This window comes from Silene latifolia, chromosome 3 (genome assembly GCF_048544455.1).
Source record: "Silene latifolia isolate original U9 population chromosome 3, ASM4854445v1, whole genome shotgun sequence".
Classification (NCBI taxonomy): domain Eukaryota; kingdom Viridiplantae; phylum Streptophyta; class Magnoliopsida; order Caryophyllales; family Caryophyllaceae; genus Silene; species Silene latifolia.
In genome coordinates, this window is record NC_133528.1 from 2,823,353 (window position 1) to 2,884,300 (window position 60,948).

The 60,948-nt window shown below is 37.4% G+C and overlaps 3 protein-coding genes, 1 long non-coding RNA gene and 1 pseudogene across 5 annotated transcripts; all 5 read right to left on the reverse strand.

Moving 5' to 3' along the window:
- Positions 1 to 1,039: 1,039 nt before the first annotated feature.
- Positions 1,040 to 4,486, reverse strand: LOC141646747 (uncharacterized). The gene is made up of 4 exons (XM_074454685.1): positions 4,165 to 4,486; positions 3,066 to 3,322; positions 1,912 to 2,357; positions 1,040 to 1,538 (listed from the first exon to the last, which is right to left on the reverse strand). The coding sequence occupies exons 1-4, from the start codon at positions 4,257 to 4,259 to the stop codon at positions 1,281 to 1,283; spliced, it is 1,056 nt and encodes a 351-aa protein (XP_074310786.1). The 5' UTR covers positions 4,260 to 4,486; the 3' UTR covers positions 1,040 to 1,280.
- A 2,838-nt stretch (positions 4,487 to 7,324) lies between these two features.
- LOC141645812 (uncharacterized) lies at positions 7,325 to 15,360 on the reverse strand (annotated as a pseudogene).
- A 17,869-nt stretch (positions 15,361 to 33,229) lies between these two features.
- On the reverse strand, positions 33,230 to 35,142 carry LOC141646749 (uncharacterized). Its single transcript, XR_012545599.1, has 2 exons — positions 34,017 to 35,142; positions 33,230 to 33,688 (listed from the first exon to the last, which is right to left on the reverse strand). It is a non-coding gene; the product is annotated as an uncharacterized LOC141646749 (long non-coding RNA).
- A 1,385-nt stretch (positions 35,143 to 36,527) lies between these two features.
- LOC141646748 (nudix hydrolase 26, chloroplastic) lies at positions 36,528 to 40,704 on the reverse strand. The gene is made up of 6 exons (XM_074454686.1): positions 40,448 to 40,704; positions 40,300 to 40,350; positions 38,216 to 38,308; positions 37,606 to 37,700; positions 36,975 to 37,089; positions 36,528 to 36,855 (listed from the first exon to the last, which is right to left on the reverse strand). The coding sequence occupies exons 1-6, from the start codon at positions 40,634 to 40,636 to the stop codon at positions 36,790 to 36,792; spliced, it is 609 nt and encodes a 202-aa protein (XP_074310787.1). The 5' UTR covers positions 40,637 to 40,704; the 3' UTR covers positions 36,528 to 36,789.
- Positions 40,705 to 41,741: 1,037 nt separating this feature from the next.
- LOC141646751 (magnesium transporter MRS2-1-like) lies at positions 41,742 to 48,689 on the reverse strand. 2 transcript variants are annotated; one of them, XM_074454687.1, is made up of 6 exons: positions 48,464 to 48,689; positions 45,187 to 45,778; positions 43,895 to 44,023; positions 43,318 to 43,650; positions 43,191 to 43,238; positions 41,742 to 42,138 (listed from the first exon to the last, which is right to left on the reverse strand). In XM_074454687.1, exons 2-6 carry the CDS (start codon positions 45,757 to 45,759, stop codon positions 41,908 to 41,910), a joined length of 1,314 nt encoding a protein of 437 aa, XP_074310788.1. In that variant the 5' UTR covers positions 45,760 to 45,778; positions 48,464 to 48,689; the 3' UTR covers positions 41,742 to 41,907. The 2 variants fall into 2 exon arrangements, with proteins under 2 accessions (XP_074310788.1, XP_074310789.1); XM_074454688.1 differs by having other exon boundaries at positions 48,468 to 48,618.
- Positions 48,690 to 60,948: the final 12,259 nt, after the last annotated feature.

Below are 60,948 nucleotides of genomic sequence, written 5' to 3' on the forward strand. Positions count from 1 at the left end.
CCGTTTTTAATTTCGCACAGGGCCACCATAATCTCCCAGACGGCCCTGGGTAGTACATCGGATGTATAATCCACTTACTGGAGATAATCTTTTAAGAGACTTGTTAAAATTATTTTTGTTAATAATTATTAACTTTAAACCTAATTTAGCGTTTATATAGATAAAAATGAGATTATACGGACTTAGGCCTGTTTGGCAAATAGCAAAACAGATTCATGATAGCGGATAATGTTAATAGATTTAGTTAGCAGAATTGATGGTGTTGGGTAGTATCAGATTAGACAAGTAGAATGGTTTATGTATAAATTGAATATGCTAATACAATATGTTGATATTAGTAACATATTCAAAAATAGTAGATTCTGATCAATATACTATTGGAATACGTCGTTTATCAGACATACGAAAATAGTAAATTGCTTGGTCAATTTACTAATTAGGCCAACACCTACTAATTTCACACAATATGTTGTTTACCAAACATTCACCGTCTTACATCGCTGACAATTTAGTTCTAAAATCGTGGGTGATGACACTGGTGAGGACTGGTGACTAGTAAGTTTCGTATAACGAAATGAGCTTCCACAAACCTGAAGGTTTCTCCTAAAAACCCAAATCTAAATTAAGAAAATATTGATGATCGATAAAGTGTTTAGTTTAAGAATTACTCTTAATTATTATCGTTTTCGCAAATAGTTGAGGTTAATAGAGATGTTACTTCAACCAATTGATTGGGATTGGTTGATAGTTAAATTCTACATGTTTTGAATATGTATGTCTTAGCCTTCCGAGATACCAAATCGATGGTAAGGTATCAAAATTCGGATGATCTGATTTAAATGACAGATCATCCGAATCTGTTTTACAGTTAATCAATTATCTAGGTATGGGTAAGTTGATCACATCATGTAACCTAAATATTTGTGTCAACTTTGTATTTGAACTAGAATCCTATTGTTTAATAGGATTTACAAGACCTTAGTTTCACAAAATGTTTAACCTTGTAGTCTTGTACTATCCGATGTGATGACAAATTCAATTTTCCATAAAAGAGTCGACCCCTTCTCTTATAAACAAGTTAATCATGCATTCATACAATTTTCCATTAATCAAGCTAACACAAATTCTTACTTGTAACAGTCACAAATTTTATAACGACTCACAATTCACAAACATGTTACTTAGACATCATAAGTTTGTGACCATCACAAACAAGACTTGTTGTTAGGCTAAAGACCCATCACAAATAGTGCAACATCAATAGTTAACATGTCTTTGAACTAGGATTGTAACCCAAATGATTTTCTTGTCTTTCCAACAAACAAATCTCTTGATTTAATCAAACCAACAAGACATCCATGTATAGTAAATCCGTTGATTTGCGCCACACCGTCTTTCTTTCCAAGTGAAACAAATGCCAATGGTTTCGAAGCCTTATATGCACCCAACTTTTCTTCATTCTCTCCTTTAAACAACAGTTTTATATTCTTTGCGGTTAAAGTAGCATGCTCCATAGCCAAATACCCTTGTTTCAGTTCCTAACATCATATAAGACCGAAAGCAAATTAATCTCAACTTCGTAAAAAAAAAGTTACTTCTCCCGTCTCAGTTATTTCTTTACTCATTAGTTTGTCGTCTTGAGTCTTGACACCAACAAGAGGTTGACCTTATGATTACATGATCAATTCATGACTATTAGGTGATCTATAAATTGACCATATGTATAAATTTGCCCATTTTAAGAGAAAACTAACAATATAGATAACAAAAAGTTTTTTTTTGGTGTAAACAGAGCCAAAAGGGTGAATATAATATTAACAGAATTTAAACTTAGGTCATAATTCATTAATATCACCCCTGGTGACTTTACCAGCATGATATATAAAATGTCAATATATAAGAAAAACTTACCGGAACATTTGTTATGTCTCCAATGGCGAAGACGTTCTTGTGACCAACCACCCTTAAACACGTGTCGACTGCAAGAGTCCGGTCCGTATTCAAACAAGGCTTTAATAAAGTGTCGTCAAGCCAAGAAGAACTCAATGGCTTTCCAGTACAATTGAAATATGCATCAGCATTTATAATTTGTCCTTCAGAAGTTTCATAAACATCTTTAGACGATGATTTCAAACTAACAGTTTGATTAAGTAACACTTCAACTTTCTTCGAGATTAACCATTCTAATGATTTTTGTGACGCTTTTGGCCCTATGAAATTTAATAATCTTGATCCGCGGTTTACTAGAGTTACTTTCTTGTCCGGAAATTGAGTTGCAATTTCTCCGGCTAACTCGACACCAGTTGGACCACCTCCCACGATTAATATCGTGTTAGATGATTGAATCTTATCGTAAGCTGTAACAAAAACAAAAAAAAAAATTGTATTAGAATGCAGCCTAAATACAAGCACAAATTCTTGTACTCCGAGTTAGACAATACTAAATTGACACTTTTTTTGGAATATTCTACATGGTAATTTCGTATTTTTTTTATTTTCTACATAGTAACCTCATTTACACCAAAAAACGCCTTTGACTGGCCATAACTCACAAGCACGAGTTCTAAAAGCGACAATTTTTTTTCAAATCAAAAATATCATAAACGCGGTCAATTTGAAAAAAAAAAAATTGTCGCATCCGAAATTCGCTAGAGAGAGGTACGATCAGTCAGAGTTTAAAGTTTGACTGGCCGTAATTCTTGCTACGAGTTCATAAACTGATTTTTTTTTTTCCAGATCAAAGATCTCGTAAAGCCGGTCAATTTGAAAAAAAAATCGTTGCTTTAAGAACTTTTGATGGTGAGTTATGGTCAGTCAAAAACTTTTTTGTTAGAAACGAGGTTATTATGTAGAAAATAAAAAATCACGGGTTATCACGTAGAATATCCCCTTTTGTTTTATAACGAGGGGACCAGCTGGTTTTACCTTTAGTGCGCACCGGGTAAATTGAGGGTAAATTGACACTACTACGTGACACTAGCTCTTTTTTATGATAAATTTTAATTCATCTTAACACGAGACTGTCTTTTACGAAATTATTATAGGGAGTAATAAGAGACACGTACTTGATTGGTAGTTGAGGAGGCTATCAGTTCTGGTAACAGGATCGGAATGAATATGACCGGTTGCAATTACAAGGTAATCGTAAGGAATTCGATCACCATTCGCAGTTATGACTTCAGTTTGTGTAATGTTCTTGGCTAAAGAAGTAACTAGCTTCACTTTTGGAAGAAAATCAGTGTAATTAATCAATGATCTTTCAGCAAATGATGGATCCACCATTGATCTTAAGCTTGCCCATGTTAGTTCTAGGTAGTCCTTTCTGTTTAATCAATCAAAATACTTTAATTAAGCAATTTTTATTAAATTGTAATCCATTATGGTTTTTCTAATGTATGTTCTAACAGCACACGTTAATATGCTAATTAGAGACAGATTTACAAAACTATATCATGAGAAATTGATTAACAAACTCGTTTACTCGTTTTATCATAATTAATGAAATAATCTGTAAAACCGTAATAATTAATTATCATAGGAATAATCACATGTTGGCTAAAGTGTGTTTTTATCTTGTGTTCCATCACTATTTTTATATTTCACTTTTGATTTTTAAAATTATCTTTATTGCGTTAAATGATACGTAATTGGAGTAAGTATATGATTATTTTAGATGATGGATAAGTGGGACAGGGATATGTAACATTTATTATGAGATTGAAGTTGTATTTTAACTCGTTCCAATTAAAGTTAAATAAATAATTGCAACAAAAATATGAATTAAAAAAAAAATTGATGGGGGTGGAAAAAATAGAGGTAGAATGAAGGCCACAAAACACGTACACGTTGAAATGACAATAACGTTTCAACCATGTCGTTGAAGTTGGAACGACTGGTCATGCAATTGATACGTACTCCATTGTAAGACGATTTTACCCAAAATCAAACGGAAATTTTATGAAGAAACGAAATTCCGGTTACAATAAATATAAGAAAATTAAATGAATTGACTATTAAAAATGTTGATAATGATCACGATGGTAAAAGTATAATAATAAACGGAAAATTCAAATTACAATAAATATAAGAAAATTAAATGAACAACAAATGAAAATGATGATGAAAAAGAAATTAATAAAATGAGAGAATAATAGAAATACATACGGGTCGATGAGGGTAACATATGCATCATTTTGAAGGAGCTTGGCTAGAAGAGCACCGGCGACTCCGCCACCAATCACCACCACATTTTTCTTCATTTTCTTCGACGGATAATAAAATTTCTTGACGGAAATAATTTATTGAGCAAATAAAAATTTAAAGGGTTTAAACAAAATATGAATGTGAATATGAATTTATATGAATGTATTTGCCGTGTTAGAAAGGTGATAGTAATTTAATATATATTTTAAATTTTTAATAATGTGATTAAGGCAAGGCAGGGATTTGCCGACGTCGGGTATAGCGTGTCAACAAGAGTCAAAGTTCGTAGGGAATGACATAACTCACATAAGGTATAAAATACTCCCTCCTAGTCTGAGTGTTGGTTCCCTTTCTTTTGGGCATCAAAATTAAGGAAATGAATTTGGACCACACAAAACACCCTACCCCACATGAAATTGAATTTGGACCATACAAAACATACCAAAAAAGGAAAGAGGAACCAACACCCGACTAGCATGGAAAAGGAAAGAGGAACCAACACTCAGACTAGGAGGGAATATATGATATGGCGTAGACGCGTTCGAAAAACTTGATTCTTTGTTGTCCTCCTCGTTTGGTATATTCTAGAAGTGATTTAGTGCGGGTCAACCCGTTTCGCCTATTTTATTAGGGCCACTATTTAAACGGGTTTGGACATAAAAATAAATTAAATTATTGGGTAATGAACAAAAAAATAGGCCGTTAGAATTAATGGACGGGTACGAGCTAAGAGAAATGTCCATGGACCAGCCCACTAGGCCCACTTTAAAAAAAATTTTCCAATTTTTATTAATATGATTACTTTATTAACATAAAAAAACGTATATATATATAATAATATGGTAACTAGTTTCTTAGATAAACTTAAGTAAAACGAAATTGAGCCCAAAAAAAGTTAATAACTTATTATGTTCTTTATAATAGGTAGTTTTTTTGCTATGCCTTTGAGCCCAAGAGCCCACGGGTAGGCCTGCCTATTTTGATGGGCGGGCACGGACAATCAAACTAGGCCCGCAATAATGGACACGACAACAAATGTAGGCCCGCCGGACAATTTTTATAAGTCTCAGCCCGTCCATGTCCAGACCAAGCCCGCTCTTGATATATTCCCCCGCAGGCTGAACTAATTCTCATTTCAAACGGATTATTTCGTCTAAAAGTTTTAGGCGGTCTTATGTTCTTATGTGACCATTTTTATGGTAAAAGTGACCATATAATGACCAAAAGTTGTTACTAGTGTTTGCTATTGAAATAATTTTTTGTCAAAAAGTGATTATATTTGACTGAAAATGGATGACACATAGCCTGTATAAAATCTTCAAACGATAATGAACGTCTATAGGAAAACCTTCTGATTCTCAAGGGACAATGTTAGGTGTCATATCGTTTCCGACTCTTGGTGCCACCCTTTTACTTATATTTATATAGGAGTTATTATTTTAATAGTTTAATTAACTAATAGTAAATAAATATAATTGTTAGACCTCAACCATCACCTTAATATTTTAGTTGAAATGGTTTATCTATAATGGTATCAGAGTCAGTGTGATAAAAGGTCATGGGTGTTTAAATCTTGGCAATCTCTAATAACTCACGAAATAGAATTTCAGCACATGGTTTGGGGGCGCTTATGCATTAACTACTCTTCAAGCTCAATTGTGATTCGAGTGAGGAGGCGTAATAGAAATAAATATAGTAGTTGAGCCTCAACCGTTCAAATCCTGGCAGCCTCCAATAACTCACGAAGTAGTGGACTTTCAGCATATGGTATGGAGGAGTCTGTGCACTAATCACTTTTCGAGCCCAATGGGCATTCGAGTGAGGGGCGTAATAGGAAATAAATATTATATTTATTTCCTATTATTGACTTTACAAATTGCGTTTGAGAGTATGGTATCAACACTCGATATTTTTATGTGAGGCTATCTCATTTTCTATTCTGTATTTTTATAATCGGTTTGATCTTCTACTATTTGATGCCACCTCCGATCCATCTTCTTAACAATACAAACGGTCTGGCATGTAAAGGTTATTTCCTTCATCCCGTTCATTTGTTTACTTTTGATTTTGGCATAAAGATCGAGAAAAGAGGAGGAGATTATTTCCGGTGGTTGTTAGTGAAGGATAAGTGAATCATAATGAATATGTAATGATCAAATTACCCATAAAAAACCTTTCTAATATAGAAAGGTAAGCAAATGACTGAGACACCTGAATATAGAATATGTCAACAAGTGACCGGAATTGAGGGCATATGAGTTTTGACCATTAATTTTTCTGTTTAGTTTGTGTATATACAGTCAGGGGCGGATCCAGGAATCCAATCTACCTAGGGCTAAATTTCAAAATTTTATAAGTTGATAACAATTTTTTTTCCTAAGATATGAAATATAAAGTAAAATATAAGATATGATAAGCCGATAGTTTCTAAAAGTTTTAATAGATATTAAATTGGAAACACGTGTCACTTTTGTAATCTTTGAGCGGAAAAGGAAAACTACTGTTCACAAGACGTTTTTTTTAGTGATATTATATTCTACTATATTAAATGAAGCTAATTTACAATTGTTCTAATTATTTTAAAGACAAATTATTTAAATTGATCACCTAATTTTTTTTAGCAAAATTCATTTAAATTGATATACTTGTACTCCAATCCAAAAATAAATGTACATATTTTGTTAAAATCATACAAGGAAAATTATGGAAAATATAATTACATATTGTAATGAATGGAGGATTGGAGGTAAGTAGAAACAAATAAAAAAAGGCAAAGTAAAGAAGCCTTCACTGTGATTCGAACACGGGATGTTTGGGTAAAAACCCAATATTAGACCACCAGACCACATGGATAGTAATGATTCTCTAAAACTAGATATAGTATATATTTTTTTCCTCAAAAACTACTCGGGCTTTAGCCCGAGTAGCCTAGCCCTAGATCCGCCCCTGTATAATACAGTACAGAGTATAATTTCATCACGTTTAAATTCTTTAAATTAATAATGTCACTAGGGTAAAATTATGCGTTTATGAAAGACGATAAATAAGACATACAATAGAAATAATAAATCGTAAATTTTATTTCAAAATAATATAATTTTAGAATACAATCATAGCAAAATACAAATCTCGTACATCACTCAAATCCTCTATTATAGACACACCACATAAATATAATGCAATTAAAATAAATTCATTTCATCAAGCAGCATGCATGTCTTGAATTAGGGTTTGAGTCCTAATGTTTTCCTTGTCTTTCCCACAAACAAATCTTTTGATTTAATCAAACCGGGAAGACATCCACTTATAGTAAAATTAATAATTTGTGTCAATCCTTCCTTCTTTCCAAGTGGTACAAATGCCATTGTGATGAAATCTACTGTTTTAGCTTGGTGACGCCATTAATGGCGGAAAAGTTCACAACATGTGCAACAAACACAGAGAGAGAAACTCACACTCCAAGCTAAATAAAGGAGATATTTTATTGTAAGAATGAAAAGTAAAAAGATACAGTTATACATTTTCTTTATATACAGAATGAGAACTTTCTAGAATAAATATCTAAGTGTAACAAACTTTGAGTTTGTTACAAGATGAGCTGTCATCTAGTTGGCAGAGTTGACTTGAAGTTGACTAATACTCATCATATTCTCAACACCCCCCGTCAAGTTGGACTTGGTGGAGTAGTGACAAGTCCCAACTTGAAGACAAAGAAGGAATGCTGCTGTTCCCCAAGGGCCTTGGTGAATACATCTGCTAGTTGATCTTTACTTAAAACATGAGCAGTGCTGATAAGACCTTCCTCTATGCGTTCCCTGATATAATGGCAGTCCAGTTTGAGGTGCTTGGTGCGTTCATGAAATACGGGATTGGCGGAATGTGTCAATCTTTATTATCACAAAGATAGAGTAATCGGGGTAGGAATCAATGTGCGAGATCTTGAAGCAACGATGCGGCCAAACAATTTCACTAGAGGTTTGGCTCATATCACATTCGTATTCAAAGAAGACTTGCTTGATCGTAGTTTGTTTTTTTGTTTTCCAAGAAATCAAGGATTGTCCCAAAAAAATGCAATAACCAGTGAGAGAGCGACCTGAGAAGGCACAAGTTCCCCAATCAAATCACAAGATGCTTGAGCGATCCGAGATCAGTATTTGCAGGATAAAATAAGCCCAGATTGATGGTGCCCTTGATATATCTCAGTAAATACAGAGCTGCCTGAAAATGGGGAAGCCTTGGTGCACTTAAAAACTGGCTAAGTTGTTGCACACTATAAGAGAGATCAGGTCTAGTCAGGTTAAGGTATAAAAGCCTCCCAACCAGTCTCCTGTAAGTCTCTGGGTGCTCCAGTAAGTCCCCTTCATCAGTGGACAATCTTAACCCAGTGGGTAAAGGAAATAGAGCAGGTTTGCACTCTTCCATATGAGCATCTTTAAGAATATCAATGGCATATTTCCTTTGATTCAGCAGAAGACCTTGCCACTTCAATACCCAAGAAATATCTTAAGTGACCCAGATCTTTGATGGTAAAAGCTCTGTCAAGGGAAGTTTTAAGAAGCTGTATCTCTTCCTCATCATTACCAGTCACTAACAAATCATCTACATAGACAATCACAGCAGTAAAAGATCCAGTGGACTTGGATTTGATGAAAAGAGAATAATCAGACTTGGCCTTGAGAAAACCATGTTGAAGAAGAAACTTGGACAACTCTAGGTTCCATTGCCTAGAAGCCTGTTTCAAACCATATAAGGATCTTTTAAGTAAACAAACATCTTTGGGATTGCCAGCTGTGTACCCTTCTGGTTTCCTCATGTATACTTCTTCATCCAAAAAACCATGGAGAAAAGCATTATTAATATCCAGTTGGTGCAACTGCCATCCCTTTGCTGCAGCTAAGGCAATGACCATCCTGACAGTAGTGAACTTGGCAACAGGGCTAAAGATATGTTTGTAGTCCTTGCCTTCAATCTGTCTGTACCCTTTGGCCACCAACCGTGCTTTGTACCTCTCAACAGTGTCATCTGGGTTAAACTTAATCTTAAAAACCCATTTGGCACCTATAGCCTTCTTACCAGCTGGTAGGGGAGTCAAGACCCATGTCTGATTTTGCTCCAAAGCCTCAAGTTCTTTGTGCATAGCAGCTGCCCATTTGGGATCATCCTTGGCTTGAGTATAACATGAAGGTTCATAAAGTTGCAAGACATTGAAACAAGACTTCTGATAGTCTAAAGAATATCCTTCAAGATTAAGACATGAATCCAAAGCAGTAGGAGAAATAGCTACCTTAGACACTTGATTAGAAGCAGGGGCAGCAGTGTCTAAAAGAGAAGGTGGTAAACCCTTGCATAAGTATCCAGACAATTTGCTAGATAATTGCCTTGTCCTCTGTGAGTGCCTGGCAACAGGAATATTGCTAGAGATCAGCACATCAGCAGAGGGATTATTAGTAATATGTGATGTACTATTACTAGATGTATTTGTATTGATATTTGAGGAACTACTATTGTTTGTAGTTGTATCAGGAATATCAGTGGGCAACACAAAGTCTGTAATAGAAGAAATATCATTGGCTGGGAAAAGATCTGAGTCCACCTCAGAACCAGCAGCAGGTGATGAAGAAAGGTGGGACAATGATTCAGTGGGAGGACTGCAAAGACTGTTAGAAAGATGGAAGGCAGGATCATAAGGAAAAGAATCCTCCTGAAAAACAACATCCCTACTAAGGAGAATCTTAAAGTTGTCAAGATCAAATAACTTGTAGCCCTTTTGTCCAAACGGATAGCCCAGAAACACACATCTAACTGCCCTGTTAGCAAATTTATCCCCTTCCTTCCGTGCTGCATAGCACAAACACCCTACAGTTCTCAAATGAGTATAATCAGGGGGCTTATTAAAAAGCTTCTCATGAGGTGTTTTCCATTGCAGAGTGGCTGTTGGCATGAGGTTAATCATATGGGTAGCAGTCAATACCATCTCACCCCAAAACCTCTTAGGAAAATGCCCCTGCAACCTAAGGGCCCTGGCAGTTTCAAGGAGGTGCCTATGCTTGCGCTCAACACGACCATTCTGCTGAGGATTACCAGGAATAGATCTTTGATGTATAATGCCATGACTAGCCATAACAGAACCACATTCCTTCTGAAAAATCTCTGTGCCATTATCACTCCTGATGGTCTTGATAGTGGAATTAAATTGATTCTTGGCATAAGCTATAAAATGAATTAAAGTGGAGGAAACAGACTCTTTAGTAGATAACAACATGGTCCAGGTTATCCTACTGTAGTCATCCACTATAGTTAGGAAATAAGATGCCCCTGTGAGTGACTTAACTCTATATGGTCCCCATAAATCCACATGGATCAATGCAAAAGGACTCTTAGAAACAGAATTACTGACAGGAAAAGGCAGTTTGTGGTGCTTAGCAAGTAAACAAATATCACAAAACAAATCAGTTTTATTAGCCAAATGATTAGCAGGAATTACATGCTTTAAAGTAGTAAAAGAAGAATGGCCTAATCTCTTATGCAACAAGGCTACATCAGTCATAATAACACCAACAGAAAAAGATGAGTGGGCAAAAGTGCCAGAAACTACTGAGTCATTAGAACTATGAAGATGATAAATGCCACCACTCTTCCAGCCAGAAATCAAGATCTCCTTAGTGGTAAGATCCTGAATAGTGCAATCATGAGAAGTGAAATTAGCAATGAGAGTAGAATCAGCTAACAATTTACCAAGAGACAACAAATTGTGCCTAAAATCAGGTAAATAAAGCACATTTGTTAGTAAAAGTCTCTGGTGGATTTGTACTTCACCAACATATTTCACCAGTTTCAGTTGGCCATCAGGCAAGGTAACAGCAAGTGGTTTAGACAGAAATTTATAGGATGTAAAATTCTTAAGATCATAAGTCATATGATCAGAAGCTCCGGAATCAATAATCCAATTGACAGATAATAAATCCTTGTCTGCTCTACTAACAGTTGAAGCAAGGATCATACCTGTGAAAGAAGGACCTGCTATATTAGAAGCATTCTGTAGATTAAACAACTCTTTTGCCACAGCCTTGATGAAAACCGGATTAGTAAAGGAAGCAGAAGAGGTAGATGCCTGAGATACTTCACAAGGTGTATCTGCTGCATACTCAGGTGCTTCTTCAACATTAGCAGCAAATTTTTTCTGAGGGGGATGAGTTTGAGCAGCATTGGATGACAATTTCTTCTCTTTAGCCTTGAGCTTCTTGTATTGCCAACAGTAGTCAATAGTATGACCAGACTTCCTACAGTGCACACAAAAATACACTGGTTTCTCAGGCTTTTCTTCTTCTTCAACATCATCCATCCTAGCCTTCTTGGCATCCCTCCTCCAGACATTAGAAGGACCGGTAAAGCCTTTAGCAGTAGAAGATTGACTGACAGAAAGTGCTATAGCATCCATAGGTGCAGGTGAAGACTCAGTAAGCTGTTTTTGAGCTTCAACCTGATGCACCCTAGCAAAGGCCTGATTAACTGATGGTAAGGGGTCCATGGCTAGAATTTGACCACGAATATTCTCATATTTGATATTCAAGTCCATCAGAAAATCAATCAAATTGTGAGCATTCTCCCTCGCAACAACTTTCTTAAGAATACTGCAAGAACATTTCGTCATTGCGCCACAATCACAAGTAGGTATAGGATCAAGAGAACGCATATCCTCCCATACACTACGCAGCTTAGAATAATATTCTGCTACTGTCATATCATCTTGCACAATCTGGACAACATCCTTCCTTAATTGATACAAGAAGGGCGCATTAGATTGATTGTACCTCTCATTGAGTTCTTCCCAGAGCTGTTGACTCGAAGTAACATAGGTCAAACCAGCTGAAATAGAGTCATCCAGAGAGTGTAAAATCCAGCGCATGACAGTATAGTCAGTACGCACTCAATCATGATATGTAGCATCAGATTCCGCAGGTTTTGGAAGCTTGCCAGTAATGAAAACAAGTTTGTTCTTCGCAATTAAGGCAACCTTCAAATTGCGAGACCAGTGAAGAAACGCCTTGCCGTTGAACACCTGAGGAATAATCTGAAGTAAAGATTGATCTCCATTCGTCAGGTGAAGAGGATTGGCGTAAACAGAAGCTGTAGCCGCGGATTCAGGCATTGTGATCGTTGTTGAGGAGAAAAAAAAGGAGAAAATGCAGCGGAATGTAAGAGAAATCAATTGAAAAGAAATTGATTGAACTTCAAAGAAGCGGAACAAGAATTAGCAATCAAAGAAAAAATTGATCGAAAATTCGGAAGAAGTCGTCAATCAAAGGAGAAATTGATCGAAGATTCAGAAAGAAGAAGTATCGATGACGAAAAAGCTATCGATTGATGTAAAAGGATCGAAAAACTCTCCTGATACCATGATGAAATCTACTGTTTTAGCTTGGTGACGCCATTAATGGCGGAAAAGTTCACAACATGTGCAACAAACACAGAGAGAGAAACTCACACTCCAAGCTAAATAAAGGAGATATTTTATTGTAAGAATGAAAAGTAAAAAGATACAGTTATACATTTTCTTTATATACAGAATGAGAACTTTCTAGAATAAATATCTAAGTGTAACAAACTTTGAGTTTGTTACAAGATGAGCTGTCATCTAGTTGGCAGAGTTGACTTGAAGTTGACTAATACTCATCATATTCTCAACACATTGGTTTTGCAGGCTTATATGCGCCCAATTTTTCTTCGTCTCCTCTTTAAGCAACGACTTTATATTCTTTGCGGTTAAATCAGCATGTTTCATTGCTAGAAACCCTTGTTTTAGTTCCTGTAATATATAGAAGCAACCAAATTTATAGAAAATGTATTTTGTAGCATAGTCATGCAATATAGATAACATTTCAGTTCAATTCAGTTCAGCTCATTGTTTAACAAATTAACTCTTACTTCAATTCAGTCCGGCTCCATCTTTCAGCCGGAAAGAATAGGAACGAAGTGATACTCCCTCCAACTCAACGTATTCATGCATTTTTATTTTTTTAAAAATATTTTAATAAAACGTAAGCAATCAGAACGAATATATAACTTACAGGAATATTTGTAATGTCCCCTATGGCAAAGACATTCTTATGACCAACAACCCTCAAATACTTATCAACCACCAAAGTTCCTTGAGTATCCAAGCTATCCTTCAATATAGTATCCTTAAGCCATGACGATCCCAATGGTCTTCCCGTACAATCGAAACATGCATCAGCAACTATAGTTTCTCCAAGTGAGGTTTCGTAGACGCCTTCAGATGATGATTTAAAATTAACAGTTTGATTAAGTAACACTTCAACTTTCTTTGAGATTAACCATTCCAATGCTTTTTGCGACGCCTTTGGACCGATGAATTGTAATAATCTTGATCCACGATTTACTAAGGTAATTTTCTTATTAGGAAATTGAGTAGCTATTTCTCCCGCAAGTTCTACTCCAGTCCAATGATTAGTATGGATTTTGATGATGTTATCTTATCATTATCTGTAAGAAACGAATGAATAAAATACGTATTAGAATTAGAATCTAATTTGAGAGATCCCTTACCAATTTTTATAAATTTTATAGGGAATCTTTGAACTTTTTCGTTTTCTAATGTGTATCCCACGTCTTTTATAAATTTTGACCGACAATAACTCTCTGTTACGAGTTCAGAAAACGTTGATTTTTTTTCCATACCAATTATCTCGTCAAGACCTTGAATTTAAAAACAAAATCACCGTGTTTGGAACTCATAGCCGATAGTTATGGTTAGTCAAAGGAATAAACTTTGACAGACCATAATTCCCGGCTACGAGTTGAGACATCGGTGAATTCTTTTTCAAACTGAATAGCTCTTAAAGAAGGTCAATTTGAAAAAAAAAAAAATATCGTATTCTGAGCCTGTAGCCAAAAGTTACTGACGGTCAAGGTTTTTGGAAAAAAAGAGAGTTATATCTTAGAAAATGAAAAAGTTGAATAATGTACGAGAGAATATCCCAAATTTATATAGTTTTGATTGATAGAGGGTCTTACTTGCTTTATAATGAAGACGACTATCATTTCTATTTGCTGGATCAGAATTTACACAACTAGTCGCAATGACTAAATAATCATAAGGAATACGATCACCATTCACGGTCAAGGTTTCATTTTGTGTGATGTTCTTGGCTAAAGATGTAACCAAGTTCACTTGTGGTAAGAAAGAATTGTAACTTATCAATGATCTTTCTGCAAATAAAAGATCGACCATTGATCTCAACGTCGCCCATGTGATCTCGAAGTAATCCTTTCTGTTTAATTTGTCCAAATATAAAATTAAGAAAATCATCATAATAAACATAAAATTGACTCATTAATATTTTTTCGTAAAAAACTATGAGACGATTTTTTTTGGCAAATAGGTTTTCATTAGCAAAATAATTAGGGAGTTGGTTTTTCTTTGAAACTATTTTGCCTAATGGTGTCCACGTCATCATTTTTTTATTCCAGTTTTTATGGTAAAGCGGCTTAAGTTTTTTTTTTAAAAAAAGTGAATAGTAAAGCCGCTAAGAAACTTAGGGGCTTCACTATTCACCTTTTTTTTTTTCAAAACCGTCACCTTCAAACACTGATGACAACCTATTCTAGAAATGAACAACCACTGAAGCCGCTAAGAAAGTTAGCGGCTTCCCTATTTCTCTATTTTTCATAAACTTATGGCATCCATCATCTGAAAAATGACAAAGAGACAAAACCGCTAAGAAACTTAGCGACTTTGCCTAAAAATTGGAAAAAAAAAAAATGAAAGTGATGACATGGACACCATTGGGACAAAATAGTTTCAAAGGAACCTCAATTTTCTAATTATTTTGCTAATTAACTCTAATTTGACAAAAAAATCCTATAAGATGAAAAATAAAGAAAAAACAAGAATACATACGGGTCGACAAGGGTAACATGGATATCGTACTGAAGGTGCTTAGCTAGAAGTGCGCCGGCCATACCGCCGCCTATTATTACCAATTTTTTGTTCTCCATTTTTATTTGGGTGAAAAACTTGTTACAAAATATATTACCTCCAAGTAATTATTTGAGAATATAGGCTAATTTGAAAGTGTTTTAGTAGAATTTATGTTTTTTTGAATTGTGGTTATGCACAAAGTACACACCTCGCTTTTATATTGAACGAAGGCCGTATGTTTGTTATACAACAAAAATAAATGCTGACGTTGGGTGTGGCGTGTGAGCGTGTCATTATCATTCACATTCACATGTTATAATAACCGGGTTGCGAAACGTCGTCGACGGTTTTCAAAAAAAAGACGCCCCTACCCTTACTCTCTCTCTCTTTCACTCTCTAACTCTCCCTTACAACCCCGCATCACCAACGCCGCCACCGCCATTACATCACCACCGCAACCACCACAACACCTCCACCACCACCGCAGCAACACCACAGACGACGGCAGCACCTCCACCAACCACCGCAGCACCTATTGACGTTTCAATCAAGTAAGTCGTTTCTTTTTTTTTTTTAAATTAGTTTAGATTTAGTTGTATGATTAGAATTAGGCTAGTAATGTATGTTTGTGTTGATTTGAATGAATTCCCGTTTCAATTTCCTTATTCTTCTTCATTCTCGTTTCAATTTCCTTATTCTTCTTCATTTCGGGCTTATTAATGTCGGCTTTGTTCTTCTTGTTGTTGTTAATGTTGTTTGTTGTTGTTACTGAGGCAAACCCGTTATCAAAAGCTATTTTTTGAGCCCACTCAAACGCCTCATCCCGACTCGCAAAACATGTAACCGTCTCAAATAGGTGGTTGTAATTAACATCGTTTTCACCAAACTCCTCAAATGAATCCTGTTAAAACGCAAAATTAATAATGATTAGATGCTAAAATATGTAAAAATACCTAAACTTACGAAAAAAACTAAATAAAATGAAGAAAAACCAGTTTAATAGTCTGAACCAGGAGGGGACATTAAATATTCACGTCCATCACCATGACAGACGTGAACAGTACACGCCCCTCACCATTATGGACGTGAATAGTACACGTCCCTCCCCATGATGGACTTTGATATTCAAAGTCTGTCCGTGGTGGACGTTGAAATTCAAAGTCCCCATCCATGACGGACTTTGAATATTCACGTCCCCGTCCATGAAGGACATTGAATGTACGTACACGTCCCCTTCCATGGGGGACTTTGAATCTACACGTCCCTCTCTATGAGGGACTTTGAATTTCAACGTCCTAATTGACGACTACAAATATTTTCGACGGGTTTGGGCGTGTTTGTTCCATTCATCCTAATTCTATGAAGACTTAACATGTAATTCAATATATCAACTTAACATGTAATTCAGTAATCATACTAATTCGATTGAAATGAAAATAGATTGTGTAATTACGTACCTCAGATTCGTTGTTAGCATTTGATGTGGATTGCTCGTTTGACATTGATTCGTTGTTTTGTTGATGTGGATTGTTCATGTAGTTGTTCAACCGAGTTAGAACATCATTTTTTTTAGTTTTGTTTGCTTGGGAGAGAATTGGGTAGAGAGAGGAAGAGGAAGGGTAGGGGGAGTCTTTTTTATGAAAAGCGTCGACGATTTGTTATAAAACGTCGATGACGTTTTACAGCCCTCTATAATAAACATACGTAATACTCCTTGATCTAATGTGACATGAGACCTTGCGTATGATTCAGATTGCGATGGCTCAAATAATACTTATATGGGTAGATAAGACAAAATATATTGCAATTTTCTAGGTATTTTGCTTTTGTCTTATCTACTCGACATGGGTAATACTTGACCCGTCGCAAGTTTGCGACGAATATGTCCGTTGTGTTTGATTATGCTATGTTTTAATTTAACACATGTTGTTTGTGATTGTCGCATAGATCACAAACTTGTGACATGTCAAATATCTCTATATGAAATAGCTAAAGACAAGTTAGGTATGACTCCCTAAACACTCTGATTTTTGTATTATCTACCCATGTGAGTAATATTTAACCCATCGTTATAAATTTGTGACAGATATAACCATCATAGGGAGACCTACTGTTTAATTTTAATGGGTTTTTGTTGTAGGCCAAATATCCTTTATTATGAAGTTTGTTGCATTTGTGCCCTAAATTTGTTAGTCATCACTTAAAACGATTATTTGAGGGTCTAAAATCTGTAATTTCCTTAATATTAATAAAACTTTTCTCCCTAAGGTCTTGTACATGTAACTAACATATCGTTAGTGAACCACGTAAACTCAGTGGCGTTGTTTTCTTTTATGTTTTTCTTTTGTCTGTTCTATTATAACAAGATTCATGGACACAGTTTTTCTAATGAACATTACACCTTTTTATACGAATTTTACTCTGACATCATATACCTAACTTCACTTTACATTATCACAAAAACTTCAGAGAGACGGTCTCTCAATAGCGTTATTGAGAGACCTCTCACATGATAGGGTGCGGGGTCCACTAAAGTTCTTTTTTCCTATTATGTCTCCCACTGATTACATCACCCTTGCATAGTTATCCTAATTCTATATTCTATCCCATTTCCTATTCAATACAAGGAAAAAAAAACACCCCCATTTTCTAACACACGTGAAATATGCTTCATGCATGTTTGTTGGAGTTTTTTGTACAAATAATATAAAATGCAAAGACTAGTAGAAAAAACCCCTATCACGACGCGGTTATCGTGACGGTTCTAATAAAAACGACGCGAAAAGCTCAATAAGTTAGCGGGAACACAATTTTCATGTATATAGGAGGTCTATTATGGCGGTTTACGTAAGAACCGACGTGATAATTGAAACTTTTTATGGCGGTTTCAAATAGAAAACGCCACCATAAGTCAATTCTGGCGGTTATATTAACAACCGTCGTTAAAAGTTAATACTAAGTTATAATTTTTTAGGCTAAAAAAACCGCCATTATATGTTTTTGTGTCGGTTTTTAATTACAACCGACTTTAATAACAAGTAACAAGAAAATAATAAAGCGTAAACCCTTAGGCCTTAATTAATCTGACTTAGAAAAAAAATAAAATGAAAAACACAACAAACTCTAGATAAAGAAACACGCTAAAAGAATCATGAATAGAGAGAAAATATCCTAAAAATCCCCCAAAAAATCCCACCGCCAATCTGCCGCCAACAAAAACTTCATCCTCTCGCCGGCAGCACTGCTAAATCTCTCTTGGTCGCCGGCGAGATACTTTGTCTTCTTCAGCTTGGTTCTCTATCCTTCGTTCCTCCGGCGGCGTATCAGTTTGTAAAGCGAAGTTTTCCTGTGTTTCAATCACCAACCGTAACTCTCTCGATTATGTGTTGTTTTCTCTCTTTTATGAAATCTAGTCTTTTTCTGATTTCTTTGCTCTGCTTTTAATTACTGTTTTCATAACTGTTTCTGGGTTGCTTTAAGTTCTGTTTGGTTGTCGCGTTACGTGGTTGCTTAGCTATGACATCGTCTCCAAGTTTTCCTTCCATTTCGGCCACAAACTTTCTTGATTATTTTGTTTTATTTCATGGTGGCGATAAGTTGTCGGACGAGGAAATTGGTTTTATGAAAGTTTCTACCCAGGTTGCTTCCCATTTCTCTCAAATTCAAGTGCTTAAAGAATTAGGTAATAACCTTTTCCGACAAAATCAGTTTGGTCAGGCGGGTGGCTGTTACGACACCGCGTGTCGTTTACTTTGTTCGTCTCTTAAAGATAAATTTGAGTTTGATTTAAACACAATCATATCTCTTGCTGTTTCTTTGTGTTTAAATTTAGCAGCTTGTGCTAATAAGCTCCAAGGTTTTGAGGAAGCTTTGATCTATATATTGTTATATGGTTTTAAATTTTTTCCCTCGTAATGCTAAAGCTCTTTTTCGGAAAGCCGTGGCCCTTAAAAAACTGAACAGGTTTCCAGAGGCTCGAACTGCTTTGAAAGAGGCTCGCTTAGTTGAACCTCATAATAAGGATATTAGTCAAGAACTAGAAGTTGTTTGTCAGTCACAAGCAATAAACAAAAATGGTAAGCGGATTATTGATGCTTCTTTGGATACAAATGATGTTCGAGTAGGGAAATGTTAGTGTCTCCGCTTCAAAGTCGAGAAGTTGTTCCTCCTCTCCATTGTAAGAAGTTGATGGTGGGGAGCTAATAGCCGATGCTGTAAGTTTTGCATCGTGACAGTTGGACTCCAGTAGTGCAATTAAAGGACAGCAGCAACAACTGTGTCCTGAGTCGTCTGCTGACCGTGTACCCTTTGCCTCACCAGAGGCGTATATGGATTTCGCGAGTAGCAGTCTGATGAAACCTTGACTAATTCAGAGGTTAGTCAGTTTCCCTCCCAACTGACTCAAAATCACCACAGCTACGCTTCTCCAACAAGAAGCGCCCTCATACCGCACTACATCTATCAACTCAAGCTTATGACAACTTGCTACATGGCAAACTTTGGATTTCTACCATCCAAGATCCATGTCTTTCGTGAGGGTCCGTACCCTCACCTCTAAAACTATCCAGACGGGAACTCTCCATGAGGATATTCATGGGACAGCAGAAGTTCCCACCCCTTCTTCTCCACCAGAGATTCTTTTAAACCCTACCGATGTTAAACAAACTGTATGTGTTGAGTTGGTCAAGGAGGAGGCCATTTTACAGGTTGACAAGAGGACACGCCTTAATTCGTCTTCACCCTATGCTACCAAGATCTCGTTAGTCCACTTTAAGTTTGCTGCTGTCATGGATTACTCACTTAACATAGAGAGACACAATGTATACTGCCGCGCTAAAGGTCGAAAGGGTCATGTTTCTACCTTTCCGAGGGATTCATCACTGACTTCTTCCAGGATTTCAGCTTCTTTTTGCAGGTACACCCGCAATACTGCTACTATTACGAGGATGAAGCGGAATGATGCCCACTTAATCGAGTTTGATGCCCACTTCAATCCACTGTTCAAAAAAACTCGTCTTTTTTCTTCAGTTGCAACTACGTGTTATGTTTCTTCTGTTAGTTGGGCCTCAAGTGATTTTGGGGTTCCTAATACCCCTTTGTTTGTACTTTAATTGTACCCTATAGACCGGTTTTATTTCTATAAAGTTCATTATTGTCAAAAAAAAAAAAAAAAAAATTCCTTTTGGTAAATACTCTATCAAACTCTTCATCTCCATTCTCCACTCAGTCAAACTCACACTCTCTCAAGTCTCATCAATAACGATCTTCTTTAGTCTCGCCACCGACGACCTTTTTCATCTGTTCTAGACCCGAGCAGGACCAAAAACCCCAAGTTAATTATTCTAATCAATTGTGAGTAATTCAATTGCACGGAATTAGGGTTCGGTATATAAGAAAAATGGGGCGATTATGGAGGGACTTCGTCGCAGTTCATCAACTTCCAGTTTGCAATCAGGTTTCATTTTTTCTTTCAATTTTATTTTTAGGTTATTGAAATTCATCTATTTTTCGACAATTTGATTTCGTTTGTCACTGATTTTGGGTAAGGGTGGCCGGTTGAATGGTCAGCTGGTTAAGTGTGCAACGTTGTCGTTGCGTGATGGTAGGAGTATTCAAGCGTTGGTTCGGTATCAAGGGGAAAGTGATACGGTTGTCAAGGTTAATGCGGAAAGGTATCAACAAAGGTTGGAGAAATTTTTTTGGATAATAGAACTGATTTGCAGTCTCCTATGCTTCTTATTATTCAAGTATCGCTTCTCGAATTCAATTATATTATTATTACTAGTATTGGTGCCCGGCTTCGCCCGGGCTACATCTACTTACCATTAATTTTTGTTTTCATTAAATAAAATCACTTAAAGTTGTATAACCCATAAATTTATCATTAATATATTTTTCTATGACATATCCTAAAATTACGATGAAATAAATTTTGAGACAAATTCACTACTCCCGCTATTAATATTTTATTCTTATTAATGAAACAATAGTAATAACATTTCACTACTTGCCGGTAATCATTGTTACTTTCACTACTCCCGCCGTAAATGTTAAATAACTAGTTTGAATGCCCGTGCGTTGCAACGGGGTAATTAGCTTATTTATAATGCAAAAAAAATTTTTATAAGCGTTTAATGTTTACATTATATGTCTAATGATTTGTTTACATATTATTAAAATATCTCTTTCAAAAAAAATAAAAGATTAATATATACGTGGGTTATTTATAATCATATAATCACCCCACCTTATACTAATCTTTCGATGTGGGACAATTCTACTATTAATAAGTAATATATTCACAAAAATTAGATTTTTTTCTTATGTGGGACAATTCTAATATTTATAGGTAATATATATTAATCAAACCTTCATTATTTTTCAATGTGGGACAAATAACATACTCAGAATGACACCATCTTTTTTGCACTTAGTTCGACATCCAACCAGATCTCGAATACCGAATACAGACAATTGCTACTCATTATATCTAATAGTTATATTTAAATTTAATAATATGATCAAGTACTCTCCATTAATATTTGTACGTTGTTTTTCTTCAAAAAAAATTAACATAATTGAGATATGGAAATTTTCCGTGGTACCCCTTAATTTTGTTAGATTTTCCATGTTACCCCTACTTTTAAAAATCTGCCTATGGTACCCTTGAGGTTCCATTTTTTTGCTCATGGTACCCCCTAATGTAAAGCCTGTTAAATGGACGTTAAGTTTGATGGCGTGATAATAAAATAACAATTAAAAAATAATATCCCTTTATTGTTTTATTGGTACAGAAATTTCTCTTTTAAATGCAAATTTAATTAACTATATCATTATAATATTGGAAATTTCTCATGGTAACCTTGAACTTTGATAGATTACACATGCTACCATGGGCGTTTGTTTTCTATATTTTTTATCATAATTAAAATATGTGCAAATGATAAGAACCTATATATACTCTAATGATAGAATATTTTTTAACACAATTCTAATTATATTATTTAAACATAGTATATTTACCACACCTACATTATTTTCAATATGGGACATATAAAATCTATAGGTAGAAAATATAATGATATAAACTTTTAAGAGCTCTCCAAGACAATACTTAAGCAACTCAAAAGATTTTGGATTGATGTCTAAGTTCCAAGGATGCTCATAGAATCACCCACCTTATGCTATATTTCGATGTGGGAAAATTATATTTTTTATATCTAGTATATTTATCACACCTATATTATTTTTCAATGTGGGAGATATAACATATCATGAAATACACCATCTTTAATATGTGCAAATTATATGAAATCTATATATACTCTAATAATAGCATTTATTACCCTGAATCTAATAATATTATTTTCATAATTTTTTTACCGACATTATTTTGTCAAATGAAATTTAAAAGTTTTTATATAAAAATTAGAAACATCACTTGAATATAAAATAAGAAATACATAGTATATATTATAATAACTAAAAGATTTCCCAAACATTAACTAATGTTAGAAATCATTATTGTAGAGACAGTAATACAAACTCTTTTAAGAGTTATCTCTGACAATACTTAAGGGAATCAAAATATTTTGGGTTATGACTTCTATTTATAATTATAAGATCACCATGCCTTATGGTAATCTTTCGATGTGGGACAATTCTAATATTTATACATAGTATATTCACCACACTTACGTTACTTTTCAATGTAGGACAAATAACATACTAAATACACCATTTTTTTTTTGCACTTACTTTGATATCAACTTGGTTTAATAATGAGAAATAAAATACAATACAATATACACTCTAATGATAACATTTTTTTGTCACAATCTAATTATATAATTTTCATATGATAATTTTTTTTCAAATGAAATATAAAGTTTTTATATCAAAATTATAAACATCACTTTAATATAATATAGAAAATGTATAAATATGGGACACTTCTATTATTTATACATAATATATTCACAACACCTACATTATTTTTCAATGTGGGACATATAACATACTAAAAAGTATATATCTTTTATATCAAAAAAATTTGGATTAATATCTAAGTTTCAAGGATGCCTCCTATTTATATTTATAGAATCACCCTACCGTATACTATTATTTCAATGTGAGATACATAATTATTATCTAGACGTAGTATGTTCATAATGCCTACATTATTTTTCAATGTGAAAGATATAACATACCAAGAAATACATGTCTCTTCTTAAAAAACCACTATTGTATACATATTATTTTTATTTGAAAGTAAAACCACTTAGTCTCGATCATTAGATATGGATCTCTACGCGTACATATAACGCTCATTAACGCTCTATTACTGCATTCAGAAGACAACCATTAGTAAAATCTTTAGATTTGTATTGTGTCAGAAGACTACTATTAGTAAAACCTTTAGTTATTTTTTGATTTTCTTGTTCATGTTCTTAACTCTTTCCCGGGTAGTTCCCAACGATTTTCACTTTATTTTTTATATCATTATTGTAGATAATGATAGAAAATCTTAAGAGCTCTTTAAAACCATATTTATGAGACTCAAAAATTTTTGGGTGGATACATAAGTTCCAAATATGCATCCTATTTATAATCATAGGATCACATCACCTTATATTAATCTTTCGATGTGGGAAAATTCTACTATTTATATGTAGTATATTCACCACACCTACTTATTTTCTAATGTGGGACAAAACATACTAAAAAGTACACAATTTTACGTATTAAGAAGTACACCATCTTTAATATGTGCAAATAATATGAAATTTATGCTCTAATGATAGCATTTTTTAACACAAAGCTAATTATACTATTTTCATAATTTTTCTAACGATATTTTTTTGCCAAATGAAATGTAAAAGTTTGATATAAAAATTGGAAATATCACTTGAATATAATTTAGGAAATATACATATTATAATAATTAAAAGATTTTCCACTTTATTTTTTACATCAAAAATTATACTTTCCTAAATTTATTTTTGATGATGTGGACGCTCTCAGATCGCTCGAAAAAACTCTCTTTTATATATATATATATATATAGATTAACATCTCTATACATATAATAAACTATAAAGGTTAATAAAATTGAATAGATTTTAAATTTAATATGTAATTTTATGATGATTAATAATTAATACCATAAATGTGTGTGTTTATACTAATTAATTATTTTATTTTAAGGAAATTAACCATCTTCCAGTCTTCTATAAATATTTAGTAAAATTACCAAGATCTTCTTTCTTTGAGTCTCCTTGAAATTGACCATCTTAATTAATTATTTTATTTTTAGGAAATTGACCATCTTAATTAATTATTTTATTTTAAGGAAATTGACATGTTTTAGTCTCTTACAAATGTTTAGGAAAATTATTAAGCTTCTATATGATTTAATTTTAACCCAAGCTATATAATATTTGCATTGAGATCCCTTAATTGGGTCCATCACACTGTGCTAGTGATTTAAAACTATATAGTATAATTAATTTGTATAACTTTCTTTAATTACATTGAAGTCCCTTGGTTTCTGGATTTAATATATAGTATTGATTATTATGTTAGGGTACAATTAAGTTTTATGATTAAGGCTTTCAATTAAATTCCAGTCAATTAAATTTGGTTTCGTTTGTCACAAATTTTGTTTTTCTGACCAGTCTTGATGATTCTTCGACACTGTCGCTCAGTCTCGCCCAGATAAATCCTTTTTATATGGATTCACGCTTACGCTCCTTTACCCGGATCGTTATCGATTTCGTGTCCACCACCGTCCTCACCTTCACCAGGCCAGTTGACGAAGACCCTACCCCAGACTTGCTCGACTGCTGTCGAACACAAAGATGGCGGGGGTGTATAGTCTGTTTAAGTCCCAATTTAGCCTAATAAATGAAGGAGGTTTGATTAATGGTAAACTAAGGTGCAAATAAATATAAAATTTGACTAAATAAGATTGTAATTGATCAATATGAGAAAGACTAGAGCTTTCGGGTTCACTTGGATCATTGGGCATAAAACAAGGTAAATATGGGAAATGAGAGACAAATAGTCAAGGAATTATACCTAATGTATTAGGACACCTATAATTCATTAACCAACTTTCATACGATTAACTAAAACTCGTCACACACATACACAAAGATCATTCAATAGTCTACACACCAAGATTGTTCATCCACTAGTATAGACACCAAGATAACCAAACATGTGAGAAAATACTCAAACTTTCATAGGAGCAATTCTACAAACACTTCATGTGCAAGAAAGTGACAACCATTAAAACACCCCAACCTTTCATAGGAGCAATTTTACAAACACTTAAACCCGCCCCAATGACATCCCTACCCATTACCGACCCGAGATCCCCCTAAGCCCTACATGAGAACTACCACACTTGTTTGTATTTTGTCCCATCTTATTGTTGGTTTTTCATTACTAAACATGTGTGAGTAGTTCTCATCCAGGGCTTATCTTCAAATTACAACCCAAATATTAAATGTAAACTATTGAGAAAATGAAAAACTTGGATGAAGTAAAGAGGAATTCAACTAATAATTAAAGAAAGATTACAATGTTTTATTGAATGAAAATGAGAGAGGAAAATATTAGGGTTCTACAATATATTGAGAGAAAGATGAATTTACTAGTCTAATTCTATTCTAAGATGGTGTAAAAGTGTGAGCAATATATAGGATAGTATTCTAATTACTAGTCTAATAATAATCTTATTAATAATAATACTAATAATAACAATAATAAAACCTAATAATAATAATAATAATAATAATAATAATAATAATTATTGCAGAAACTGAATGGTTTGAATTTATTGTTTGAATGTTATTTAACTTATTATGGAAAACGGCTAGATTCATTAACAACCGCTGTTTAGTACTTTGACATTAGATTTAAGAAGAACTGGAAAAGTCAAATTAATTTTTTTTTTTTTACTTTTCTAAGTCGTATACATATGTTTTGTAGACTTGTTGTAGCAGGGACGAAGCTAGGATGAAAAAGTAAGGGGGCCGATTTAGAAACACAAAGGATTAAGCATAAGTTTTTTATATAGCTATTATTAAAAGCGTACAAGTTTTAAATAAGCTTATTTGAGTTTAATCTTCAAGGATTAGACATAAGTTTTTTAAATTGTTGACACTCTCATGACTCATCAAAGTTTAATTAAGTGACGCGTAAATTAGCGAGACAAACATAAGACTATAATAATGGAATAGTATGCACAAAATCCAAAGAAAAAAAATCCATATTGCAGGATTCGAACCCAGGCCTCCCTTATCCATAAGGGTAGGACCTAGACAAGTCTGCCATCTCCGCCAAATTATGCATTGTTGCTTTTATGAATTAGACACATCTATATAGATTTATCTAGGGCTACCCGGGCCATGGCCCATCCGGCCCAAACTGTGCTCCTTCCCTGTGTTGTAGTCATCTAAAAGCATGCATCATACATGTGTCACGTGACAGTTAGATTGGTGTTGAAGCTACCCCTTTTAATATTATTGTAAGATATGTTTTGTAGACTTGTTCCTAGTTCTAATTATCGACACATCGACTCAAAGCAAGACAAAACAAACAAAATAACAAAAGGGGAAAGGGAAAAATTCAAAAAGGCAAAAACGTAGGGAGGGAGCGTCTGCCGGTGAGGCGGCGACCGAGGTAGGGACCGGCCGCAAAACATCTGAAAAATGGAGCAGAAATTGATGTGGTGTGGTGGGTGCCGGCCTATCGGCTGCCGGGGCACCGGCATAAGAACACAAAGTGATCGGAAAACAATACTATTATTGATCAGTTGTTGCAAAATTAAAGATGTTAAAAAACAAGTTGAATAGAAGGGGATGTATTTATTGATCGGGAAACAATACTATTATTGCTTATCAACCTCTTTTCACAATCCAACAACAATTACAATTCGAATCGTCTGGCGTAAAAAACTGACCTAAAAAACTGAAATTAACAGAAAATTGGGGAAGAATCGTACAATAAAAATCCCAATTTAAAATACACAAAACCTGATGAAATCAACAAAAAATTCATACCCTGTCAATCCGTGTATAAGCGCATGATCTGTAAGTTCCTGTTGTGTGTAAAATCTCTGCTCACACCATTTGCAGTGCCAGTTTTTTGGTCGCCATTTCTAGGGTTGACTGTCATCACTGCTTAACTCTCCTTCCTCTCTTAATCTATTTGCCTATTTCTACCTAAGTTTTCTCTACCATTTCTTCTCTATTCCTTATTTTATAACAAATTCTTTATTTAACATTAACAATATTAATTGTGTGCTTTTAAATTAGCGAAAAATTCACATAGTATTCTCAAACTTTGCCATTTTGCACGTGGTACCCAACTTTTTAAGGACAAATATGGTGTTTCAAAGAATGCAAGAGTATAACGGAAAAAAAATCAAAAAACTCAAGATTACAAGTCAAGAAGTAATTTCTTATTTATTGATATAATTTTATTTTATATTTAAGATTTGCCTTTAGGTTTTTTATTATAAAATTTTGTTCTCTCTAAGATAAGTCGTAGTTAAAAGATATGCTATTAAAAAAATCATAATTCAATATCATTAATTTGTGTAAAAATTCAAGTAGAATACACGTTTTATTTCATTAATTAAATTTCTTTATTAATTATATTGTTTATTTTTATTTTCTCAAATCAAACTACTGTGATAAGAAACGTTAAAACGTTATAAGGTAAAACTCTATAAACATCGTGCATGCATTGCACAGGATCTATACTAGTTAACTACTAAATTTCTAAGAGCAGACAATCGCCTTATTTTAATTCTAAAAGATAAAAATTAATCTATAGCTTAATCATAATTAAACAATGATACATGACAGATTTTTCATGTATCGTTTCTATTTTGATAAACTTCTTTTAGTTTGAATTAATTATGTAGTTTAATTGTTTTTACAGGGACGGGGGAGTATAATAGAAAAGAAAATAAAAAATCGAAAACAACAATAATAACAATAATTTTGACAAAACACTAATAAATGTAGTAATATTCGGGACAAAATACTAATAATTTGTGGCAAACGTTTAGTAAATTGTGGTTATATAGATAACATAAATATGTCGATATCCCATAGAGATGGCATCCCGGCAAGCAGACTTCAAAGCAATAGCCTCAGCTTGAAGAGCAGTCTTCGCCCAGAAAGTACTCTGTCCAACATGACACATAACACCATTCCTATCCTTGAAAAATCACCCGGCAGAAGCCCTCAGTTTTGATTTCCATGAAGCGTGGCATTTAATATGAATATGCTCCGAACAAATTACTGACCCAATTAAGCAAATAGGGAAATGATTTCGTAAAAGAGCGGAAATTTGCATCACATCAGGAGCATAAGGAGCGACCTCAATTATTACTGTACATTTCTCTTTCTTAAGTTTAAGACGAAAACTATATACATTTGGGTGAATAAGCTTAAGACATGTCTTAAGCTTAAGATATGTCAAATATATACATTTGGGTGAATAAGACAAAAGTAGAATGTTTTAGAAAAGGTAAAAGATTTGTTTTATATACCAATATGGAGAGAGATTTAATTCATCTTTAAGTTTAAGACGGATAGTACTGTCATAAGCAAGACTTGCTGAAATGAATAAACGGACCAAATTTCATAATATTTTTTTTTATTTAACTTATTCTCCCTCCCTTCCAATCAAATATGTATATTTTCTTAAAATATAACTCACAAGTATTACATGTTCTTAATAATGCAAGTTTTTGGTTGTGTTTTTACTTTAAGGTATATTTTATAGTGTACCTTAATTTTATGTTTCATCTCTATCGTCGTCTTATTAATAATCTCCATTAAATTGTCACTTTAGTTGGCCTATTAACTTAGCTATTAACTCAACCAAACATTTAAAGTGTTTTAATCATATATAGGATGATTATGCGATGACAATCGGTCAGGAAGGAAGATGAAGAAATGAGTTCAAACAGGAAGAAAGTTATTGGAAGGTCGAGTGAGCGTTACGTTTGAGAACAAATATGGTGTTTCAAAGAATGCAGGAGTAACGTAAAAATAACCAAAAATATCAAAGGTTATGAGTCGGGGGGTAAATTGTCATAAATTCATAAGGTTATGCATATTATACAAATTTAAGGATTATCTTGTAAATTGCTCTTTTATCGCTCTTTTCTTTTGTGTCGAGGCAATGAAAACACGACCTTCAAACATATAAGACACTCTAAAATATAGGGAGTAATAGTCTAATAGATTCTCCTTTCGTCCAAAACATTTTGTTTGTCTTTTTTATTCTTTATGGGGGATTATTAAAATATGAAGAAGGACAAAATAGAAGCCATAATAATCTGGCCATCGACTTGTTTAGGACCAGCAAACAACTTTTTGCTAACAAACATCAATTCATTAAAAACTTTTAAAGAATTAAAGCCAACATCACTTGGTTAAATGAACTAGAAAATGTATTATAGCCAACAACAAAATGATTGTGACCTCATGCCGTAAAAATCCTCTAGCCGCCACTCCCCTGCCGCCTCCGCCTCCTCTAGCCACTCCTCTCATGCCGCCTCCTCTAGCCGCTCCCTCTCCCAAAGTCTCCCTCTCCCAAAGTCTGTCCTGTCTGTCCTTTCCTGCAAGTAAAGTAAAAAAATAGTCAGTTGCCAAATAGAAGCAAGTATAATATCATTTTTGTTTTTGTAAGGGTTTTTATTTGATGTAGCCTCCAGTTTTCCTATTTTCTACCATATACCTCTTTGTTATGCAAATTCTCTCTTATATCCGTGAACTTAACTATTCAAGGGCGTTTGGTTTAGGAAAGGGTAAGGGAGTGGAATGGAATAGGATTCCCTTTGATTTGTGTGGTTGTTTGGTTAGTAAAACATAAGAAGAATAACCACCATTAACATACTCACAAACACAACAAAAACCATCAGCACTCACAACCAAGACCATTGCAACTCCCTTACACTGACGCGGGCGTCCCTGCCAATCCCACCCTTGTCAAGCCCAAGCCCCACCATAAAAAATGCCAACCCCACCTCCTAAAATCCAGCCAGTGTCGGCGTAAGGGTGGTAAGAGGTGTGTGTGGCAGTTGGCGGTCATGGGAGATGGGTGTGTCAGTTGGCGGTGGTGCTTGTTGCCAGGCACAAGGGCCACCAAGGACATAAATTGATGGATACAAATTTTTTCAGAAATCTGATAGAATTCAGTTTCAATATTCTAATTATAGGAAGGATATAAGAATAATTATAGGGAAGGAAACTGCTAGTTCACTGGTTGTTTGGACCAGGTGCTTATTATTAGATTGCGACTAATTACCGAAAATAGTATGGAGTACTGTGTAGTCTGTAGACTATGAAGGATCTCTAAAATTTCGTTCATGGAGTTGTCGACTTCTTGTGTTATAACATAAGTCGAGGAGAATCTTATTACAGTCAGGTATGGGCATAACCTTTGATGGATAGTTAAGTTCATATACATTTTGATACATAAACAACTATGACCGATCTGAGCCTATATGGTACAATGGTTGATGGATGGACGACATGGACTCTTATCAAGCCAACTCCGTGGTGCAGCCATGCAGTTGGTAAAGGCCGTGGCATTAGGCATGTCCTTAGTTATAAGGGTTACTTTATTAATTCAGGAAAGCACCTTTCACCCAACTCCCAACTCATACCAATGTACCATATACAGTGTACTCAATATAGCCAGGGTACATCAGTATATCTGCAATACACAAGAAAACTACAGTATAAGCTATGCCTGACTCTGACTGACGAAGTATCTTTCGGATCCATCATTATTATAAATGAGATACACAAGCTATTACAAGCCAGAAGCCACAAGCCACAAGCCACTATTCGCATTACATACAATTTCGTTTTAATCTTTTCTATCGCTTTAAATTTTAAGTTTTTATAAAAGAAATGCGGAATTCGACTTTAAAATCTTTTGTTTTTCATTGTCCCTTTATTATTCGCATTTTGAGGTGTGCGTTCACGTATGGACGGTTCTAAAAGATGATTCATGTCAGCCGACCCCAAATCATTTTGGGATTAAGGCTCTGATGTAAATATCAATTTTCTTTGAAAATTGCACCACGATGACGTTTCCAGTGAATTTTGTCAAAAAATAACCGATTTACCCCTATCTTATTTTTATAGCCTACTTGCCCAGATTTCCGACCTTTCTTTAATTTATTATTACCTTTCTCATATATCATTTTACCCCAAAACTCTTTATCTTTCTCAACACTTACTAACAATTTCCCCTAATTTCTATTGAATCTATTATCTATTTGCTAAACGCAAATTCTCCCTTGTGAAGGGTACTATTCCGTCACAAACACTATCCACATTTGCGACGGGCCAAATGTCACCATTTTATGAGAAAATGTAACCATTTTTTTATAAGTAACATTTTATGAACAATACTTGAGTGGTTAAATTTTATCAAAAGTGGTCACATTTGCCCGTCGCAAATTATGACCGTCACAAGGGAAAATTGCTGTTTGCTAAATTAGGACCCCAACTGATGAGTGACATAGCATAATATGGTCACTAATTCTGATATCGTTGTTAATGATTTTGCATTCCATTAAACCGGATGGCAGGCCACATGAATCGGGTTCTGGTGGGACATGGCAGACATTGCTACGACTCAAGGATGAAGGTGGGACTTGGGAGTAGCCTAGTAGAGAGAGAAGATCCTGATAAATGTGAATGAAATTTGGGCTTATGTCTAATTGAGCTCGTCTTATTATAAGATTGGTCTTATGAAACAATTGGTGTATACAAATTTAAGGATTATCTTGTAAATTGCTCTTTTCTTTTGGGTTACCGCAATGAAAACACGACTTTCAAACAAATAAAGACACTCTAAAATATAGGGAGTTAGTCTAATAGATACTCCCTTCGTCCAAAATATTTTGTTTGTCTTTATTATTTTTTTAGGGGTATTTTAATTTTATGCAAACAAATAATTGGACAAAGAGAGTATTAAAATATGAAGGAGGACAAAATAGAAACCCTTTCATGATCGATAGCCAACTTTGCTAGCAAACATCAATTCATTAAAAACATCGTAAAGAATTAAAGCCAACATCACTTAGTAAAATAAACTAGAAAATGTATTATAACCAACAACAAAATGATTGTGACCTCATGCCGTAAAAATCCTTGCTACAATGTTGGTTGCCTGAAGTGTGATACATGCCGGTGTTGAGTGAATAGAATACCATTTCATCATCGATGCGTTTTGGTAGATAAATTCTATTCTTCATACTGCTGCTATCTTTTGTGGATACCCTTACCGAAAATGACGATGCCTGAGTTACAAATAACATATATTCCCCTAAATCGTCTAATTCGATCCACTCCTCGCCGAAAGTATCAAACTTGAACACTTGAACGCTCTTTCCGTCTTTTTCAATGAAAACACATATTAGTTCGCCGTCAAGTTCAACTAAATAGCATGAATTTATTAGTGATATGTTTTCTAGTATTGGACCGTCGTAAACCCACCAATTCCATTCTCCGTCCAACATCCAAAGAACTCCGAGGTTACCTTCCACACCGAGAAAATAAAATGCTCCGTCATGGTACTTGGGGCTAGAATTGAAACAGTTAATGGATTATACAACTGGCTGTACATACAACATATTCAATGTAGTTGAGCTTTATTATAAAGTTGTCGAGTTTTATTAATAAAATTATTGAGCTATGGTACAAAGTTATTGAGCTCAATAGAATAATTATTAAGCTCAATAACTTGTAAAATAGTTCAACAACTGTGTATAAAAGCTCAACAACTTTAAGGCGGTTGTACAATGATACTATACAACTGGTTGTAGGATAATATTTGTGGAATTGAAATTACTTTGAAATTCAATGACCTCACCAGGTTCGCACACAATATTATCGTGTACTCCCACCGGTCATTTCCAGCTTGAAAGTAGAGTATCCTTACCCGATTTTTATACACATCAATTCCAACGGTCAGACAATCAGGCGAAGTAGGACATGTTGAAAATGCTAAACTTGAAACGGTGACATTCAAATCATCCGTAGGGTATTTATAGCTTTTCCTATTAAAAGGGTTAAAGCATTGTAAGGAGTTTTCCTCAATTCGCAAAAGTAACCAACCATCCTTACAAAACTCGATTGTTGATACCAAATCGGGTGAATGTGGTGTCATGATGGTGCGACATATATTTTGACATGGATCACATAGTTCACAAAGGCCCCGTTGGTGTTCTTGAGTGACATGAATAGAGGATATGAACTATTGGATCTCCATTGGGGGCGAGGAATGTTAGAACGCAACATCTTGCAAGTGGTGCGGAGATTCATGTAGTCGAACAAATGCAAATACTTGGTTATTGATATCAGCATGTCTGAAGGAAGCTTACAAATTAACGACGATGCTGGTCGATCCATTTTCGTCTCTTCCAACTCTTCCACATGCTTAGTATTTTCAATATCCTTCACGTTTTCTGTGATAAGCTTCTCCGGCGATATCCTGTCAATTTCACCAAAAAACTGTAAATGGTTTTGATAAGTTTATGCTATACAAAAAAAAAAAAAAAAAAAAAAAAAAAAAAAAAAAAAACTTGTATGTATAACTTCTTCACAAATTCTCATTTGAGATTGGTGTATTTCGTCTTAAGCGTAAAACGGGTCAAATTTTATGAGTTAGACAAAAGCAGATTGCATAGGAAAAAGTGAAACTTTTGTCTTACTTGTGTGCAAGTGGGATGATAATTGAGCCGTTTTAACATTAAGACGGATAACTGATATTCTATAATGTTTTTCCGAAACAGAATAGTAATAGACTAATAGGATCTAACCTTGTAGGATTGTGGGGCATGAACCAAATTGGATTAAACCAATTTTGGAGTAGATTGGAATACGGCGACAAGAAAATGTAACTATCGTCTTGTAGGCGGTATTGATGCACGGTTAGACTCCGTGGGTAAGTCGTGTAAATACAATTCCCTTCAATACCCGAGCAAGAGTCGTCTGCCCAACACCAAGTACAACCACCATAGCCTAATAAAAACGCACAATCTCCTAACGATTCCACCTGAATCCACTTCATTTGCGAGAAATCCAATCTCCAAACATAGGTCTTCACGATGTCATAATCTTCCATCACATGCACTTGTCGCTTCATTACGTGTACAGCCTACAATACACCACGAACTTCAACCAGATAATTACTACTATATTGGCTGTAATTTCTGAATTTTATCATACACTGGTATGGAATTTGTATCTCCATTGGTTCGAAAAGGATCAAATTCGAGTCACTATCACTATCACTATCAGTAACCTTTATATGGGCAAAGACGGCCTTTGAAACACCACCATTACGATATAAATAAGCGTATCCATATATGTCTCCGTTAAGAGCAGCAGCTATATAAATTTGAACAGTTTGTCCATCATGCTCGAGACTTCGTTTGATCCACTTACAATCTTCCCTCGTTGTAGGCCAACACAAAAACACTAGGGGGCCATTAAAAAACAACAAAAGAACACACAGGGCATCGCCATCAGGGGGTGATGTGAATATGCAGATGCGTGGCCGTTCTTCTTCCTCGGGTTGATCAACTAACTCGGGTAGAACTAAACATTGTAGGGTGACCGGATTCCAAAGAGAGTATTTCGATGGGTTAATCCGTTCTTGTAGGATTAACCAGCCTTGGTTGGAAGCAAGAATGGACTTACCATCTAACTCGACAATTTTCTTAGTGTAGGATTTATTGTTCATCATACAGAATGTTTGATAATTTTCGAGCTCAGGTTCGTCTTCTGTTTGATCTTCGAATTCAGACTTGTCATTCTCGTGAATAAGAATCAACCATGGTGCTTCAACTAGGGATGGTAGCTTACACATATCATCTTTTGTCGTGCTTTCTCTATGCACCTCCATTAGCAACTAATGGCGTGTGTATGCCGTATGGAGATGATCTAATAATAAACTCAATAATAATAATAAGTCTCTCCTAAGACGGACATGGTATACAGGTTTTAGTTCGTGCATATATATATAGTGCATGAGATAGAGCTTGCCCAAGCTTAATTGTTTTAGGAACTTTTTTTATGGTAATATTCTTGAATTAGGAATTCAAGTGAAACTAGGAGATGGGTTAAATCTTTCCATAATTAAGAACAAGAAAATATTCACAAGGAAATTAATTATTCAGTAGAATAAAATAAATAAATAAATAAATTACACTTGCACGTGTCTAATATTATTGGCTTTTGGCTAAAATCCTTCCTTACCTAGACATGGCAAACTGACCCAATACGAACGATCTCATCAGAATAAATGGATATCGATTATCGACACCTGAATTAAGGACTTATGCGTGATCCGAAATAAGCCTCCCAAAAATCAGAGCAGATCCTCTGTCCCATTTTATGTCCCATCTCGTGTCCCATTACTTCTCGTAATGAGAGATATAATATTACCATTTTTATTATTTCTAGTGTGATGTGTCAAGATCTTAATGAAATGGGACACAAGATGGGACATAAAAGTGGGACAGATGATCTCCATGACCCAAAAATGTTTATGATTGATGTTCTTGTAAGAACATGATCATCATTGGCCCAAATATGACCTAAACTCTTGCAAACCCGTAATTGACCGACCTGAACTACCCCAACCTGCACCCAACCCAGTTGACCCCGCCTTACCCTTTAAAGAGAGGGAACCCCTATTTTAGACGGTTGGGTTGGTCTCACTTAATACGGATATCCATTTTAAGCTTAAAACGAGTCGGATTCTACCCATTTAGATTATATGACTCTCAATCATTCTGTTTTTGCCTCATCTATCTTTTTAACTCGTTTAAAGTTTAAGACATATCTTAAGAATTTGTGTAAACGGTTCGTGAACAAGTCGTGTATAAGGGTTTCCGGGCCATTAAATTTGCAAGGTAAATCGGCTCGAGCCAACGGCACCAGCAAACTTCCTCCCTCTTCTCCTTCATGTTCAACCCTTCATGTTCAACCCATTCCCTTATTACCTTCGTCTTTTACACCTTTCTGGCTATCTCCCTCGCACACCTTTCTCCCTTGCAGACTGTCGCCCTACTTACTCATTCGCCTACCCCAGGGGTCTGATAATCAATGTGCTGGTGGTGATTTATTATTGGAGTCCGTTGTTTACCGCCCGTCTCTACCGGATCGGCGAAATAGATGTTGGAAGGATTAATCGGATTAGGGCTTTAATTAATTAAAGTACATTTTATAACATTTCTAGGTTACAATACCAAATTCTCGCCTATAAACGCTATAATTAGTCGGTTCTAACCACAACGAAAATTAAACTTGCAAAGCAAAAAATATACTTTCACAAACAGTTAAATTATTATTACGAGTGCAAAAAGACCAGTTAGTTTTTCTGAACAGATAGCTAGCGAACGACATATAACATGAAAGACAGCCGTTATACGTGTACAATCTCTCAAATCAGTGTTCAACCAAACCTTGACACTTATCTATATTAGTCTCACCCGGGAAACAACTAAACAAGCGCTTATGAGAGATCCAAGTCAGACAATGGGGCTGACACTATTGTAAATATGCTAATGAGGAAAACAAGGGGCCTTACTGAAGATGCGGAGAAAAGGCTTTGAAAACTTGTTCATAAACAGGCCTCTTAAAGTCGACTGCCTGCATAATAAATCCACAAACGATAAAATTAAAATGGTAAACAATATAAACATTCGGATTAAGTGTGTGAGAGAAGTCAGAACTTAAAAGTCATTAATTCAAAACAAAGGGAGACTCACCCGCTCCACAACTTGCTTAGGAGACATCCATGCCCATTCGCCAAACTCAGGTTTCTCTTTGCCATCACCTAACAAATTGATTTCATCATCGTTTCCCAAAAACTTCAGAAGAAACCTGCTCACCGATGATAGATTCATCACTCAATTCTTTTCACAACAGAAAGTCATTAATAAAGTGATAAACTCCACAGATTCATGTTTCTCTGCAAGTTCTACGTGATTTAACATCAACGCAGGCACGCACGCGCGCACACACACGCACACGCACTCACGCGCGAGCACACACACAACACACACAGAAAGACGTAAATTTCCACCAATTGTATATATGGTCTCCACCTGGGATTTGGGTTGACATTCCTCTGTATACAATCTTATTCACTATAGTCACCAAGGGTGACCTAGACAGCGTACTCAACTATGTAAGCGACGCGGGAAGAAAAGGAAAATATATATTTTTCTTCAGAGATGGGAGCCCATCAAACCGATATACGCTAGCCACAACAATCAAGGTCCAATCAACTCACATAAGCACTACCTATTGGTGAGTTTACCGCTTATCTATGTGGTTTAATCTTTGATGTGGAGTTGTGGACCTCTAAATCTTCAGCATAAGAACACAGTAACTCACCACTTTTGGGCTTGCCCCTTCCAGTCTGATCCCCATTGACGATTTAGTTTCTCCCTAACATCTGGTGGGAAATCATAAGTCAACCAATTCGGTACCTGTTTCAGCAAAAGAATGTCAAAAAATTGCCAGAAAAGTTCTAAAGGACAGTCCAATTTTGCAAAACATGAATGTTACACAAATGAAACGGCTTCAATGGCAAAGTTGTATTTGCGACTCTGATTATCACATGGCAAATTAATTAATGTGGGGAACTTCAAATTAACACCTTTCAAGTTTCACAAGCCTTTCTGACATTGCCTTGACTGCCTTTGTTTCGATACGAGTTGAGGTAGGAAAGGAGGGTGAGGGATTAAGGGGAGGGAGGGAAAGGGAATGGGAGGTAAGGAGGCCATCTCCTTTAAATCTTTCCTATATTCACTTTGTTCCTTTTATCGTCCACTAAGCGGCCAAAGAGATGGGCTCCTTCACCGCCTCTAACTCCTTACCACATAAATATAGAAAAAAATAGAAATGCAGTTCCCCCGTGTAATATCTGTTTAAATCATATTTATGCTAATGACACATCCACAGCATAGTTTTATAAAATGAAAAGCAATAGTGCAATACATACCTCAGCAAGGACTTCCGCTGATGTTACTCCAGTTTCTTCTCTGAGCTCCCTGATAGCTGCAATTCGGGCATCTTCTCCTTCGTCTATACCACCCTGTGTACCCAAAGCAAAATTTTGTCAGTTCCTTCCGTTCTCATTAACAACAAAAGAAGATAAGAGTTAATATGGTCACTGTGAAGGCGTGAACAGAACTGATAACAGGGAATTGTGCAGGTTTGTGCATGAAATGACGTCATTGTATAATGGCTCCTAAATTTAAGTGTTTTAATTCTTACTTCGTCTAAACTTAGATTTGAAAATGCTGTTAAGATGGACATAGGGGCCTAGAACCGGACGAATAGAAAAACAGGTAAACAGGTGTTTATTCAGCATAACTCTGAAAGGTTCGGGTTTCAGTTATAACATGCAAGACCATAGGACTTGGTGGAAAACTGAAATTGAATTTCCAAAAAGCAGAATTTTTTTTTTTAATATCAACCAAAAATCAAAGTACCTTGCCCCTTTATCAGTCAAATTAAACTGAACGCGTTCAGTTGGTGTTTAATTGGTCAACCTATGCTATTAAGTTGGTTATAGTGAAGTACCAACGAGGAGCTCGAGGCAAGTAGGGGCACAAGTAAAAGCCACAACTTGATTTGGAAACCAGTGATCTGAACCAGCAAAAATGTGGTATTTCTGTCTAAGGAGGTTAAGAGATTTTAGCAGACTTGTGGCAATTACCGAAATGGGAACTTTGTAGATCCTGAAGTAACAGAGTGAAATAGTACTACTCTGGATTCTCCGGCAATATTGCGGACTGCAGAAATCTTTCTTATTGAATCCAACTCAAAAGTTCTATTAGAATGTTTCAATGAAGAAAGTATTGAAGAACAAAAGTGATAACTGAACAAATGTAAGTTATGTAACGGTAGAAGTAGCAGTCTTTGCAAATACAAATATTCAAAGAAGTTTCCCTGGTGTTATTATGATCTAGGTTTTTCTATCATTAAAATCAACAAAAAAATATTGCCAAAAGTATTCTATAGTTCATGTTCGAAAACGCTGCCACCTGAGCTCGTATGTTTATATCAGTGACAGGATGATTAGCTACTAGGGATGAAAGTCAAGCCATAGCCCATAGGTGACGATGTTTTCACAAGATTATGACTAGACGCTACTTGGCACATACAAGGACTGGCCATATCATAACGTGGAAGTCTAACACACCATGTTTGGACCTAGAAACGTTGACCATAGGATGTCCCTTGGTCTTTTCCTTCCCATAAATATGGACTAGAGAGCTCCACCACTGATCGAAGTGAGACATTAAGCCGACAGTTTTAGAGTTCAGAAGTCCAAATCTCACCCGTAATTAAGCACTTCAATAATATCAAGAGGCAGTCTGGACTCTGGCGCGAGTCATTTTAGCATTTCCAATTGGCTGTTCATATTTAAAGAACTATACATGGCAACATTCATCATGGAGAATTTAAAACATATAGCTTCATTGGTATAGCAAGATTGACGCAAAATAGGCTGTGAGCCCAATATTGGAATGGGTTCACAGCCAATTTCAATGCATCTTTTCGACGATAATATCTGAAGTTCATGCTGGGAGCAGAGTTTTTTATTTATTAATCACCGATTACAATTCAATCTGAACTGATAAAACCTCTGCCCTCACCCGGAACTTCAGAGAATAGATTCTTAATTTATCGAGTTGAGCAGCAAATGTAAGCTAGAATACACGGAATTGAAGCATTTGTTAAAACTTAAAACCCTTGATCATACTATCACTTCCAAGTTCCAAAGATTCATATCACAATGTTCAACACGAGAATTTCCCCTTGTAAAAACCCGTGACCATCAAATTCAAAATCTTAGCTATTGATTTCACATAAATGAGTCTAACAGTAAGGCTATACTGAAATAGCAAAATAACACAAATTCACAATCAATCAATCTAAAACTAAAATAACCGCGATTTTACCCCCAAAAAATCAATTCTAAATTCCATGCGCCTTAAACCAAGCAAACTCGACAAGTAACTTATCATAAGACGGTCTTATATAATAATTAATTAATATTGATAGCTGAGCAATTACCTGCGGCATTTGCCAGGAGTCGGGAATATCAAGCCTTGAAGCAGCAAAAATCTGCAAAAAAAACACCAAAAAACCAAAATTGAGCAAAAGTATATGCATAAAATTAGGGTTAGACAAAAAATTGAGCAAAATTAATGGTGAATAATACCTTTTTGGAAGGATTAATGAGACAAATGCCGACATTCTGTCTGTAACCTTGAGGAGGAGGAGGAGAATCCATGGAAGACGACGAAGAAGATGAAGAAGAGCAAAGAATGGTGGTGGAGATTCGACAATGGCGGATAGAGAGTTGATTATGGAGTGGAATGTTACAGAAGAGGTATCGGCATAATGCCATTCGTTTTCACTTTGTGAGACGGGAATTGAGCTCTTGGATTTACTCATTTGTTCGAATTAGAGATGATCAAATACGGTCTAGTCTGGTCGGATATGGTCGGGAGTTAACACGAGTTTTCGGTTACGGACAAGCACGGTAGCGGATTTAGAACGGTCTATCGGACAGGCTGGACCTTTGTAAATTTAAGAAAATGTATGATCCTACTTTTTTTTGTGACGGGGTTTGAACCACGGTAATAGGTGCGACGGTTATTTATACGTGGAATATTCGCATCATGTGTATATATTTTTTTTTTTTTTTTTGATGACGAGGAGGTTGGATCTTCCCGGATCTGACGTAACCCCACCCTGCTTAGGCGCTGCATGTACTATGTGAGTTCTTTCCATGCGGATTATTCCTCTCTCCGGCGTCGTCCCCCGGGAAAGTGTTCATCTAGGGAATCGAACCCAGGACCTCGCAATTCCTCCTTAGGAGGCTTTGAGGTTACCCTGGAATTCCACTAGACTCACACATCTTGGGTCGCATCATGTGTATATTATCCATTGATCGTATATAAACAAAGATTACTTGCCATACTTGTACCAAGTTTAGGTCCCCGTTTCTAAATTTTGTACCAAGTTTAGGTCCCCGTTTCTAAATTTTTTTATGGTACAGATGATAGGCCAAATATTAATGTAGGTCGTATCATGACATGTTGATACTTGAAATTTGTCGCAAGTTATATTTTTTTGTTAGGTTTAAAAGAGTCGAGCTCGAACCCAACTCTAAATAGGTAAAGCTCAACTCCGAGATAGGTTAAGTAACGCTTGTTCGAAGTTTTGACTGAATCAATTCTGAGAGATTGTAAATGGGCTCAACTCACTTGTGATTATTTCTGTTGTGACCAAATTTACTCAACAAAAATAGAAAGATAATCAAATAACTATAAGCATCCTAAATAAAATAGGAAAACAAATAAGCGGGATTGAAGAAATAAATTCAATTTTAAAGAGACGTAATATGTATCAATATCGACAGTATCAATATAAGTAAGACAGTAGCCGTTTCATGTCTTAAAGATAGACACATTATATACGAAACATTACTCATGAAAACAGCCATAAAATCTGGGAGAATAGACGTTTATTTATAGATTGAATCGGAATAGGAGTGTAACCCTACAATCAAAATTGAACAATACAAATACCAGAAGATTTGCATCAATACAAAGATTCCTTGCAGATAATCATAATAATGATGATGATTATCTGATATCCTTGCAACAAGGGCATTTACAATGGCATTAGCCTTTTATATCGAAAAAACCATACAAAGGAGCCAAATATAACGAGTCCAGTTAGTCCTGTAGTCCAAAGGACCCATTGGAATGCATTTGGATCGTCAAATAATGCTATTTCGAAGTTCATACCGAAGATGCCAGCTATGACACCAAATATGGCAACAACAAAAGTTGCTGTTGTAAGAAGAAGTTCGAACTGGATAAGCTGGTTTCGAACATTATCCTGCATACCAATAGAAACTAGTTAATTATTCGCCAATACGATGATTGCATTAGTGTCTCAGTTTTGAAGAGATTATATCAAATTAATTCCAGGGTCGAGGACGGAAGACTTGTAATTAGTAACCATAACCACCCCCACACAACTTCTATTTAGGCCTTTGACTTTACCAGTGGACTTTGATGCAGAGTTTCGAAGACACTTCAATACTCCATAAATCAATTGGATAGTAGGATTTTGCAAGTTATCAAATCTGTTGAAACCACTGTGAATGTGATGACATGGATTACTTGGGTTGATGCTTACCAAACCTTTTGTTCCATGCAGTCAAAGTATAGTGCTCAAATTTAGAATCTAGCTCTAACACGAACTGAAGCATTTGAAAGCAAGGGTGAAAAAAAATAAACTTACAGTGTTGAACAGACATCTAAAACCACTACGATTTCAAGAGCCAATCTATTTCATTTGTGATCTGAATGCCGCTGTACATGAGTCGATCACTAATCACTAGTAACATTAAATGACTACCTCGAGTCCCTGATATTTGAGAAGACAGTTCAAAAACTAAAAAGATCCTCCTCAATCCCATTCATATTGTCCCCTTTTTGACTTTTGTAATCAACTTTGACTGCTATTTTGTACCGGGTTTGAAATCCCTCTCTTATTTGTCTCACAAATAACAATCTAGTTACAATTTTTCTAAAAAGATAATATGAAAATAGTTGGTTTTAATAAATCAAATGTGACTTAGTTAGAGTATTTGACATTGTATCTTCACTAATATATTTTGAGTGATCCAGTCAAAGGAAGCGGTATAAATGTAGTAAAAGGAAGTCAGAATTAATAGCCAATGTGATAAAGTGACGTAAATGCTATTATTTGTTCAGAGACAAACTAAGGCCTGCTAGTGTAATTTTAAATCAATGACAAGCAAACTTACTGGCCAAAGTTTTAAGCATCACCGATTCAGCTTTAATACGAGCCAGCAAATTTCATTTTATGACTAGGTCAGGAGTAAGAAAAAAGTTTCAACTCTCAGAGAGAAAAATACATACCAGTTGAATATTAATGAAATCTTCTGTGTCCTCAATATACTCTTTCAACTGCAATGAACAAAAAGTCATGTAAATAGTTATCCTAAATCCAAACTTACTATGCAAAGTAATAGTGGATTCAACATACTGATGTAAGTTTATTTAGTGTACTATCAATGACCACGAAGTAAGCTTCCAACAACATCTCCAGCTCTTCTATACTCTCAGTTGCACTATCTGAGCTCCTCGTGCTTTCATGCCGACTTCTTGAGCTAAAGCATTTCTCGAGTCTTCTAGAGTCTGGTGGAGACGAAACAGGAGAAACTGGGGCAGAAAGAGAAATAGCAGCATCATTTGATCTTAATCCAAAGACCGACTGTTCACCATAGAATGGTACTTCCATTCGCCTTTTCTTCTCTGTAAGATACATCTCAGCCATATCTCCATCATCATCCATTAACTGTTCTATCTCATCTCTAACCTATAAAAAGGGCGAAAAAGTTGATCTGGAGTTACATTAAGATGATTTGTTTTGTGATAAGGTCGAGACTGGGAAAAAATAAAGCTTATTGATTTATTAGAATGCATTTAGACAAAGTCACTCTCTTATTGATTTACAGTAACCGGACTAAAAAAAATATTTGAATCAGTGTTAGAATATTTAGCATAGGACCAATATAGTAAAGAACATCCAGTACACCATATTTGGGAATACTCAACAGTACCTTCTGCACCCTTCGAGTCAATGCAACGAGTCTGCTTTTCAATCGACGCACCCTTTCTAAGTTTAAGGTACTGATCTTCGACGTGAGTTCATCGAGCAATGGGTATGCTTCAATCTCCAATTCAGATGCCTAGCCAAATCAAAAGCTTAAGGTAAGAACACGCTGATTCTCAAGCAGCAGTTAAAACTCAGATATAAAGCTCTTGTAGACCTACTAAATCATCATTCACATCTACTATTACTTCCTGAAGTGCTCTCAGTTCAACAAGGTTCCAACACAACAGATGTGATGCATAACAATTAATCAAAAGAAGTGCATACTTTGACTCTAAGCACATAAGCATGAATCCGTACAACCTTGTGCATTCCCTAATCAGTGGGATGCCTGCATGAGAAATGAAGCAACCACAAAGTGTCTTAAAAATTAGAGGTGAGGAGGTCAATTTATGAGAAGTAGAATAGCTGCTTCTCTTTCCCGTTTTCCGATATTGCCCATATTGATTGCTATTGAAAAACCTGACATATTGGTTAAGCTATATTCATTCTTCAAGTTGCCGATGATTAGACCTATTTCACTCCTGGGTTCTGACTTCTGATGGGTCTAGAAATCAAGCAAATACACTTCAATTCTTCTTGGTCAAATTTCTAAAATGGTGCTTTTTGACAGTTGAATCACACCATAGCATGCAACTAAGCGACTGGTAGCTAACTGTTATACGGAAAAAAAAATACAGAAAGAACGGGAATCCTATGTTACTCCGACACTTCACTTAGCTGCCGTATCGCGTATCCGACACCTACTTGTTCGATACCGACACGACACTTTGACACTTCACTTTAGACCAAAAAATTGAAAAATTCGCACAAAATAGCCGTATCTGACACTCGATACGTGTCAGACATGACACCCGTGTCGGAGAGTTAGGGTAACACAGCGGGAATCTAGGTAATGATACTCTCAGTTGCTTCACTTTTGGAATAAAATGCAACAAAGGAAGGCACAAGAAAATGACATTATTTCAAAAATGCTACTGAGCCAACCATCAATGAGCACAGCACCCGAAAGCAGATGGAAGAATTATTTTTTGTGTAGTAAACTAGCAACATATGGCTAGAATTAATTGCATTAAACGATATATAAACGTTCAACTAAAGGAAGACCGAAAGTGCAGAGAGACTGCCAATGGTGCTTAAAGGGACACACCTATTTATACATAAAATGAAGAAACACATAAATGTTCTACTCCACAGAATATATAATTTGAGCCAATATAAAAGATGGGATGGACAAACCTGTGAGTCAAGATATGAACAGGCAGCCTCCAGTGCAATTTCCAATGCTTTGAACTCAAATGGCAAATAATCGGGCGATGTATTGTCAAAGCTTCTACTACCTCTTCTTTGATTCATGATATCTTCTGAGTGCCATGTATCAGTAGCAGACGTTTTCAACCGTCTTTGAAGCTCAACCACATAGTGCAACACATAGCTATCAAGGGAATTCAAAAGCAGAACTTCATCAGCTGTGATAATACACCGAATCTGCTCTAGATTAACAACTATGGCCTTCTCTCTACCAAGTATAGTGGACGGATACACAAACAACGGATCAAGCAATCGCAGATCTCGGGCAGGGAGGTCGCAGCGACGCATCATAGTGAATTTGTCAACTTCTATGACCCCTGAGTTTCCGGATGTATCAACACGGATCCACGATCGAATGCTCTGCCCCCTCTTCTTTAACCCTAAAACATCCATCCCTTGTAAAGGTGGGCGCCCAGATCCAGATGCATTGTAAGGCAGCTCTCTAAGGTTGGCAGACGAGGCTGGTTTCCTTAAGATGAGGGGTTCTTTCAGGTCTGCCATTATCAGAGAGACTAGCACCCTGGGTAAACAAAGTAGCTCATGTATGAAAATGGGTTTCAGAATTTCGCAATCAAATAGAAACTAAATCCATGTCAATGCGAAGTGAGCACTATTAATTTCCCTAAACAATATAGTTATAAAGAATATTCTAAGACCAAGAGAGAAGTCTAATTGACTAGCACTAACTCGACGCCATATAACACTTTTGTTCCCTCCGTTTACCAACAAGTATAAAACCCATTCCCTAGTAAGATTAACATACTAACATGAATAACAAAGCATAAACCTACATAAGGTGTTTTTAGCAGCAAGAGGATAACAATTCCCAAATAGTCAAGTTCCTTAACACATGAACAGATAATTTGCGGTTTTCGAAAAGACTCCTAGTTAATGATACCATTCAAGCAATGCAAACCGGGAATTTTCTCGAATTGACCGATACAAATCATACAATAAACCATAGTGGGGTGGAAAAATCGACTTAGACCACTAAGGGAGCACTCTACCATCTATAGACATCACTCCCAAACAACAATTGACCTACGTGGTGTAAAGATTAACACACTGACTACTTCCATCCAATGGCAGAACAAGGTTTTGTACTTAGCAGGCAAAATTGTTCCCGGGGGATGAATGAACTAGTAATGAAGTAATGTAAACCATAAATAAAAATAAATTAACTAAAAGTTTCCAATTTACTCCCTCCGAAGAATTTAAGGAAAATTGATGATATACGTACACTACCCATTGAATTAAACAGAATTTAAGGAAAATTGATGATATACGTACACTACCCATTGAATTAAACAGAATTGGCTCAATAGTGGATGATCACATTTTTTTTCTTACTAAATATAGAAATGAGAATAACAATTCACAAATAGTCAAGTTCCTTAACACATGAACAGATAATTTGCGGTTTTCGAAAAGAGTCCTAGTTAATGATACCATTCAAGCAATGCAAACCGGGAATTTTCTCGAATTGACCGATACAAATCATACAATAAACCTTAGTGGGTGGAAAAATCGACTTAGACCACTAAGGGAGCACTCTACCATCTATAGACATCACTCCCAAACAACAATTGACCTACGTGGTGTAAAGATTAACACACTGACTACTTCCATCCAATGGCAGAACAAGGTTTTGTACTTAGTAGGCAAAATTGTTCCCGGGGGATGAATGAACGAGTAATGAAGTAATGTAAACCATAAATAAAAATAAATTAACTAAAAGTTTCCAATTTACTCCCTCCGAAGAATTTAAGGAAAATTGATGATATACGTACACTACCCATTGAATTAAACAGAATTTAAGGAAAATTGATGATATACGTACACTACCCATTGAATTAAACAGAATTGGCTCAATAGTGGATGATCACATTTTTTTTCTTACTAAATATAGAAATGAGAATAACAATTCACAAATAGTCAAGTTCCTTAACACATGAACAGATAATTTGCGGTTTTCGAAAAGAGTCCTAGTTAATGATACCATTCAAGCAATGCAAACCGGGAATTTTCTCGAATTGACCGATACAAATCATACAATAAACCTTAGTGGGTGGAAAAATCGACTTAGACCACTAAGGGAGCACTCTACCATCTATAGACATCACTCCCAAACAACAATTGACCTACGTGGTGTAAAGATTAACACACTGACTACTTCCATCCAATGGCAGAACAAGGTTTTGTACTTAGTAGGCAAAATTGTTCCCGAGGGATGAATGAACGAGTAATGAAGTAATGTAAACCATAAATAAAAATAAATTAACTAAAAGTTTCCAATTTACTCCCTCCGAAGAATTTAAGGAAAATTGATGATTTACGTACACTACCCATTGAATTAAACAGAATTGGGACAACATTATCATAGCAGAGAGTGGTGGTAGTTAATTAACTATCTAGCCTCAATAGTGGATGATCACATTTTTTTTCTTACTGAATATAGAAATGAGAATAATTCTGGCAGGACTAGAGACTAGGGAGTATCATTATTCGGCAAGCGGCCACCCTACCTAGCTCTCCTTAGTTCTGTCACTACTTCTATCAATACCCTACTTGACTTCACCAAAAATTCTTCCTAAAATAACTAACGGGTTTTTCTAACGTGTGCCCTTAGGGCACACATTAATAACCCATATATGGTAATATTTACAATATATTCAAATGAGATACTCAAGTATATTCTCATTTTTACCATATTTAATAAGAATATATTGTAAATATTATCATATATGGATTATTAATGTGTGCCCTTAGGGCACACGTTAGAAAAACCCCTAACTAATTACAAGGCAAACCTACCAAGATGTAGCATACTTAAATCAGTTGGTCTAATTTAAGACGGTCTAACAACCTTCCTTTATTTCCACCTTTATTTTAACCGGGTATGAGAGTGGTCCTAAGTTAAGACCGTCTTAAACAAGAATTGCCGTACTTAAATTGAAGTCCATCTTACAATCAACAACATCCGTAATTCATAATTCTAATTCTAATTCAACTAATTATAGTTCTAAAGTAATCTACCATGAAATTATAATCACGCCGCGTAATCGTCGAAAATAACACAATTCATACATCTACTGAGCACGAATCTAACTAGTAGATATAAATTAAACGAAATTAAATCAAACAGTAAGATTATTGAGGTAATTAAACGATGAAACTCCGAAAAAAATAAGAATTAAAATTAAACCTGCCGGAATTAGCGAGAAAAGCGGCGGGAAACAGGAATCAGGAGGCGATGCGCCGATGATGAGATGGTAGAAATTTTTTTCTTCATGAAATTGGGCAGGAAATTAATTGAGGTGGGTAGATGCTTAATTTTGGATAGTCATAATACTCCTTGTTACTTGTTCACTACCCTTGCTGCGCCATCTATAGCCTCACTTGAGTGTACTTGACATTTTCCAAGTCGAGTTAGTCTCTTGTAAAACCGTTACGCGTGATAAGAGGTTAGAGCAAGTTTAATGCTAAGCTAGTTCCTACTAGTTTACCTTTACTATAAACGGACTTACCACACTAAAGGTAACATTCCTTATTTGACCCACAACATTACCAAGTTATCCCTATACCCATTTGATATTTACATAAAATGTCATTACATACCCCACCTACCAACCCACAAATTAATCCCACAATTACATACCCCACCTATTTTTTCCCTCTTTACCCTTACTTTTTTCACCATTTTCTTAAAATACTTCATTTTTCCCTATATTACATTTGGTGTGGTACGGAGGGAGTAATTTTAAGCTACAAAAATTTTTGAGCTATATTGCATTTTAATGGTTTATCTTAATTTCTCAGTAATTATATTGGACCCACATTTTAAGATACTAACTTTTTTATTGGTTGTTTCCCTATGCCAGGTCCATTTTGTTCCGGGTATAATTCCAGAGCAGTGATTAGTTACCACCCGTGGCTTGTTGAATAATGTCTTGAGCTGAATCCTTCTTGCTCCTATCGTCCCACTCGGCCTCTCCCGCAACAATGAACGAATCGAGGGCTTGGCATGTGTGCCAAGCGTACTCACTCCGACGCTCAAGTCAGTAAACTTAAAGGATTAAGCCGTGTTACTTGGCTAGATGCGTATTGTAGAGAGATAAGGAGATATTACTGGATGAATAGTGTATTTAGGTTATAATTGTGAGATGCTTTCCTCAATGAAGGTTGAGGAGTATTTATAGACTTTCACCTTTTGTCACGTAGTGGCCAAGTGGCCAAGTGGCTAGCAGGTGGAAAGACTGATCTACCCCTCGGCCGAGGGACCTATGGCGGCCGGCGGACAATGTTGACTCGCCGCCGGGGGTCTTGGATATGAGTACGCGGATGTGTGTCCCTTTGGCGGTTGTCACGCCGAGACCAGTGGCGGTAGATGGGATGCATCGGCTAGTCTATCTAAGTCGTTGACTTCTTTGTGGATATCTTTGATTTTGCTCGGTGTGTTGACTTGGTCGGCGGTGCGAATATGCCCCATCAATTTGCCCCCAGCGTAGTCTATGCCGTGGTATGGGCTCCGATGTACGTTGAGCATGTATTCTGCACAAGTAATTTTTAGAAATTTTCCGCATCGGCTTCTTCTTGTGCATCGGCGTGGCTCTTGCTAGGCCGTGCCGTATATACCATATCCTAGGCCGTGCCGTATACCATATCCCCCCTCCACATGGATGCGTAAAGGGCACTCGATGTGGAAAAGAATATGACGCCGGCCGTGACCAAGGCCGAGAGTCTTAGGTTGATTTTGATTGCCCCGGCCGTGCTTCCTAGCTTGGTTGATCGGTGGCGGCGGAGACCGGATACCTAGGAATTTGTTGAGGAAGATGAATAGTTGAAGGGATGTGAACGGGCGTGTTGAAGACGCTTGGTCACTGTTGCATTGATTGACGTTTAACTGTTGCGACGATTGACATTCCGTGGTTGCATGCTCGACACGTGTTTGCTCGTTGATTGGCCGTTGCTTCATGGGTCGTGCTCGATTGGCCCTTCATTGTGGGCTTTTTTCCTATAAATAGGGCAGTTTTTTCGTGATTTTGGTCACTAATTTCATTTTCTCAAATTTTCTTCAAAATTTTCGTCTTGCTAAACCAAGGGCTTCTTTTTCTTCCAATCTTCAGAGTTTTTGATCCGGCTAGCACTTTTTCCTTTGAAGGTAAACAAACGAATTTTTCTTTTCTTTGCTAGTAATTTGTTGTGAACATGTCTTCTGCCGATCTTTGGACCTAGTGGGCCCGTGTCGGAGGGTCCTAGGTCTCCTTCTCCGGAGGTTGATCCTCGGATTACGGAGGAATGGGAGGATGAAGATTCTTGTGGTGATTTTGGTGATGATTTTGGTGAGGAGGAGGAAAGGCCTCGTCCTAATGAGAGGCAGTACGTCATGGATCACGGTGATGCCTGTAAGGTTCGCCTTGACCGTGTTTGGTCCCATAAGCTTGCCAGTTGTTCTGGTGAAAAACTTTTCGAGGGCCATTTTTTCTTCGGTAGTGGATACGAAATTGTCATCCCTGGGGAGGGTCGGTCAGTCTGTTGTCCTCCGCCGAGCCACACCGGTGTGTGTACATGCGGCATTTGGAGTATGGTCTCCGGTTTCCTCTGAATGGGTATGTTATGGCCATAATTAAGGCTATGAACGTTGCCGTTGCCCAACTGCACCCGTTGGCCATGAGAACCATAATCGGCTTCGTCTGGCTTTGTCTCTTCAAGGGAGAGGCTCCGACGGTGAATTTATTCCGTCGACTTCATTATCTGAAACCATCAATCTCTGGCCGTGTCGGATGGTACAGCGTGCAAACGGAGCAAGGTTACGTCTCTGTGACAAGCTCTCTTCTTGCAAGGACCGGGGGTCGGTGGGTGTACGTTAAGGTCTTGGGACGACTATCCATTGCCCCGCTCCTTCCAAAGACCAGGTTAATTTGCGGTGTGAGACTAGGGCGGAGCATGACGGATGGGTCACCCGGAAACATCCGAAAATGGATGCCAGCGGGTCCATCCGAAGGAGGATGAGAGGTTGGCGATGAGGCTCTTCGAGGTGGACAAGAGTGGGGTGCCGAAAAGATGGATTCCCCCGACGCAGATCATTCTTCAGGATGAGCCGCTTTGCTATGTCGGCCTCATACCGGCCCTGGCGCAGGGTGAGTGGGGTCGGTGTGAGGCCCGTCACCGCTCTCAATGCTCCTTTTTTCTCGGGTTTCGATTTATTTCCTCTTCTTGATTCTTTGTTTCTTTTGCAGACCACTTTGGACCGGACCTATCTGAGGATCTTCTTCGGAGAATGGGGCTGCATAAAGACAAAACCGTTGCTAACTTGCATCCCAAGGCTCTAGCCCATGATCGCAGGGCGTCGCCGAATGACCTTATGGAACAATGGTGAAGGGCTTGAGCAAGGAGGAGGCGCGAGCCGGGTGGTGAGCGGCGTAGTGTGTCGGACGCGGAAAACGGCGTCGAAACCGGTTTCAACTCCCGTCCTCTCCCCTAAGAAGGTGGAGATTGTTGATATTCCCGATGAGGGGGACTACGATGCGAGGGATCTCCCCTTATCTCGTAGGAGGAAAAGGACGGCCTGGCTGCCGGCAAGGAAGTGCCTTCTCCCGCCAAGAAGGCCGGACATGGTATCCGTCTATCCCGTGGCTTAAACTTAGCCGTGCCATTAGGTGTTCCCGATAAGTCGGTTGATACGATGCTTTAATTGAATTTTTGCGAGATCGGCCGATCGGCCATCGCTCGCTCACGTTGGGCGGCGGGCGGTGGGCTTCTCTGCGCGCAGCTCGCGATCGGGCGCCACCGTCAATTCTTCATCCCGAAGGTTTCCTTCTCCCGGCCCGCAGTGGTGGCCAAAGTACCACCGCCGTTCCTCCCCCCGGAAGGCTTCCGTCTCCCGACTTATAGAGGAAGGCACGAAGGCGATTAGGGAGGCGGCGAGGTGGAACGTGGCTACGGGGCTCGCCTCGAGGAGCGGGAGAGGGTCATTGCTCGAGCCGTTTTCGAGTGTAATGCCACTAAGCGGTGGCTACGTCGGCGAAGCCGAATCTCCTTAATGAGCGAAGCTCGGGGAGATCTTTGAGAAGGCGCTCTTGGGCGAGCGAAAGCTCCGGAGGACGCCGAAAAGGGGTCCTTCTTTGAGAGAGCTAAGGCCGAGGCTGCGCGCGACCGAAGCCGCGAAGGCTCGGAGGAATGTAGCCTTGCTCGAAGCGTGCGACCTCTGTCTCCAGCAGAGGGATCAATACGAGGGCATGTTTAAGGCCCAGTGAGCCGATTCGTGGCAAAGAGGCCATCATCAAACAGAAGGAGGCGGACGTCGATATGCTCCAAACCGTCATGCTCCCCAAACCGTGCGCCGAGTTCGGGACTTGGCCAAGATGCTTTGTCGGGAAGTTATCGGGGAGCTTTTCCCTCTTGATGGCTCCTTCCCGTGGGACGGTTCGACGTCTTTGCTTGATGACGAGTCGCGGCTAAGGAGAAAGCCGCGGTGGAGGCGGACAAAGAGGCGGCGAAAGCGAAGATGGAGGGGAGGCGGCCGCGGAGAAAGCGGCTCTTCTTTGAGAGGGCTAGAGTGGCTAAGGAAGAGGCCGAAAGGATGAGGGCAAAACAGGATGCCGAGGCCAAGGCCGAGGCTGCTAGAGAAGCCGCTTTGGGTTGCCCTCTTTGGGAAGATGCGGCCGCCGATCGATGGCGGCGCAAAGCGAGCTTAGGAGAGCAAGTTTACTGACAGATCTGTTTCGACTCCTCACTAACATGTCTTTGCTTGATGAGAACAAGTTTACAGCTGATCAGTTTCAGTTGTCCGTGGGCCAATTACTCAGCTCTTCCTTCCCGCTATCTCTTGGTATAACTGTAGCTTTTGCTTTTTGTACAACTTTTAGTAGGTTGTGTCTCGGATTATCCCCGCGGGGACGGCCGTCGTCTGTATTCTTCTCACTTGTAAATCTTGTAACTTATCTTCTAATAATAATTCGTTTCTTTCGCCTGCGGCCTGGCCGTGGTCTTTATCTCATCTCTGTCAGAGTTGTCTTCCTGTATTCTTAATTGAGCGCCCTTTTTTGTTTTCGCCCCGGCTTGGCCGGGGCCGTTTTTGAGTGCGTATCTCAACTGTGTTTCAACGCTTCCAAGACACTGTGAATGTTTTTGCGAGTGTAATGTGCGATGGCTCTTGTTGGATTGACCGGGGAAGCCGGCGTTGGTTCTTAATAGCGTGTTACGTGGCGTCTACCACTTGGAGTGATGCGACGGCGTCTACCTCTTTGGGGTGACTGCCGTGGCGTCTACTACTTGGGGTGACTGCGACGGCGTTCTTTCTTCGCAACGATCGCCGCTCTTGTCGGTATGACAGTGTGAGCGGCGTCGGTTTCTTGATAGCGTGTTACGTGGCGTCTACCACTTGGAGTGATGCGACGGCGTCTCTACCTCTTGGGGTGATCTGCCGTGGCGTCTACTACTTGGGGTGATGCGACAGCGCTGTATTTCTTCGCAACGATTTGCCGCTCTTGTCGGTATGACAGTGTGAGCCGGCGTCGGTTTCTTGATAGATAACTGATGGGAAAATTTTGCTTTGATCGAAGGCTTGACGGTTTCTCATTAGGTGAAAACATGCGTTGGGGTGTCCACAGATATTTTGGACACCTCCGCGGCTACATAAATTCTTGCGAGATTACCGATGCCTTATCGGCTCATTACAGGCACACTTCCTCAGTCAGCCCCTAGTTGTATCCATTTGGTCGCCCTCCTGCTGCAAGGACGGACTCTTCCCTTTTTCGGACTTTCTCGCCTCTTTGAGGGACTGCATGTTGCATCCTCGGGCAGCTATCTGGACGTTGATCACCTCATCCTTCTCGTCTTTGGAGACGAGCTTATGCGCTTCCCCCGGTCCGAGACATACATCGGTGTTAGGGCCCGGATGGACATCACTGCGTCGGCCTCGCTTAGGGTGACCCGGCCTATGAGGACGTTGTATGCGGACGAGCCGTCGATGACCACAAACTCGGCTAGGACGTTCTTGGGCGACGTCTTTTCGCCGAATCTCACCGGAGCCTAATTGACCCCGGTGGTACCAGGCCGGCCCCGGAAAAGTCGTATAACGGGTTGGTGCGGGGGCTTAAGTCTTTGATCTTCAAAGCGAGGCCGAGGAAGCATTCTCTAAACATGATGTTCGTGTATGCGCCCGTGTCAATCGTGCACCTCTTGACCAGGTGGTTGGATATGTCTAAATTGATTACGAGCGGGTCGGCGTGAGGGGCGATGACCCCTTCGTAGTCCTTTCTTCCAATAGTCATGTCGGGGATGCTTGCGGAGGGGATCCCTGAGTTGGGCACAAAGTTGATGGCCTGATATAGCTCGTTTAGGTGTCGTTTGTGCCCATGAGCGGACCCTCCGTTCTCGTTGCCCCCGATGACAACGTGAATCACTCCTATCCGTTCGAAAACGGACTTTTTATCTGAACTGCCGGCGTCAGTCTTTTGGCCTTTTGCGACGTACTTGCCGAGGCTTCCCTTCCGGATCAGTTCCTCTATGGCATTCTTCAGATGGCGACAGTCGTTGGTTAAATGGCCGGTGTGGCCGTGGTACTCACGATCTTGGCTCGTGTCACCGTCACTTTTTGGCTTGGGGGTCTCTCCCACTTCCGGCCCTCGTTTTGCTCGGGCGAAGACCTCGGCGGGCCGATACGACGAGGGGGTTTTTTCACTATACCGCCTCTGGTGGTGCGTTCCCGAATTCCACCCGGCGCCCACCGAGTCTTGCCTCCGGTCGGATCTGTCCGACCGTGATCTATTATTCTCACGGCGTTTTCCATCGGACCGCGAACCGTTGTTGTCGCGGCGTTCTTCGTCTGGCTGTCCTGATGGTGACTCCTCTTTTCGAGTGCTCGGCTTCGGGGGATCTACCCAGTCTTGTGATAGTCTTCTACCTTGATGGCACAGGTCGGCCGCCTTCCCCGCGGCGTCCCGGCTAAGCCTCCGCTCTTGATGAGCTCGTTTTTTAAGGCTCCCCTCGGGAGGCCCTTCATCAGCGCGAAGGCCGCCAGCTCGGGATTAATTTCTCGGATCTGCTGGACCTTTCCATCAAACCTCTTCACGTAGCTTCGGAGAGACTCGCCCCCCTCCTGTCTGATAGTTAGGAGGTCGGAGGTCTCTACGGCCCTTCTCTTATTGCGGAGTCTTGGGTTAGGAAAGCGCCCTTCAGGTCGGCGTAGTAGTACACCGAGCCATCGGGAAGCCCTTTGTACCGGCTCCGAGCCATCCCATGCGAGTTGTTGGGAAAATTCGGCACTGGACCTCGTCGGGCTGCTCCCCATACCGACATGTAAGACTCGAAAGCCTCGGCGTGGTCGGTGGATCGCTATCCCCCTTGTATGATAGGGGTGGCGGTTTTTAGCTTGTTTGGCACCGGGACTTCTAGGACGTAGGCGTTGAGGGGTTGCCTGACCACGTGTTGAATGACACGTGGCGATCGGCTCCTCGCATCCCTATCCTGGCTTCTCCCCTCGTAGCGGGAGGGGCTCCTTCTTCGACTATGACTCTTTCTCCAACTCTGCTGAGTCGGACTCCTCTGGCTCCTTTGGGGTATGCCTCGTTCGTGTGGCGGGGACGCTGTCCTTCCGCGAGTGCGGGAAGGACTTAGGTCTACCGCGCCCACTTTGGGCTCCCCCGGCGTCTTGACTGGGTCAACTTCTCCTAGTGCTCCGTTCAGATTTCTCGGAGTCACGTTTTGGGCCCTGTTATCCTGGACGGTTTCCGCCGCTCTTGTCGGTGTGACAAGTGTGAGCGGGCGTGTTCTTTGATTAGGTCCGGGAGCATTTTTAGCTTTTCTACGTCAACCACATGCCCCATGATGGTGACCTGGTTGGTTGGCACCGGCGCGTCGGGTATTATTGGCATCCCGAACTCCGGTTGGACTACTCCGCCGGTGGAGGGCTGCATGACTCCGGAGTTGTTGAAAGCGTCATCTTGGTAGAACGCGGTTTCGTCGGTCACGACTGCGTCTTGCTGTTTCGACATTTTCTTGGCTTTTTGGGTGGGTTTTTATTTTGAGTTTTGTTTTTGTTTGGGAATGAATGTGACTAGCTTCTAGTGTCGATCTCCCCACAGACGGCGCCAATTGTTCCGGGTATAATTCCAGAGCAGTGATTAGTTACCACCCGTGGCTTGTTGAATAATGTCTTGAGCTGAATCCTTCTTGCTCCTATCGTCCCACTCGGCCTCTCCTGCAACAATGAACGAACCGAGGGCTTGGTCGTGCCAAGCGTACTCACTCCGACGCTCAAGTCAGTAAACTTAAAGGATTAAGCTGTGTTACTTGGCTAGATGCGTATTGTAGAGAGATAAGGGAGATATTACCAGATGAATAGTGTATTTAGGTTATAATTGTGAGATGCTTTCCTCAATGAAGGTTGAGGAGTATTTATAGACTTTCACCTTTTGTCACGTAGTGGCCAAGTGGCCAAGTGGCTAGCAGGTGGAAAGACTGATCTACCCCTCGGCCGAGGGACCTATGGCAGGCCGGCGGACAATGTTGACTCGCCGCCGAGGGGTCTTGGATATGAGTACGCGGATGTGTGTCCCTGGCCGGCAGGTTGTCACGCCGAGACCAGTGTGGCAGCCGATGGGATGCATCGGCTAGTCTATCTAAGTCGTTGACTTGCTGTGGATATCTTTGATCTTGCTCAGTGTGTTGACTTGGTCAGCGGTGCAGAATATGCCCCATCACATTTAAACAAATATAAGCAACTAGCGCTACTTGCTTAAACAAAGCTAATTTATATGGACATTTCCAATGGTTTGTCCACTAGCTTGTAATATTTAAAAATTGCAAGTAAGTCCCTAAAGCAAACCATTGGACTTGCTAGAAAAATCCTAACCATTTTAGTAAAATTGTAAAAGAAAAATAAAAAGTAATAAAAGCAGTTAGAGCAACTCCAATGGTTTAACTTGAGAATTTACTTGCAATTTCTTAAAATTGCAAGTTACTAGTTTAACCATTAAAGTTGTTTATGTAGACTTGCTTGGTTTGGGCTAGTAGCTCCATTAAGCAGTTCATAGACTATACATCTGAGGTAGTACCTCTTATTGTTTATTTTCTGAGTTTTATTTTAAATTTTTTGAGTTCTGCTTTAGTTTCAAAATTTTGAGCACATTTACTAAAACATTACACTAAAAAAATATAATATTGCTCAAAAACTATATTTATAAATGTTAATATGCTCAGAAAAAATGTGTATATGCTCAAAAACTACAAGGTTTGAGGTACTAACTCAGATGCGTAATCCTTTTTCGAGCTACTTGCTTAAATGGTCCCACAACAAATAATCAACCAATAGGAAAATAGTGGTTCTCATATTTTTTTTATTTTTTTTGTTTTAGTTTTCTACTTTTCTAGCTAGTATAAATGTACCTAAACCATTGGAATACTTTGATTGCACAAAATTATTGTAGGTTAAATTATGATATGACAATGTTACGCTAGTAGCAACTAGCTTACCATTGTAGTTGCTCTTACAATGAACATATTTTACGTACACACCTAACTTTCTTCATTTAATTTAACTTTTCTAAAATGAACTTATAAGATTCAAATTGAACTTTTAGAATTTTGAACTTATGGATCTGAACTGAATTTACAATATCTGAATTATTCTAAACTAAACTTAAAAGAGGTAATTTTAAGTCAAAAAAACATATTTAAACTCATGTATGGTATAAAACAGTGTGATACAATAATACTAAACTAAGTGCACTATTTGTTAAAATTAGCTGAAACCTGAAAACGTATCTAAAAATTAATAAGTTATCTAAAACTTGAAAAGGTAACTGATAAGGTAGCCGAAAATTTGGAGTTGACAAGGTAATTGATTATATAAACAAATGTTTGGCGAATTAGCTAACAAGGTAGCTTATTGTGGTAAAATGACCTAAAATGATATAATAGTTAATATTAATGATTGAATTGATGAAAAATGAATATAAATTAGAATTAGCTACCTGAAATGTTAAATCTATCCTATATAGCATTTCATTAAATAAGTTACTTGTCAAACACTACACATATATAAGCTGCCACAAAGTTTGGTCAAATAAACTACTTTGACCAAATAAGATATCTGAAATGTACGGCCAAACAGATCATAGGTCAAACTGCTATTTAATAATATGAAATTAAGGTATATTTTAATAAAATGATCTTAAAATTAATTAGAATTAATCATTTTGGATTTTGGGTAAACAAATTACATTATGTTTTTTATTAAATAAAGAACTAAAAATATATGATGGGGCATATTCTGCACCCGCTGACCGAGTCAACATATTGAGCAAGGTCAAAGATCCACAGCAAGTCAACACCTTGGACAAACTACTAACCGACGCACCGAGTCTCGGCTGTCACTGGGTCTCGGCTAGGCAACTAGCCAGCCGGGAGGCACATCCGCGTACTCACATCCAAGACCCCTCAGCATGGAGTCAACAGGGCTCGCCGGCCTGCCATGGGTCCCTCGGCCGAGGGTAGAACAGTCTATCCACCTGCTAGCCACTTGGCCACTACGTGACAAAAGGTGAAAGTTTATAAATACTCCTCAACCCTCATTGAGGAAAGGATCCAAAAATAAACAGTTAAACACACTAATCTGGTATAAACTCTTTTATCTCTCTACAATATTCCTTGTGCCAAGTAACACACAACTTAATCCCTTTGAGTTTACTGACTTGAGCGTTGGAGTGAGTTCGCTCGGTGCCAAGCCGAGCCCTCAGTTTGTTCATTGTTTCAGGAGAGGCCGGAAAGAAGAGTCAAGCAAAGTCCTCATTCTACAAGCTTACGTGGTAACAAATCTGCTCTGGAATTACACCCGGAACAATATATAATAGAAATTTAACTTTTTCAAAATCATTTGGAGAAGATGTCATGAAAAGTTGGAATTATTATAGGATTATACATCCAGTTGTATCATGCATAAACATAGTACAACCAAGATATAAGAATCCGAGCTAATATGTATTCTTTCTGAGCTAATTCAAAGTTCATGTTTTTAATGTGTAAATGGATGAACTCAATACTTTAACATAAAACTCGTATTCCTTAACATAAAGCTCAGATACTTTATCACAAAGCTCAAATTATACACCGTACAACATATATAACTGGTTGTATAGTTCATGAATTGAGTATAATACAAATTACGATTATTATGTACATATATTCTTTTGTAAGGCGGTCTTATACACGAATATTGTAGAACGGATCTTATACTAAGAAAGTAATAGCACCTTTTCATCTTTATGTGCCATTTTTACGTTTGTGACTGAGATCCGTTTTACAAAATGTTAATGTAAAAAATGCTCATATAAAAGATCAACTGAATTATTTATAGATAAATAAATTGAGATTATTTATGTGAATTTTCAATTTAAAGAAATCATTGTACTTCTTCAATTTAGGCTATGTTCTTTTGCCTGAAAAGAGCTTAACTGAATTTAATGAAGCTGAATTGAACTAAACCGAATGTAGTTAAACTGAACTGAAGTAAAAGTTATTTTGTGATAGATAAGCTGAATTAAACTGAACTGAATGAATCTGGACTGAACTGAAATGAGCCTAAATTAGCTCTATAAAATCAGAGCCATACTATTCATAGTTTCATACCGGTTGATTAGCAAGTCAATTTTGTTTATTTTGGGCTATAATTTGGAGCATTTGATTTGAACTTTGGACCAATTTTGCTGTTGGGCTGTGTCGATCACATTCAGTCTCCCCACATGCAAGTAATATCACAGTTCATAGTCCATTTATCCACACAAAATCATTCCAAAAATTGCGCCAAGACAAAACATATTGTAGAGGAAATTGTTACAAATCGAGTTAGTCTACTAATTAAATTTATTCTATTTCTAATTATACACGTACTCTGTGATAATGTGATATGGAAGTAAGATAAGAAGTTAAAATAAATCTAAAATTATACACGAATGTTGCTTCTTGATTTGTAATCATGAATCGGAGTTAGCCAAGATGTACAAGGCTTGTTCAACCATCGAATGGGTGAGTGAAAACTCCTAGATTAAGACAAGTATTCCTTTGTAGATGTGTTACATCTACTATCAGCTTAAAACTCCACATCATTGCATATACAAATACCTGTGCAAGGTGACTCTACAAATAATACTCCATAACTATTACAGTTTTATACTATATTAAACTAAACCAGCCTCACACAAGAGCAATTGATATATGTCTCTATTTGATATACCGCACTCACTCAGAGGCGTTTTTACTTTTTAGAGGGGGTGCAGTGGGTGTAGATCATCTGCACCCTCTTTCCTAAAAAATAAATAGAATTTTGTTTAGTAAAGTAGCATATTCGTATTAATAATTATGTGGATCTAGTGGTTGTTGATACTAGTTTTATAGTAAAGGTCATAGATTCAAACCTTGTATTCAATAATTTTTATTTAATGTTATTTTACCATACATTATTTTATCCAACCAAATAAGAGATATTTCATATAACTCGATATTTTATCGCTAGAAAATTTTACGCACCCATATCCATTAAATCCTAGAATAACCTTTGCACTCACCTGTCACTAAAATACAAACTAATGTATAAAATACATCTTATTTTAATCATAAAAAAATAATTAGATTCTTTAAGTATAATTACGGTACAATGATTGGTGAAACTTTATTTGATTTTTATCGTAT

Coding starts and splice junctions, on each gene's coding strand:
- LOC141646747 (XM_074454685.1), bottom strand. CDS start 4,259: ATGAAGAAAAATGTGGTGGTGATTGGTGGCGGAGTCGCCGGTGCTCTT. Junction 2,358..3,065: donor CCTCCTCAACTACCAATCAA/GTACGTGTCTCT, acceptor TTTTTGTTACAG/CTTACGATAAGATTCAATCA. Junction 1,539..1,911: donor GAGACATAACAAATGTTCCG/GTAAGTTTTTCT, acceptor ATATGATGTTAG/GAACTGAAACAAGGGTATTT.
- LOC141646748 (XM_074454686.1), bottom strand. CDS start 40,636: ATGGCATTATGCCGATACCTCTTCTGTAACATTCCACTCCATAATCAA. Junction 38,309..40,299: donor ACTCCTGGCAAATGCCGCAG/GTAATTGCTCAG, acceptor TTGGGTACACAG/GGTGGTATAGACGAAGGAGA. Junction 36,856..36,974: donor CTAAGCAAGTTGTGGAGCGG/GTGAGTCTCCCT, acceptor TTTATTATGCAG/GCAGTCGACTTTAAGAGGCC.
- LOC141646751 (XM_074454687.1), bottom strand. CDS start 45,759: ATGGCAGACCTGAAAGAACCCCTCATCTTAAGGAAACCAGCCTCGTCT. Junction 43,651..43,894: donor TGACTCGAAGGGTGCAGAAG/GTACTGTTGAGT, acceptor CCCTTTTTATAG/GTTAGAGATGAGATAGAACA. Junction 43,239..43,317: donor CACTAAATAAACTTACATCA/GTATGTTGAATC, acceptor TGTTCATTGCAG/TTGAAAGAGTATATTGAGGA.